The sequence below is a fragment of the Monodelphis domestica genome, chromosome 1 (assembly GCF_027887165.1).
Source record: "Monodelphis domestica isolate mMonDom1 chromosome 1, mMonDom1.pri, whole genome shotgun sequence".
NCBI lineage: Eukaryota > Metazoa > Chordata > Mammalia > Didelphimorphia > Didelphidae > Monodelphis > Monodelphis domestica.
Genome location: NC_077227.1, coordinates 608,180,663 through 608,252,751, shown reverse-complemented (window position 1 = coordinate 608,252,751; position 72,089 = coordinate 608,180,663). Strand labels below are relative to the sequence as shown.

The window sequence follows — 72,089 nt, the reverse complement described above, 5'->3', positions numbered from 1 at the left end:
GCAAGAACACATCCCAAATTACTTAGCATTAACAGCCGAGTGTCTTTGTCTATTGCAAAGTGTTTTGAAATTAGCACCATAAGTAACTAGTTGTAAGTGTCATTCAGTCTCTTTAATGTCTCATTAATTAACCTGTCTTGGCAGCTGGTGTGATGTCCAGAGCTAAGTTACAAGGAAGTTCGGTATCCCTTGCTCCCCGTGTTTCTCCAACCCACTTTTAAATTTGGGTTCATTGTCTTGCAAAGAGTGACCTTTGTCTCCTTCCTAGCCAGAAAATCAGGAACAAGAGTCGCTCTTTCTTACCATTCGCTGGTTGAAGGTTCATAAAAACACAAAATAATTGGCGTGTTTCTCCCCTGCAGATAACTTGGGCTTTAAAAGTGGGAAAAAAAAAGGTTTAATAAAATCGGATTTCCACCTAGTCCTGAGATCCCCTCATTGATTCAAGGTGATTTTTCAGTCTTGAAATGCCAGCACAAAAAATGTCTTCTGTGTAAGGATTTCTATAACCCAGGAGATAGAGTTAAAAAGTAACAAATCCATCCAGGGCCAAGAAAGTCATAAAGACCCAACTATCCAAGTTGATCAAGACTAGGTTTCTTTATTGTGTGGTGGGAAAAGTGATATTAAATAAGGGCCATGATGTATGTGATCTTTAAAAAATGTCATAATATCCTTGAGAGATGTCTATTCTTTAGGAAAGGGTTATCTAATCAGCTAGTCTATTTATAAACCATAGCACACACAATAAGACCAGACAGACCGTCATTGAGAAATCAGGTTTTTTTTTTTCTCCTTCTTTCCAAACACATCATTAACTAGTTGTACACATCTAATAAGGGGTGTGCGGTGAGTAATCCTTTCAAATTAGAATAAAGGAACAATGAAATTATATAGATATCTTAGATGGTGATTGATGGGCGGAAATAAAAAATAAAGAAAAATATTTATTGCTTTGAAAAAAAAAAGGAGTGCATTTTGGGAGAGGGGAAACATTTTTTTTCTGGTTCCAAAAGCCATCTTCTCTATGTAGTGATAGAAGACTGTGGGGCAGTGTCGAGAGCATGTGCATTGGTGTAGACACACGCAGGAGCTCACCAGAGATAAACAGGTGTTTGTCTTCTATAGAGACATGTGAGGTCAGTTCTTAAGGCAGCATAGACACAATAGGAGTCCTTTTGCTTTGGAGCTTTTCCTTCTGACCACCCAGTAGGAAAAACATACTAAAGTTGCTGAGATTTTTGTCAGAGAGCAAAGGAGTGTTTAAACTTTGTATTTACCGCAGGTGTGCTTCCTGTCTGTGAATGTTTAATGTAATCTTAGTAAACCATTAATTTTCTTCTGTGTTAAACTTTCTGCCTTTTCACCTCATAAAACCGTTCAGGCTAAATAAACCTTATTACAATGGAATTAAGCATGGTGTCTTGGCTCCCAAAACCTACATGGGGCATAACAGGCAGTGTCAAAATAGATACTGAACATTCCGATTGTTTAGCGGAGATTCTGACTTTAGGACCAACTTCTTGTTAACAGCTTGACCTCCGGCATTCTTCAAAATTCTGCCATTAGCATATCTCCTTTCTTTTACAGAATTTTACATCCATCGTGCTTGCACCCGATATCTGAAAACACACAACAGGGATGATATGGAAAGGTATATTTCTGGTATGTGTTAGCTTTACAAGTAATCATAAAGATTTTGTTCCAAATCTAAATCTTGCCCTTCATTTTTGATTATTTCTCACGCTACTCTTTTCCGAGTCCCGTGAAGAGAAGGCAGATCTACGAGTGGAGAGATAGAAAAAAAAAGTTTTCAAAAGTGAAAATGTGCATCTAAGCACACATTCAAAGCAAAGCAGTCAGTCTGCTGGGGACTTCCCTACCCCACCCTCTTTCACCAGTTGGTCTGCCTATTCAGATCAAAGTGCACCCCCCAAAACAGGGGGGTAGCATTTTGGCCTCTGGCAACCCATACAAATCCCGTGAACCCCTTCGGGGCAAATGCCCTGCAAGGACTTTATCTGAGCACAGCTTTGGTTTAAGAAAAACCTTGCTTCAAATAAATAAATTGTTTTTTTTTGTTTGTTTTTTGTCAAAAACCCAATACAACTTTTAAAAAACCTTACAGTAAATGTGGCCCGAGATTTAGGGGAATAAGTAGACCTTACTTAGCTGCCCTGCTGCAGCTGTGCTCTTATCTGTCCAGAGGAAGAAGATGAACAACAAAAGGGCCTAAGAAGCCCCAGTTGATGCATGGGAAAGCCATTGGCCGACCATTGTGGCTGCCCTTCTGCTGAGCAAATAGTTCAAACTGTTCATTCCCATCTTCTATTCTCTCCCTGGTACATTGTTTGTGTCCTCGCATTTCATTCTGCAAGGAAGATTGCTCTCTGGGCCTATAAGCAAACAGTCCAGAAAAGAGCCAACTATCCTCTTCTTTTCCCTGGAGAACTAGCATTTTTATTTCAGCCCCAAGCTGTCAAAGAACTGGAGAGTTTATGTCAGTACCCTGAATTAATTGCTTTAAGCCGGAGCAGGCTCGATGTGCCACCAAATGTCCAGAAGATGTTTATTAATAATGTTGCCTCCGGTATTTTGGTTCCAAGCTGTTCTTTACTACCCTCTACTAACAGTGCTTGCTTCTGCTGCTACCCACATGCCCTTGTGCCCTCGCTTTGCTGATTAAGCAACATGCCCTTCTGTGTCACAACAACAAAATGATGGCTGCTTATGGTAAAATAATACCTCCCTATGTAATATGAGAGAGACGTGATCCATTGTGGTATAGAAGAGGCTCCTGGTGGCATACAGCCCATGCGGTGTGCCCCTGAAAGGGGGGTGGGCAGAAAAGGAACATACCAACCAGTTGGAAAATTAATTTCACTGGTACAATTAGCAAATATGCCTCCCCAGGACCCCTTTTGAATTGTTTTCTTCCCCATTCCCCCACCCCCAAGAATATTCAGTTAAGGAACATTGGTTTTGAACACTGTGTATTTGACGGTTTCCCTATTGCCAAAGAGCCTTCTTAATAGAATGAAATAATAAACCAATTTATATACCGCTATAAGGCTAGGATCGTGAGTGCCATTGTGTAAATTTTCCACTTGACTTTTCATTATCTACCTGAACAAAATCAATCTATATGTATGGGATCAACATACAATTCAAGAGATAAAAGCTGAAAATAGATGTGCTTTGCATATCCCCAAGATAAAAGACACTATGCTTCCTTCTCTCCTTTCTTCTCAGGCAGATGCATTTAAAAAATCAATCATTTTGTAAAGGAAAGAGAGGGAGGGAGCCCTGTATCTTAAATGTTTATTCCTTTGCTGGAAATATTGATCCCTCAAGTGAACAGTGGTTAATAAGTAACTGGGAAGAGATATCAGCTCTTTTGCCCTAGTTTTTTATCCTGCAGTCTGGGTCAATGTCTGTCTTTTTCCCCCCTTCTCTTCCTATAGAACTTCCCCTGAAAGGCAAAGCTGTTCAAGTGTCTCCTGAAATGATATTTACAGATACAAAGCAGACTATAAGCATATTATAGCTTATACACCCAAGCAGGAAATTCAAAGTTTATGAATGACACTCACCTCCCTGACCAAGTTAAAAGAAAAATATGATAGATTGGAAGAATTTAGTAGTTCATTTAAAACATAAATAACACTTCATACAAGTTGAATTTATTTCCATAAATTTATTTATATACACATAATTTTATATTGTTTTGTTTATAATTTATATATAGAATTTAAATTTTTAAATATTTATAAATCTTTCCAAAATTGGTGTTCAATTTATTTAAAGATGAGTGCTTTAATCATTTAAGGTGCTCCTCAGCATTGCCCTGCCCCAGTTGGGTATGCTTAGGCTATTTGTTATATGTCTGTCCATAGGCATTTACAGACTAGATCTGGATGAATGGCTCTTTCCAGCAAACTCTGCTTTAGTGTGAATGGTCACATTATCATCTATAATGCTCAGTACACTTCTAATTTGTCATGCCTCATAGGTCTGGGAGGTTAAGTTGATGATTTCTGAATTTTATGAGTGAGAAAAATGAGGCATACAAAATGGTGAAATTCTGATAGAGATACACAGGAAAGGGATTAGAGGACAGGCTTAGGGAAAAAAAATGTACCTTCCTTCTAAATACACACGTTTTGAAACCTTTTCTCACAATTGATGAATCATGTGTGCTTTCTCTGCTGCTCTATTCTGCCTTTCTAGGTCCATTGACTTTTCAGGTAATTTGAAAATTCTATTTGCAAGTTAGTTAGAAAGCTAACTGAGTCTGTTATCTGGAGTTGGTACATCACTGGCTATCACTTGCTCATCAATTTAGTTTTATAGCCTTGTAGGGAGGTTAATTGTTTATCCAAATAATTTGGTAATCAAATTTGGCAGGATAAATTAAATATTATATTCTATTAATGATGGTCCCTAATTGATTTTGAGAGTTCTCTCCCCAATCAGCAGCAACAAATCTAAATTTCTAAATGATAGATTATCAGATAGATCTTTTATCTTATCTTGAATGTCACAACTGCATGAACAATGCCCATTCAAATATATCCCCTATCTGTTATCCCAGCTGGCTTTGTCTCTCACCATCTTGCAGTTATTGTTCAGGTAACATCCCTTCTCATTTCATCATTGAAACTCCCCAGAGCAATCTTGTCCTGTGGAGTTCATTCCTTAAAGAACAACATTTTTGTGATCAAAACTCAGTGTGAGAGGGAACACTTGTTGGAAAGGAAATTTTTAGTCAAATAGAAACTGTATTCATTGGAATTTAAGGTCCATTACAGCTAGAAGTTTCTAGGCAAGCCTCTGTGTTTTCAATAGTTATCTGGCACTCTAGGAGAAACAGTTTTCTTGTCTTTCATAACCTTTATCTTGTTAAAGATATGAATAACCAAATAGGCTAAGCATAATCCTGGTGTATCTCTCAGATATTTCGGTCAAGAGGAAAGATGCTATTATCCTTTTCAATAATGTTTGGTAAGAAATGTACAGATACCTAGTTGTAGATTCTCTACACACAAAGCAAATATACTCCAATGCTTATCCAAAAATTTAAACCAAATATCCTCATGTCATTGCTGGCAATTCCAGTGCCAGGAAAACCAAAATGTTTGGCAGTTTAATCAGAAAGAAGTGAACAAGAGACAGATTAAGCTAGTGCCCATGGGGATGGCTGGGTATCGTCCAGCTACACACCATGATATAAAATAGAGCCTGAAAATTTAAATTTGTATATCAGTTTTAACATGTAAGAAGGGGAATATGGTACAGCTGAATGAAGTTAATAGTTTTGAAAGAGCATCTCTCTCTCTCTCTCTCTCTCTCTCTCTCTCTCTCTCTCTCACACACACACACACACACACACACACACACACACACACACACACACACACACATTCTCCTTTCTTTCCTTAAACCTATATCTCAAAGCCTAAGCCAGGTGATTTGGTCTAAGAATTTTATGCTTTTAGACAAGCATAAAGAAGTGATACAAATCTTGTCAGGACTAGAAACAGAATTATTTTTCCACACTACATTCCCAAAAAAACATTTTTTACATCCAATGTGAAAATCTTTTCTTGCAACTTCCATGGGAGACAATGGAAATTCAGAAAATAAACCCCTAATTGTATAAGGAAACTAATGAAGCAGAAATGTGTTGAGATTTTCATTAGCTCTGGCATCTTAAGTGTAGTCCTTGAGCTCCAACTTTTAAGAGAGGAAAGAAAGGCTTTTTTTAAAGGGGCAGAAAGAAAAGGAGGAAATCACATCCATATCACCACTTCACCGTGGGTGTAAGTAGGTGCAGAGCTGTACCATATTGATGCTTTGGAGAATGCCTTAAGACACACCTGAATCCCAAATGGAAATCTCTCCCCTTCCAGTTACATTTTTACAAGTTATATAGCTCTTTTTAGGGTCCCATTTGATGTAAATTTAAGGGCAGAAAGCAAAGTACACATCATTTTCCCTTCTCTTTGACTCCTAGGTTGTGTCCATGAATAAGAAGTAAAGAACTGATTCATTTACCTAGATAATTTGAGAAGGATAAATATGTGCTTACTTCATTTATCTTGATTTTGTGAGAGGTAATATTTTCTGCTCTGTTTGGCTAAATTATCTTAGTTCTTTTTTATTTGGGGAGGGTAGACACAATAACTGGGTATAATCACAGAGTTTCCTGTGACTTCCAGAGTTATTCTGCTGTCAGAACAAACTAAGAACATAAACCCATTAAAAAGTAACTAAATTTTTACCTGGATCTAAATTGAAAACTACTTCACATCTCTGGAACCAATGCCTCAGAAATTAAGGAAATATTAGTTAACCTAATTAATTAGTTAACCTAAATAACCCTAATCATTGAGGGACAGGAGCTTATAAATTTTTTCTTATATTTTCCCTCAAAATATTTTGCATTTAAATAAACACAGGGAAAATTAAGCTAAAATGATATTTTATTCATGAGAAAATGTGAATATGAAACAAAAATCTATACCAACATTGAGATAACCCTTCTTTCATTATTTCCCCTCATAAACTAAAAGTTGCAACATGAAAATTAATTCAAATTTTCTATTTTATTTAATTATTTAATTAATTTCAAATTTTAGATGTCTGCTACATCTTTGAAAGGAATCCACCATTCTCAGTAAATAATCTTAAAATTTTCCATATGAATTAAAAGAAGCATTTCCCCAAATGGAGAGAGGAGAGAGACAGAGAGATGGAAAGGGAGACAGAGACAGAAAGAGAGAGAGAGAGAGAGAGAGAGAGAGAGAGAGAGAGAGAGAGAGAGAGAGAGAGAGAGAGAGAGAGAGAGAGAGAGAGAGGGTTGGGGGGAGAGACAGAGAGATAGAAGGGGGGGGAGACAGAGAAAGAGTCCTGTCCATGGTAGCAGTTTTAGTTTAATAATTAGACAGCAGTGTTGAAACTATAACTCTTTCCATTCTCCAAAGCATCACTTCCAATTGCCTCATATGTTTATTTTTCAGCCAGAAATTCAAAAATAACCAATATTTTGTAATGAACTCAGTTTCAGTCTTATTTATTGAACGAGACCAATTTAATTTACCAAAATACCAGAGTTAAACAGTGAAAAATATTATATTAATATAGGAAAGACAGTTGCTAAATATCAGAGATACTCACTGGCAGAAGCTGGTACTTTTTTCAATATTTTTTACTTTCCATCAAAACTATTTCACATGTAAATATGAGCAGACAGGGACAAATCAAACTAAAAATGACAATTTATTTATAAGATATTCTTATTAAAACCTGTTATTGAATTGATTTCTCCTTTTCCTCCTTCCTCTCTCTCTCTCTCTCTCTCTCTCTCTCTCTCTCTCACACACACACACACACACACACACAGAGTGATCTTGAGATTTTTTTCCCCTTGATCTAAAAAATTTTGTTCTAACCAGAATATGCCATTTCCATCTTTTATTCTCTTGAACATTTGTGTTAAAAAGAACATTTAAAGGAAGAGGTATGATGTTTCATTATTTTAGTTTTTCTGTCTCTTCACCAGTAAAAATTGGATAGGAAAGAGATTCTTTTTCCAGAAATCTGAGTTGTATAAAGTAATCTATTTCCTTACATATGATGATTAAAAATAATCTCTAACCTATAATGAACTTATATTGAATGGGATCTCCATTTTTCTCTTGCACATTATTCAGTAATAGAGAAATGTTTTTAAAGTATTTTTGTCAAAGTTTTCCATAAAATAAGAAATTCATTTGTAATGATTTTGTTCCAATATACTATATTTTGTTTTCTAGACTTTTCTCAAGACAGGACTGACTGTGGTTTTTCAACCTAATACACAGAGATGTTTAGTGAATTCATTAAGCCTAAGTATGTCTGTTATGGATGTCATTTAAATGAACAAATTCTCTGCTAAGATGAGGCTCCCTGCCATCAGCTATCATTTAGGAGATGCAGAGGCACAGGAAATTGTTGTGTTCCCTAACTTCCTAACTTCATTTGCGCTCTTTAAAGGGTGCAAATTGATTGTGTATTCATTCAGAAAGTTTAGGAAATATGATGAGAACCCTGAGCAACTTGATATTTCTATCATGATGAGTAGTGATTCTTTTTATTTCCCCTTAATTCCCCTATTCTCTTTTTCTTCCTAGAGATTCTGTTGAGCTCTGAGTGATGGAGGGATAGTGTATGTCTTTGCTGCTGATCATTTTTACTTTAAAAAGCACACCTGATAAGCTTCAATTTTCAGCTAATTTGACGAGTGAGAATGCTGGTGGGGAAGAAATGTCAACATCAGCTTCCTGGAAAATCGGACTGATTCAAATAGCAAACATTGAAATGGTGTTTCTCTCCTATGTGATTTCCTGCCCCCCCCACCTCAGAAGAAACTGCTCAATTTCACAAAAGAAGGGGAAAATATAAGCATCATAATTTATTCTGCTTGCAGTGCCACTAATAATTTTTAATTGTAAAAGGAAAAAGGGCATCAGGTGCCATAATTTCATATTATTTTCTTGTTTTCCAAAGTAAACACTATTTTTTAAATGAAGAAATGGCTTTACTGGATTATAGAATGTAGTTTAGGGGGAAGAGAAACCCCAAGAAACCTTTCATAATGTTTGCTCTATTTGAATACCAGATGTATGGTACAATGTTCACAGTGGTATCACCCATTTCCTTCCCACTTGGCTATTTTTACCTACTTTCCCTGAAGCCTTTATTCCTCTGCAGATGGTTACATTCTCATACTGGATTGGAATAAGGTCACAAGCTATGCATCAGTAGCAATTAGTTCCCTTTTTTAAATGGAAAATGTCATTAAGTTCTTGAATTATGCAAGACCAGAGGTCACAATACAGTGTCCCTTTTGGGGGGTCTTTATGGTGCAAATGGCAAAACAAGGAGATCCTATCTGCAGTAGTAGATCTAAGGTTTACAAAGTAGCTCTATTTAGTCTGACAGGAAAATTAAATTAAACCAGGCACTCATTCATTGTCACCCGTTAACAGGCTTGGGAAAATTGTGGGTCCCCAGGGAGCCTGTTCAAGAAATCACAGACAACATGGTAAGTGAAGAAGTATATTTTATATTTCATTTTAATTTGCTGCAGTCTTTCTTTGTATTTAACAGCCAACATTTAAACAACCAAAACAGTAGCAGAAACCTTCATCGTTTCACACACACACACACACACACACACACACACACACACACACACACACACACACACACACAATGCCCCAATCTTTTTTCTCATCATACAAAAACTTCTCCTGAAATAAAAACTTACACCCCATCTTGCCCAAGGTTGAATATGAAAATCACTGGAAACCGTGTATTGCTGACACAATTCTTGGACCTGTGAATAGGTTGCTGCTCTTGACAATTGGGTTCCTGGAAAAGAAAAATGAGAAAGGGGAAGTAAAAAAGCAATTTTCTTTTTATGTATGCTAGAACCCAGCAAGAAGCTAGGCTAGGATGGTTTGAGTTTGCTTCTTTGACAAAAATGACAGGGTGGGAATATGGCTTAATGCTGAGGGAATGTGTCCTCAGCAGACTCTTCTCACTCTCTCCACAGATGGGGGTGGGCTTGGGGTAGGAAACAGAAGAGAAGTTGCAATAGAAATATTGAACAACAAGCCTGCTGAAAGAAAGGGAAAAAAAAAGATATAAAGTCTAGGCAGATCAGACAAACTCTACCAGCTTGGGTCAAGGGTCTGTTTCACAGGAGTTCCTGGGATAAGAATGGTGGCATCCATAATCTGAGAAAGTCTTATAGCCATACCATTTCTGGAATGAGTTTTATTGCCCCCTTAAGGCTACTTCCCATCATTTCAATCGGAATTCATTCAACAGATGTTTATTATTATTAAGTGCCTACTATGTGCAAGGCATTATTAAAGATAATAGAGATGAGAAGAACCCCCCCCCCCCAATAATACAGGCATTTAAGGTGCTTACATTCTACTGGGGACTATACACTGGTCTATCCATGACCAAAATATTTCCTTAAAATGGGAATACAGTTTTTTTTTGTATTGTTTTGTTTTGTCATTCTACTGGCTCCAGACTCTCTCTCCCTGCTCTCCCTTCCCGCTGTCCATTCCACTGGGAAGAATGGCTAAATCTGTTGTCTGAGTTCGAGCAAATGTTAGTAGGGGAAAACAGATTGCCTTGGATTTGGTGGGGAATGGGGTGGCCTGGAGGAAGGTAAGGGAGAGAAGGTGAGAGAAGGAAGTATGGACAAGGTCCTTCAAAATGAAAATTCAAGGCATTCTAACGTCAATAGTGGGAGCTTAGCGGTGAATTTGATATTTTGAGCTCCTTAACCACAAAGTGGAGAGCATACTGCAGCCTGCACCAGTCTCGGACCCCCTCAACTACCACTTTCCGAATTATAGAAATTATGATAACAGGGAGATAGAGAATGTAGGGCTATAGGACCATATTTGGGTCAGTTCTGTGCAGACCTCTGAATCACCTGACATACATCATTCTATCATGAGCACAAATGCACACTGGGAGGTTAGAACCAAAGGACAGAGTTGGAAGGGAAGAAGAGTAGACAGGTTTGAAAAGGCAATAAGCACACTGTGCCCTTCCCCTGCTCCCCCTAAACTAAGGCTCTCAGAGATCTAAAACGCCCGGGAGCTTGTCTGGCAGCCTGAAAGAACAGCTACAGTCTGGGAATGACTTTTTCCTATGTTCTAAGCAGGAACGTCCTTTGCCAAGTCAAGCTCTGGGCTGGGGCTCTGGGAGATTCAGATCCCCAAGCTCCAGCTGACTACGCTGGACTTTGTCGGTGCCTATTCCTAGGGTAAATGGATGAGGATAAGGTCTCCGAGGACTGAGGGGGGGGGGGGGGGGAGGGGTTGGGGGAGGTGTAATGCAACCTAGACTAAGTGGTCCAGAAAAAAAAAGGAAACAAAAAAACTATGACGAAAAGACCTGAGAACTTTTAAAGGGTCTATTGATGTCGACGAATTGAGAAAAGTAAAATAAGTGAAAATAAAAGGTAATGACTGCTCTCCTGCTCCACTTGATCTTAAGAATTGCGGGGAAAGGGTCCCAAAACGTTTTAAACTGGAGTTAAAAAACGAGTTCTATTCCTTGGATCTACACAACACTCCTTTCTCTGACACTTTTTAATTAAAAAAAAAATCCAATTCTGAGCAAACACTTGTGGGCCGAACGCTACTGCAAATCAAAAGACAATTTACCAATTTTAATTTGATTTTTTTTTCAACTTTGGTAACATTCAATTTCATGGCCGAATACACATGTAAATACCGTTAGGTCGTTTTCTCCCTTCACCAGACCTCTCTATCCCTACCCCCCCCCCCTCCCACAGTCGCCTCACCCACCTTCCCTCCACATTACCCTGCCGCCGAATTACCGTGGATCGAGCCTCACTGAGAGTACGAATGTGAACCCGAATCCGAACTAAGAGCCTGAGCACCCGGCATTTGAGATTAAGGAACAACGGGCAAACACGGGTTTCAGAGTCAGCTGAAGACTTGAAAATTTAGCACATCCAAACCGGCCCCAGCTTTTCCCATCCCCTTCGTTACTACCATCAACCCTGCCCGCTACTCAGTATTCGGCTAAGAGATTTCGGTCTCTTAAACAACAACAACAAACTCGGTTAATCTAGATGTGGGCGTGGACGGCAGGAAAAATAAATGCCGACAGCACATAAAAACGATTCAAGTGAAAACCATGTAGAACCGTGAAAGCGGTACCCATGCATATTTTTCGCCTGATACTATTAACTTTAAAATAATCCACATCCCACTGGAGGACGTCACTTTTAGGAGAGAGATTTTCAAAGGCAATTTCTGGGCTGGAAATAAAAATACAACAAAAATTAAGAAATTTCGAGAAGTAATTCCAAGTCGGAGAAACTATTTTAATTGACACTTTCATATCTCTATTCCTCTCCCCCTTCCCTTCTCCTCTCCCCCCCCCCCGGGATTTTTCATAGGATAAGAAGAATTCCAGTATGCAGTTGGTTTAGGCAAAGCAGAACTCTTAATTAACAAAGTAATGACAATAGATTTGTGCATAGGTTTTAGGTTGCTTTATATTCATTTTGGTATTTGAAGCAACAACTGTAATAAAAAAGAATGATGAAAATAATTCCTAGCTAGTTGATATTAACAATTCATATGTGATTAGCAACCAATATGTGATATCTGTGACTTCATTAATTGGATACATTTTCTCAATATTCATCATGTAAAGTGGAATATTTATTTTGTTTTTATGAATGTGGCTCACCAAATCTCTAGATTCGTTCGTGCAGGATAAATATAACATAGATGAGATTTTGTACACCTGCAAACGAGTGTTAGAAAAGGAGGAGAAAATGACAGGTGAGTTTTTATTGGTTTGTTTGGTATCTAGGTATTGGGAGGAGGGAGCATTACATAATAAAACTGAATTTTACGCCTTTCATTTCTGTCCCTGAAGTAATTTCTCTGGAGCTCTAGCCTATAGGGACCCAATTGTTCTCTTTCCTACTTTTCCAAAAGAGAAGATTCTACAACACCATAATGAAGAAAAAGTTTCAACCACTTTGGTCTCTTGGAGGCTAATAAGTACTGCAGAGATTTAACTCATTTGATTTTGAGGCATTTTCTTATTTTCAACTGTGATAGACATCTGACATCAAATTGTAAAGGAAGGTTCCTGGAATTAGCTTGGGGGGATTGAAGGGGAAGAGAGGAAATGACAAAGAATTGATTTGAAAACTGAGGTGGTTTCAAAATGTTTTCTAGCTAATAAAATCCTAGAAGCAAATAATAAAGTAATCTCAGTTGATGTAAGATTTTAAAAGAAAAATATGCTGAAAGTTATTTGTTAAAATAGAAACATTTCCAGTCTGCAAAGTTTATTCTTTACCATTTACAATCAGTTATTCTATATATTAGTTAAGTATCAACTATTAGGGATTTATATATTATTTTTCAATTTAAATAAACAATTATTAGTTGTGAATTTTGACAGAAAGGACAGATAACCCATCGTTTTACATTTCGTTTTATGTAAATATAATATATAATTAATAAACTATACCTGCAAGTCATATATGTGTATATTATGTATTTAGTGAAATGTGGGCCTATATTATATGTTCACCAATATACAATACTCCTTAATGAGATGTGACAAACTTCGTTAAAAGAAGGATGGCACAATAGAGTGTCTCCTCAATATAATAAACCCCACAGTCTAGCTAGAATATTATCATTCTGGTATACCCATTACGATTTGTTAATCAATGAGTTTTTTCCTCCCCCTTAATGGTCAATCATTTTAGATTGAACTGTGGACTAGTATTCTTTTTCCTTCTTTTACCTCTGGCTTAAAAATAAAACTATTTATATTTTTAATTAGGAGAAAATGTAAAAAAAAAATCTAAATAGCCATCATCTCAGTTTTGGAGCCATCACTTTGTAGAGCTAGGAGAGTACTTATGTATGGGGTAAAGAGTGGAAAGACTTAGAGAGGGGGGAAAGAAGAAGGCAAACTAACAAAAAATAGCAGAATGCTCCATGCCCATGATAATTGTATAAAATGTATTAACTCCTCTAGAAAGATGGGTTAAAACTGTAAAAGTCATAAAGAGGAGAAGAAGAGAAGAAAGTCCCAGGAGACCAGGAGAGATCTTTGCAATAATGACTGTTAGGGCAATTTCTTTTAAGAAAAAAAATTAATGGAAATAGAGAAGTAGCATCTTCTGACCACACAGTTAAAGATTGGGGACTTGATAGTAAAGTGTTCATTTCAAATCTCTGCCTCAGATGCTCAAATTTCTTAATTTCAAATGTTGCAATCTAATTCTAGAAAGGCGTCATAGAGAGGTCTCAGTTTCCCCTTAATCTACCAAATTGGGGGTAGAGAGAGGCAAGTAGAGGAGAAAAAGAGGATGGAAGAAAATGGGGGGGAGGGAAAGAGAGAGAGAGAGAGAGAGAGAGAGAGAGAGAGAGAGAGAGAGAGAGAGAGAGAGAGAGAGAGAGAGAGAGAGAGAGAGAGAGAGAATGACTTAATAGAGTATGTGTACAAGGAACCAAGAATAAGGGCAGTTACTTTTAGTTGTTTACCAAGGAAGGGCAGAATCTAAACACCGCTTTAAACAATCAATGAAGGGATCGCCTTGGGTTACAGAGCTGAGCTCCCTAAATTAGTCTGGCATTCTGATAACTGCAGGTTAGGCACCTGAGATAAACGCCTTCAAATGGCTTGATGCCTAGAGAAGATAGGGAAGCGCCTTGTACTAGAGCTGTTGAAGGGAGACTTAATTGCCTTTCTCCTATATATATGTGTAAGGAAATAAAAGAAATAGAGGCAGACTGGGCTGCACTGCAAGAAAGAGTGGAATGTTCTTTAAAGTTGAGGTTGGAAGAAGTTATAAACTAGACAGTACTCACAGAAACGCCTATTTAAAACAAATGCAAAAAGCAATTACAGATGTACTTGATAGCTCTCAACCTTCCCCTCCCCCAAAGAGGATATTTATAGAGGCTCACAAATTATCGATGACTGTGATGCTAAAATTTTTTGGTTTCCAAATTCAAGGTAAAAAAGATACCATGAAAGTTTTGCTACTAAGAACTTAGTACCTGAAGTAGACACCAGTCTTGGGGGTGGGGATAGAGGGTAGTGAGAATGATAGAAATAATAGTGGTAGGAGGCTGGGGATTTTTTTTTCCTTTAAGGACCCTAGGAGGAAAAAAAGAAAATAAATAATAACACTCCTAGAATGACCTGTGCCAAAGGGAATCCAGCTGGGATGGTGTTTGAGTGAAAGCCCTCACCTTGTCTTTGATTCAGCTTTATAGGGTTTAGAATCTTCAAGATGCTACACTGATCAGTTAGTTTAGTAACTGTTATTCTCAGTATCTCTCTACCACTACTGACCACTTTCTTAGTGTAGTTGGTGTGAACCCAGGAGTTAGTGTCTAATACAGTACATATTCCATATATTACACACACACATATATATATACATACAAACAGAAGTATATGTATATAAATGTACAGACAAGAATACATACCTCCTTTGTGAGAAAGGCAGTGTAGACTTGGGGATAAACAAAGAGAGAGGGGCTGTGGTAGGGGTGCTCTGGGTAACCAGAGATCAAATTCCAGCAGCTCCAAACAAGGTATGACTTTGGTTTGTCTATAGCCCTTGCAGGTGCAGGTCAGGGGGAGTTCAGAAGCAAGGTCCTTTCATGTCACTTATTAAAGCAAACTCCACTAGATGTAAGGAACAGAATGACCCAGAACCTCCCTCCTGCCCAAATAATTAAAATAATGTGGTAGATACAAAATTTACCCACATTAAGTTAAACTGTTATTGCTTTTTTCTCTAGAAGGAAAGGTACCCTCTGACCCTTCATCTTTCCCTGTCCAGCAATTTGTAGCAAAAGTCACTGTGAGGCTATTTTATTAGGATTGATTTGTATTTTTTCCTTCTCCCCTCTCAGAATTGTCAAATGTCTCCCTATAAGCAGAGGCAAAACTCTATGAAGGCTAAGAAACTCTTTCTAGGCAACCCTACAAATAAGGCTAAGTTCACAAGAGAATAATGATGAGGTTTGTAATATAGAAACAAGTCAATCATGAGAATAAGCAATGGGCCACCAAAAAAAAATATGAATAGAATTAATCTAGTCTATCTCTTTACCTCAGTCTTCCAAGAAGCCAGGATTCTCATTGTCATATATCCCATAGAATAGGATTCTATTACCTTGTCTCTCTTCAGATCTACAACAATGCTCTCTGACTTTCTCCAGCTAAAGTACAGGGCTTAGATCAGCTTGTCAAATCTACTTCTTTTTGTTGGAAGAAATTAGGGTTTTCTTCTTTGGAATCTGATACTTTTTTCTTTAATAAATCAGTTTTCCAAAGGATTATCGTTTCTGGAAGAGCTTGTAACTTGAATGGAAATAGACCATAAGATATAATGGAAAGGGCACTAGATTTGAAGTCAAGAGAACCTACTTTCAGATTCCATATTTGCTACTTACTGTTGTGTGAGCATGAAGCAAGTCATCCCACCTCCATTTTTATAGTTTCCTTTGTAGGGGAAATAGGGGGAATCAAGAAGTTAGACTAAACTCTTGGGTAAATTCTAACTCCAGGGATAGCTAGGTAGCTCAGTGGATTGAGAGCCTGGCCCAGAGAGAGGAGGTCCTAGGTTCAAATTTGCCCTCAGACACTTCCTAGCTGTGTGACCCTGGGCAAGTCACTTAACCTCCATTGCCTGGCCCTTACCACTCTTCTGCCTTAGAACCAATATACAATATTAACTCCAAGATGGAAGATAAGGGTTTAAAACAGAACAAAAACAATAAATTCTAGCTTCTGGTGCTTTGGTCCTAAAAGTCTAGAAATAAAATGAACAAAATAGTGGAAGAATACATTGAAGAAAAAACAAAAGTGAGGAAAAGAAACTTTACTGGATCTATAGGATACAATAAAACTGCTCCTTCATTTAAAGCCCAATCTGGCCTCAACCTTTCTTTCCAAATTTATCCCATAGTACTACTCCTCATGTACTTTGCATTCTGCCTAACTTTAGATTATATACTGTTTCTTATACGTATTATTCCATCTACTGAGTCTATCTATATCATTGCTGTCCTGCATTCCTGAAATGATCACTATATTCAGCTTCATTTAAATGCAGTTCAGGTGTTTCCTTCTACCAGAGATCTTTCCTGAATTTCCCAGTTATTGCTTATCCCCTCCTCACTTACTTTCTCCTTTTTTGTACATACTTAATCTATATGTAATTATATCTTCTCCCACTAGGATTGAAGCTCTTTGAGGGCAAAAATTCTTCCATTTTGATTTTCTGCTGTGTTCAATCTATGACATATATTGGATACTTATTAAATGCTTCCAGCATTTATTGTTTCTGAACCGGAAGGAAGGAGATGGGATTGCAAGAAATGGGAAGCCCACTACCTCTTGAGTGAAAACCTAATTCACTACTTGGCATAAATTTCTATACCTAAGCATTTGAATGTCTCCCTTTCTAGATATGGAGGTAGAGATAGTAAAAAGTGAGTTATAGGGGAAAGTGTTCTGGATTCATATTATAAGAGCTTGTCCTGACAGTTAATTCTTGTATGACCTTACACAAATCACTTAGAGATAGCGGTTGAGGGGACTTAGAGATGACGTAGTCCAACATTCTTCAGACAATTCCAATGAGTTTGAGGTCTTGTCCAATTCTAAAAGCCCTTTATGCTAGGTGAAGGGAGTATGAATAGCAAATGAATATGAAAGATGGAAATGTATAATAAAAAGACAATTCTCACAAATGTATGATATAACCATTACTAGGGAGGAGCGTAGTTAAATGAACCAAACACAAGATAATATTCTTGGGGTTGCTTTTTTTTCTGTTTCTAAGATGAAGTTTTAAAGTGTGAAATGATCAGGAATAGAATGTTTTTGGTTTAGGGGTAGCATACTACCTCTTATTTCCACCCTTACCATAGCTATTCCATATTGCATCTTCACTTGTGCCCCTTCCCACTGACATTTAATAAAATGTTTCTCAGCAATTCCCTAATTCCCAATAGCCTTCCAATTATTTTGACTCCCCTATCCTTCTATAGACTCACATTCACCTATATTGAAGGTATCAGAACTAAAAAATGAGCTTGCAACTCATGTGCTTTCAGCATAAATACTCCCCACTCTCTTGCCTCCTTCCATTTTTTCCCCTGAAAAGTGAGTCAAATACTCTATCAAATTAAATCTAGGATGGAATGATATACCATTTTGTATTAAGGAAGGACAGAGTAGAAAGGTGTGACCAGTGAAAAGGGGTTGGGGGAATGAACCATTTTAAGGTCTGGCCAAATCTGATCCCAATAATATTCCTACTTAACATGAAAAGGTTTTCATTTTACTTATTATTTTTAGTTATTTCTGCATGAAAGGAAATGGGGAAAGAACAGCCTTTCCGTTCAATTTGTTTTCCTTCTTAAAGGTGATCTGTTCATTAATTATTTTAGTGAGTAGAAATACCAAAGTAGATGAATAAAAGTGTGTTTGTCTATAGGGGAGAGTATAATATAAAAGGACCTATATCTCCCTCAAATAACCAAATAGAATTTTCCTTTTCACATATATTTGCCGGTTATTGTGTGTTCCTGTACTTCAATACTAATGAAGCTCTTATGAAATTAGAATTTCATTCCTAGCATCGGATTCAAGAATTACTTTGAGTAGAAGAGGAGAGAGAATTTGTATATTGACATTTTATGGGAAGGTTTCTTACTTTATTGAAGCCCAAAAAGCAAAAAGAATTAAAATATGGGGGATCCTTAAGTCCAGCTCAACTTCTAGAATGTACCTCTTTTTGTTTTTGTGGTTTTGTTTGTTTATGAATTTTTTCAATGATGGAATTGATCAGATTAATTTCTTCTCTTTCTTTTGTATTAGGTCTTACTATACTTTGAGGTTCATAGAGAATGTATATCCAAGGGAGAAAAGGAGAAAGGAAAAGTGAAGTGGAATAAAACTGATCACCTCCTTTCCAGGAAACATAACAGAAGAGAAGTTATGCCTGAAACTGTCAAATCAATAACAGGGCCACAGACCCATAAATTATTTCAGGGCATTGACAGAATAATTACTTTTCTGAAGGCTAATCACAGTATTCCCAAAAAGAAAAGAAAAAAAGGTGACAAAGTTGGGAATCCATAAAACGTCCTTCTTTTTCCCACCTGTATTTTAGAATTAACTTCTGGTTCCTGGGTAGCAGCTTCTCTCACTGAATGAAATTTAGGATTAGGAATATTAGAAAGAGTGAAAAGGGATGGGGTGGGGGGAGAGGAGGACTAAATCAGGAGAGTGTGAACGGCCTGGATTCTTGCAATAGAGGCTAAGACAGAATTACAGCTTGTAAAATAGGACTCCATCAGTCTCCCTGGAGACAGCTCGGATCTACTTGGGTGTTCCAGGCCTTGTTAGCAGCAGTAATAATTAGTCTCCCCTCCCTCCCCAAGTTGTTGTTGGTTTTGTATGTGGGGGGTGTGTTTGGTGTGCATTTGTGTGCTAGGTCATCAACACATGCATTCTCTCTCTTCATATGATTGTTTTAAGGAAGAAAGGAGGAAAGGATAAAACAGTAGGCAGGAAGATGGTGAAGGGAAAGGGGGAGGCAATTGCTTAATACCAAGTACTAGATAAACAGAGGGTATAATGATGATGCCCATTTTGTTCAGGGCAATAGAGGAAAGGTGAGGTCTACTGAGGACAGGAGATGAGGTGTCACCTTAGAATGATAGGAGCTTTCAGTCACATAAGGATCATTTAGTCACCTGCATCCCCCCATCCCCCCAACTAATCTTTTAGATGAGCAAACCAAGGCCCAGAGAAGCTTGACTTGCCCCTTTCTTCAATGATAGGTAGTGATGGTTAGAACTAGAAAAGGGGCCCCTGACCACTTTTTTTACTCCATTACAGGTCAGAGGGTCACATCCTATTTCTTTGGTGCTGATTTTATTTGGTTGTCTTCCTAAGAGATATCAGTAAGTTATTAATTGAGGTAGCTCAAAAAATGGTCATTTTTATAAAAGATTACTAATGACTGAAGTGCATAGGATTAAAAAGGCTCCTCAGCAAGCCAAGGCCATGGTGCCTACATTCTTAAGGCTTCCACAAAAGTTTAGGTTAGATGTCTACCCTCACAACATTTACCACATCCTCTTTCTTGCTTTCTTCCTTTTTCTCCAATCACTTCTTTTTTTCTCTTATTTCTTTTTGTTTTTCCATCTTCTCCCCACCTCTCCATTAAATATGTATGTTTATATATATATATATATATATATATATATATATATATGTGTGTGTGTGTGTGTGTGTATTTACATCTACATATTCTTTTCATTCTTCTCCCAGAAGAAGATCAGCTTGCCCAAATTCTGAGTGGGTGGCAGGGGAGAGGGCAAACCAAAATCTTGTTTTGAAGTCCTCTATCCCAACCCATGGAGGGAGGTGACTCTAAAGTCAAACAGGGTTAAAACATATCCGGCATTGTTTCACCCACAGGAGGCAGAAAGGATTGGGGAGGTCCAGATTTACCAGATCATGCAAATTTGAGGGGGGATTGGCAAAAATTGTAGTTACTCGAATTACTAAATTTAAAATAAAACAAAACAAAAAGAAAAAGAAAAAACCTGGTTGCTGCTAGTCCAGTGCTGGCCTGGGTTGCCATGGTGCTAGGGACGCGACCGTGGGTGATGTACTCCAACCCACACCAAAGGCATGTGGGGCTCGGAGGTGACATTTGAAACCTTTTTCTTCTGCTGTTTCGGAGGCGGCACTGGCCGCCTGTGAACTCTCTAATTCAGGCGCGGGGTTGGGGTGGGGGAAGGGGGGAGCAAAGGGAGAGGGATGAAGTTGGAAGTAGAGTTGGGGGAGTTGGGTGTGTAGTTGGGAGGGGGGCAACAGAGCTGCGGGCAGTCGCATCTTGGATTTTTTAAAACCAGCATAATCCTTACAGGTTTGCAATCTTGTTTTCTATTCCGGAGGAGACAAGAGGGAAAGCTTGGTGGGGGTGGGGATGTCGGTGTCTGCGACGCTGGGAGAGATCGAGGCTTCCTCCTCATCTTTCCCCTAGCCAAATGAATAATCTAATCGCTGATCCCGCAGACCTTTCAGGCCCTGATCCACATGTTTGAACCCCAGTTTACTGAACCTCCAACGCCCCATACTTAGAAAAAATGCTGCTTTCTTTAGATAATCTAGAAAAGAGACCACGGCTCAAATCCATCCAACACCAATCCCACGGCCAGGTAATCAGGCGAACCCAAAGTCCCTTTGGAGAAGGAGGTCTCCAAAGGAGTCCGTTTCAGCTCCATTCCCACTCCCAGATCCTGTGAAGCTGGGAGCCAGGAAAGGTTGACTTTCTTCACCTACTTTCCCACTCCCACCCCGCCCCCACGTCTCCCATTCTTTTTAAGCTAAAAGAGCACCTAAACGATAAAGATCAGGAGTTTAAATTGGTCATTTGGCAGATTACATCTCTCCAACACGCAGAGCTTTCTTTCAAAAGTCCCACTGAATTAAGCCTCCCCTCCCCCAACAGCCACTCTGAACCTAGATATCAAAAGGCTATCCGAACAGAATTTAGACTTGGAGTGGGCTTACCGGAGGTTATTTCCCCCCACCCCCACTCCAACTCGCATCAAAAGCCTGGAAAGGAAGGACGAGGATAGACACTCATTTAATGACAAGTAATTGACAAATCCAGGCCCCGCATTACTAGGGGAATAGGAAGGTATTAATTATTTAAAAACGATTAGCCTTTTTGTGTGTCCTGCACAGATTCCATCTTGTTCAGGAAATATATATAACCTGTCACCGGAGCAGAGATGGGGATCTGAGTGGCCAGGCAGGCCAGCCACCAGCTACCCGGAAACCTGCCCTCTACCAGCCCAGCTTCTGCAGGGGGCACGTTCATGGCCATTTCTGAGAGCACAGGAAAACAAAAACAAAAACAAAAACAAAAACACAAGATCCCTTGGCCTGGACCCACTAGCTCAGATGACTGCCTGTAGAGGTTCGTGTATACAAGGCTATAACTCTCCCACCACTCTGCCCTTTGATAAGACAAACAGGGAATGGGGGGGACAAGAATATCCCCCTGGAATAGTAAAGAAAGCTCTATTTGGCGTCAGAACTTTTCTAGTCTCTTTCTTGCTCCCTTACCAGCACTGTGATCTTGGACAAGTCATGCAGCCTCTCTGAACCTTAGTTTTATGATCTGTAAAGTGAAGGGAAGTGGACTATATGGTCTCTAACAATCCTTTCCAGCAATAAATTTAAGATCTTAAGATCCTGCTCTCCCAGCTTCTAGTCACTGAGAAATCAGTTCCCGGGACCTCAGTTCCATTCGTCACATAAAGTATCTTGATACTTCGGAGAGGTAAAGGAACAGATTCATGCTCTTTCTAGTTGTTGATACTGTTCCAGTCTCAGGGCCCCACCAGGCCTCCAAATCTCTTTATGGGCTGAGAACTTAGGAGATGGGGTGTGGGGAGTATAGGGGTTAGGAGGGGAAGGGTGAGGGAGCAGCCCATAAGGAGACTGATGAAGGAGAAAAAAAGATAATTCTCTTTACTCAGAGTCAGCCGTCCCAGTAGCTGGCTCTACCTAATACCCTGCCCGGGTTCCCCTTATCACTTGGGAGGTATCCAAGACTTTATGCAAAACTCTCCTGCTATGTGCATTTGTGAGTGTCATTTGTGATCACAAAACCGGCACCTGCCTCCATTCAAATCCAAAATCCTTCAGTATAAACCAAGTAGCTCCTCCTGGGTGTTGCTGGTGGGGGAGGGAAGGGAAAAGGGAGTCATCTTTGATGTCATTCTAGTTGGAAGTAGATGAGGAAAAAGGGGGTATTGGTATGCCCTCAAACCTTCCGGGGACTTTGGAAAACAGCCGAACTTTATTTAAGCCCTAGGGCCTCGCTAACCAGGAAAGGGAGTTTCCACACAGCCTATTTGCGTGGAGAGAAAAATAGGGAAGAATAAGGGAGTGGTGGGAGTGCACGGAGTCCCACAATCTCTTATAAAATCTTGATAACTTGTCTCTGTGAAAAAGAACTCCAGAATGTTAGAGAAGGAAGATCGTCCAGTCTAACCTGTTCATATTACAAATGAGGAAACCGAGGCATAGAATGGTGAAGTAAATTAACCTAGACATAAAGGTCTAGTTATGGCTAGCAACAGACTTAGAACCTGGTTATCCAGATTCCTAATAAAGAGTTCTTTCCATTTTACCACATTTATCCTTGGCCCCAGGATCTCCTCAATTCGGATTTCAGTGTGTTATACGCCCCCCAAATTAGGTACTATCCCCTCCCGCGACGCAGATTAGGATTGACCCAGGGCGCCCCGTACAGAGTCGACAATGTAAATGTGGGTTCGGGAAACAAACATGGTTTGGACAGCACGATGGGACGCCTGTCCTCCCTCAGCTTGTCGCTGAGTTCAAGCAACCATAACCTGCTTAACTCTACGAGGCTTTCCTTTTTCAGAATTCGGAAAGTAAATCAATCTCTTCTCCTTCTGGCCCCTCCCAATCTAGCCACAGTGCCTTTCAAGGGAGTCTTTCTGGGACCTCAGCCTCGGGCCTGCACTACTGGGACTTTTTTCCGCCCTTTTGGAGTCTCCCCAAGCTAGTCAAAAGATTGGTTTGCTTTAACCATGGCTCCTCAGACTACTAATGGTGCTCCCTCCCAGGCCCGGAGTGCATTTAGGTATCTTTTCATCCCGCTTGGACCCAAACAACCGATTTTTTTTTAAATTTAAAGAAAGGACCCCCCCCCCCCTTGTATCTCATGCGCCCTCTCCTCCCCTTTTCTGGATCAAATTTAAGAGGCTTCTCGTTCTTCGAGTTCCCTCCCCTCAAGTCCTAGCTCCTCTTGGTACTCAACTCTCCCTAGAGCCGAGGCCGTCCGTACAGGCGTAAGGGAAGAGGGTGTGGGGCTGAGTGCCGGAATAGGGGTGCATCCCGGCCGAGCTCTCTCCCGGTCCTGCAGGTGGGCGCGATCCCTACCTGGTGTGGGGCCTTCCGCAGCCCACGGCCGGGCGAGGACAGTCTTGCATTGGGAGACGCCCCGACTGCTCCAAGCCGCAGCATCGCCGCATTTATTGGAGCCCGAACTGTGAGACTGTTGACTTTAGCACACAAAGCAAAGATTTCACTGCCCGCTAGTTTAAAAATGAATATTTTACCAAGATATCGATCAGCGTTATAAAATTCAGTTAAGTACAATGGGCTCCGAAAAAAATAAAAAAGGGGGGAGGCAATATAATATCTGTGCAAATTTGCTGACGTGTGACGTGGCTGCAAAGTTTACCCTCCTGGAATTCGGATCTAGATTTTTTTTTTCGTTGTTTACTGACTTTGTTTATTCACAGATCACGGTTGCTTAAACCGGCAGCGGCAGAAAGCATTTGGAGGGGGTAAAAACCCAACCCCAAACAATGCATGGAGTATTTTTTGGGGAGGGGAACTGAGATGATTTTCCAGAAGTCTTTGGATCTGTGAGATTTTTAGATTGAGTATTAGCTAGAAGAGATTGAAGGGAGATGGGTGTGTGGGTGTGTAGGGAGGTGGGGGGGTGTGTGAATTAGGAGACAACAGGGACAGAAAGAGCTCAGCTTCTATGGCAGCCATCCCCAATGACATCCTTTTTATGTATTAGGGTCGAACTATATCTTATCTGCTGGGATCAGTGGAGGGGAGAACACTAAGTAGTTTAAAACGGCCAGCCAACAATGGGCCTGTGATATGGAACATAGCAGGTTAGAGCATCGTATTCAGACCCCATTGTTTCCAAATCAGCCCCATTCCCTGCCTCTCTGCTGCTTCGCCACGGGAGCCTTTTATGTGATAATGAAACACATTTTATGCTTTGGCTCACAACGTGTGTGTCCTTGCCATATAGAGACAGGACAGATTTCTGGCTAGAGCCTCCTTTTTACATTTTTTTTCCTTCCTTGTTCGGTAGGACAATGTAGCATGTTAAGAAGGGATTTAAAGGTGGTTTGGGGGACAGCGGAGCTAGGACTCCCCTTAAACGCGTGGGAACATAAGAAGTTCTTTGGGCGCAGAATCCGAGCTTTCTCTTATTCTGGCTGCAGAGGTAGACACAATTGGGTTTAGGAACTGAGATGCAGACTTTCGGAAACTGACCTAAGGCTTACCTTTGACTAATCTCAAGAAAGTAAAGTTACTAGGTCTTTGACTTCTTTCCAATTAAAAATGGCTCAGAGGATCAAGGACACAGAGTGCTTTATATTATCTCATCTGAGCCTCGCAATTCAGGGAAGTTAGAACTATTCCTATCTCCGTTTTTCAAATGAGAAAAATGAAGCCCAGAAAAGGTTAAGTGACTTGTCTAGGGTCACACAACTAGCAAGTGATCATAATGAATCTCGGTTGGTCTTGTTGACTCCAAGTCCAATACTCCAGTATTCCAAATGTTGCCCCTGTTCCGGTATCATCATTTGATAAATGCATGTGATTATTAACACACAAGGCTTTCTTACCCAGACGGTTTGATAACAGTCCTGTTACAGAGGCCAGCATCTGAGATCTGACACAAAAGACACTAAGCTGTGGTCTCTGCTGGGTTAATACTAGAACCACTGTGAATGATTGTTAGTAGAGTAATACAGAGCCCGATATCTTCATTTCTGTTTTGGAGTTAATAAAAGGAAGGGTTTGGATCTCTGGAGGAGTTCCATTATGTGTCTTAGAACTAGCTCTCCTTTCCCCAGCCCAAAGTTAGTAGAAGTAAACTGGTGGTAGCTAAACAGACTCTGGACATGATTTCCTCTTTGTTTTCTAGGGCTGAGAGTCTAGAGGGAACAGAGCCCATTTTTAAGGATTTGTTCATTGTGATCCATTTGGAACCAGAAATAAGGAATACTACCCTCCAGCACTCTTCCATTCTTGCTAGCCAGTGCTACTCTCTCAGGGAACTATGAAGCCCATTGTGGTTGCTTAATGCAATACAGGGTAGAAGGGAAAAGCTGAACTCTGATCATTGAAATCTGTCAATTCCTGTTACTCTTCTACTCATTACCTGCTCCCCCCATCACCACCAACTGGGGGGGGGGGTACCTGGTGAGCTCAAAGTGAAATCCAGAGACTGTAGGACTGTTTAAACCTTCCACGGTGCTTGTAGGCAAAAACACCTCCTACCTCTCTACCAACTTATTAATAGAAGGTTGATTTTATTCAATAGTACCCACAATTTCTTTAAAACTAAAGTCATCTATTTGTTGGATGCTAATCAAACTGGCCCCAATCAGTGCCGAGGTTTCTCAAGGCTAATTGTCTGAGGGATTGCAAAACAGGATTTGTATCAGTCACCTCTCCCCTCCCAGAGACTAGGCAATCCTTTCCAAGGTTGTGATAGTCGGAAAACTGGGGAGGGGGCATAGGAGGGAGGGGAAAGATGTGTGTGGAGAAATCTCCGAAATTTCCTCCTGGCGCCACCAAGACTGAGAGTCAGGGTTCCACAAAGGTCCTATTTTTTTTTTTAACCTGGGCGGATATTTGGTGGATCAGACTAGCTTCATTCCCAATTTAAAAAAGGCTCTTTTGGATAAAGTGAGGCAAGGAGGGGGAAGAAGGAAGTCCATTTTCCAATCATAACTTCCAAAACCCCATGTTTGCCAAGCCAACAATTTATCAATGTGATAAATGAGCTGGGAAATAAGATAATCTAAAACATTCCGACATTTCTCTTTTCTTTCCAGAAATAAACAAAAAACAAACAAGTCTTCCATCTAAGAATGTATTAAAGGTTCACATAGTTTAGTGCTCAGTTGCATTTGCATGTTTAAAAACCTTAGTCTGGGCAAAAACACCCATAATATGCTAACTTCCTGGCAAATATTCTATAGATGTGATAGTCCTTTCTGTTGTTTCTATTTTGGGCAGCCTTGGTACTGTGTCTACCTGAGCATTGGAAGAGGTATCAGTTATGTGCTGATCTTAAAAAGTGCCCCTCGTCCCTTTCCCAACACTTTAGAATCTTATTTCTGGATGCCATCATTTTCAGTTTTATTTAATGTAGTGAAGAGGGAGAGAGAATAAAATCTGAAGAAAAGTGGGGAAAACTGGCAATAACACTTTAATAGAGATTTATGAAAAATCTGGCTCTTCACCACCAGAATACACATTTATAAGCCATAAATAAAGCATACAGAAACCATAAATTAATCAGAGCCAAGTACTGTATTTCACTCTCCCAGGAACATGAATGAGGGGGTGGGTCAATTACAACAACAGACCCTCACTTTTTCTATTCCTTTTTCCCTCTATTTTTTTTTAATAAAACAACAGGCACAACCTTTTGGTTCTTAGTTAAAACTACAAGTTTTTTACACCAAAATTGGAGGTTTGTATCATCACTCTCTCACAAAGAAAAAAAAATAAGGCTTCCCTGCAACAACAACAACAGCAAAAATTAAAATTCAAACGATGCTGGAGAAGCGGGGTGTCTAAACAGTAGTGGAAAACTGGAGACTTTAAAAAGATTTTTTTTCCCTTCCTACAGAACAATGGGGAGCCAGGGAATCAAAAGCTATGGGACAGAAACTGGTGTCCTCTGCATATATGGATACACAGCTTTGATTCCCCAACTCCTCCCTCCTCTTCTCAAAAATCACCCCGAAAAGTCCATAGCCATCCCTTCTCCTCTTCTTTTCTCACCTCTGTAGGCAGAGGTCCACCTCCCACCCCCCAACCCCCAAGCCCCAGCTCTTAGGATGAGTTCATAATGGGCCGAGAATATACCCCTTGGTAGTAAGTTGTGTCTCCAGTCAGGGGTGAGGATTCTAAGCCCCCTTTGTTCGTAACGGGGCCCATAGCCAGGCTGCCAGGCATGGGGGAGCTGTAGCCAGAGTAGTGCATCACCTGTTCATAGGCCTTAAGGTCCATTTTGTGGTGGTGATGATGGTGGTGATGACTGTGGTGATGCTGTTGCTCAGATGACATGAGATTGTTAATGGAGAAGGGGTGATTAAAGGCGTAGTGGTGTTCCGGCTTCAAGTGTGCCTCAGGGGGCAGGCCTGGGTGGTGTGGTGGACCCAGCAGGTGTGCCTGCTGGACTGGGGATGGGGCAGGCTCCGGAGGACTTAGGGCTGCTGGGGTGCCCTTAAGCTCCCCCAAACCACCTCGCTTGTGCTCTTGGCAGGGGGAGGCACTGGAGTGAGGGGACTCCGTTCCAGCAGAACTGTCAGAGCCGCTAGTGGGGGGCAAACCCCCACTGCCCTCTCCTAGTTGTGCTTGCTGCCCTCCAGCTCCACTTCCTCCACCTGGCTTCTTGCCTCCACCCCCTGGGCCTCCCCCTCCCTCCTTCAGTGCCAACTGCTTCTCGCACTTGAAGCGCTTCTGCCGACGCAGGTAGCAACCATTCTCAAACATGTTACCCGAATCTGGGTGCAAAGTCCAGAAGGAGCCCTTGCCGGGCTTGTCAGGCGATCTTGGCACCTTGAGAAAACAGTCATTGAAGGAAAGAGAATGGCGGATGGAATTCTGCCAGCGCTGCTGGTTCTGTCGGTAGAAGGGGAACAAGTCCATGATCCACTGGTAGATCTCACTAAGTGTCAGCATCTTGTTGGGGCTCTGCTGAATGGCCATGGTGATGAGGGAGATGTAGGAATAGGGAGGCTTGGCATGTGTGTAACTCCGTCGGTAAGTCTTAGGGTCCCTGGATCGGTTGAGGCTGGCTTGCCCATACATGGGACTCATAGAGTTCATGTTGGCATAGGGGGCCAGGCTGTTCATACTCCCAGGGGCCTGTCCCCCCAGTGGACTCATGCTGGGGCTCAAGTGGGGAGCCATGCCCGTAACCCCTGGGGCTGCTGTGCCCCCCATGCCTGCCATGGCCCCAGCCCCTGGGGACATGCCTGCCAGGGACGGACTCATGCCAGTTCCCACGTAAGAAGACATGTTCATGGAGCTGGCACTCATGTTGGCCGAGCTACTGCCCATGGCAGCCGACATACTCATGTAAGTGTTCATGCCGTTCATGCCCAGGCCCGCATTCATATTGCTCACCGAGGAGTAGCCCTGTGGAGACACCAGGGGAAGGCAGAGAGGGAGGGAGATAAAGAGAACAGGGAAGATAGGGATGAAGAAAAAATGAGAGAGAAAAGGGACCGAATATTAACACGGAGATGGAGCACAAAGTCGATGTTCATCCCCAAAGCAGTAGAAGGGCCCTCCTTCCCCCCGCCCTACAATGTCTCTAGGGAAAGTGCCAACCAGGCAGCTGAATTTCCCACGTTTGGTTCCTTCCCTTCCCTTCCCTCTCCTCCTGCCCAGGAAGAATTCTAGGCGACTGTCTAGGGCAGCCACCTCCCGACCGGCTTCAACAACTTCATCCCACAAAGCGTCCCTTGATTGCCTGGAGGTGGTATGTTAAGGGAGGCTTGGGGGCAGTGAACAGTGGCCAGAGGCTTTTTACATTTCGGGTTGATCTGGCTAATCACCTCCAATTTAGCACCTTTTAACCGCCCCCCCCCCCTTTTAAAGCCGCCCCAACTCATAGAAACGCATCTAGAAACTCGGCTCCCAACTGGAGTCCGGGGAGGAGGACAATTACATCTAGCCACCCAGCAACCAAAGCTTGCAAAACGCCACTCGACTGGGACCAGAAGCACTGACTTGGGGTCACCTGGTTTAGAAGGAGTAAGAAGTAGTCCCCCTCCCTTCCCCCTCCCTTCCTAGGGGCTGAAGCTTTATACTTAAAATCTGAAAACAATCAAATTGCACTGAATCCGGGGTATGGTGAATAATGCAATCTCTTCCTCTAGTTGGACATCTTAAACTTTCTTTTCCTTCTTTCTCTATCCCTCTCTCAGTCCGCTTCCCTTCCAACTCCCCACCTTCCCCTCCCCTCCCCTTATTCGCCCTCCCACCCCCTCCCCAACCGATCTCTGCCAAACACAACTTTGTTAGGATAGTGTGGCTCAGCCACGGAAGAGGATTTGGAGGCGCCACAAGTCAATATTTGATCACAAAGTTAATATTATCTCAAGGCTAACACAGTGTCGTATAAAAAAGAGACCCATTTTAGCCTAAGGAGGGAGGAAAGGGAGGCTGTAGCGAGAAGTTGGGGGTGGGGGAGGAGGTGCTAGGGGTGGGGGTAGTGGAGGTGGCGGCACTGCCGCCGAAGTTGGGAGAGAAACTACCGCCGTCACCAGCCACCAGCAACTACCACCACGCCACGGAAACCAAAAAAGAAGGGGGGGAAAAAGAAAGAAAGAAAAGTGTGAGAGAGGAGACAAGTTCTTACCTCCGGTTCTCCATAGTAGCTGCTCCAGTCTGAGTGTTCGTGCCCTTCCATTTTCACAGCTCCCAGCATACTGGAAGCAGAGTGCATGGCAGTTTAAAATTTAACAGCCACAACAAACGACGAGCAATCAACCCCCCCACCCCCACCCCACCCCTAAAAAAAAAAAGGCAAGCCACCCTCCCCTCCCTCTCCCTCACACACACACTCTCTCTGGTTCACTCCCTCTTTCTCCCTCTGCCGGAGGTGGTGGTTTGAAGGGGGTGGGAGGGGTGGGCTGGGAGGGAGGGCGGAGGAGGGAGAGGAGGAAGAGGAGGAGGAGGAGGAAGAAGGGGAGGGGAAAGGCGGGGGGGGGGGGGTGCTGCTGTAGGTATTGAGGCTGCTGCTGTTGCTGCTGTCCTCCGGCTCTGGCTGCTGCTGCTGCTGCCTGGGTGGGTGGCAGTGGCTAGCAGTGAAAAGATGCCCTAAGGCGACGGAGAACCCTCCACACGAAGAGGGGGAGGACGACCAGGAGGAGGAGGAGGACTGGGAGGAGGTGTAGAAAGAGGAGGAGGACGAGTGCTGCAGTGACGTTAGTGCCTGGTGATATAGCACAGCGCGCTGGGGCTGGCCTCCAATCCCCAGGTCCCCGGCAGCCTATTTGAATAATCAGCTCACACCTAGGCGTGAGGCTGAGAGCTTCTGCCCCCCTACCCTACACCTGCCCCTTCGCAAAAGCCGGACCGCCTGAATAGCCACCACTCCATTCCAGCTGCAAGGAGATTATACCAGAGGCAGGAAAGGGGGAAAAAAAGGGGGGGGGGAAGAAAGAGAGAGAGAGACAGAGATTTTGACTGCTCATTTGCTTTCTCCCCTTCCATTTGTAGACCAGCTGTGAATGAGGGGGCATGGTAGCGGGAAAGGAGGGGGGCCAGGGCCCCCGGGAGCTGGTATCTGGCTCTTGGGCAGCAGTCCCACGGTCATGCTTCTCTAGGCTACTTGGCACGGATGGCTTGTGCTTGCTAGCTACAGAGACTGGCTCCTGGGCTTGTCTCAGAAGCTGCTTATAAACCCTGGATTTATTTATTCCGGGTTTCTTTGCTCTGAGCGATCATTCCCTGTCAAAACAACCCGACCAAGGAGTAAATTTGCAAAGCCCTGTCATATTTAGAAAAACTGTTTACACACCTTTAACTCTCCTGCTGCTGCTCCTTGGAGGGACCTCCCTATTACAATTAAGACCCCAAGCAGCCACTTATGGTGCATGGTGGGAACATTTTCTGCCTCGGAACCCGGTCGCTGCGGAAGGCCGGGGTGGGGAAAGTTCTGGAGCTGAGCAAAGAGGCAGGAGTCTTCGGGCTTTAGAATCGTCGGACTGCCTCTGACATTCAAAGAAGTCTATTGCAAGGTTACTACCCAGTCACAACGTAGGTACCCACAGCGTTTCGTAACTAAAACAAACCGGCAGGGGAAGAAATAAATAAATAAGCAAACAAATCTCACGGAAATAGACTGGGGCCATAGGAATGTTCTTTCCTCTGGTGCTCTCTCTTCCCTCCCAACCAGCAGAGATTAAAAAGAGAGAGTGAAAGAAAGAAAAACACCCCCATCACACATGCCTCCTTTGCCCTCTCGGTTCCAATCTGCCCCTGTCACTGACTATTCTCTAGATTTACCAGGTCAGACAGTCAGTCCTGGAGTTGCAAGAACCAGCCCAGTTCAGCCAGTCCACGGAAACTCACTCTTTGGAGCCCAGAACACAGTCCAGCCGAGGTAGTGGGGACGCCTCATAAACCAACGCTTTCACATCCACCCCTCCCAGAGCCCAAGGTCTGAAAATCCGCCTACAGTCGTCGCGGTCAATTTCTGCAGTCCCTGCCAGAATCGAAGACAAATGGAGATCAATAAGTGATAGGTAGTTAAGATATTAGGTGAAGAGATAGGAAGACGCCAGCAGACAGACGAACTGGGAGACATCTCATTGATATAAGTGTACAGCTAGTACGTACAGATATAGACCGTTGTCGGCTAAACAGAGGTAGAGTCAGACAGATGGTGGACAAAAAAAAAAAGGATTGATAGATATAGACCGTGTATATAGATGAACAGAAAACAAGATGGACAACAGGACGACACACGGAGAAAAGCCCTTAAGCCAAATAATCAGCAAAAGCAGAAGGGCAAATACCCGTTAGCCGCTCTCCCGCTTGCAGTGTACAGACCCCAGTCAACTTGGGACCTACACCATTGCGACAGGACGAGTTTGCAGTCGGAAATATTTAAACCGAATGCAGTTTGCCCAATGTATTTGAACATCTGAGTACATTTCTAGCAGAGCCTCTAGGCGAGGGCCAATCCGTTGGCCCCAAAAAAGTCCAAGGTCCCCTCTGAAGCTCTGCAGTTATCCGACTCTCTTTGGAGCCCTACTCTGGGCATTCTTCCCCAAGCCTGAGAGTTGCCAGAGGGGAAGTGGGGCCCTGCAAGTGATTGCTATGGCACTAGGAGACCCTTTAGGGTGCATGGCTGGAGAAGAGAGAAGGAGCAGAGAATAGCACTCCTACTATCCATAATTATTAGAGACTAAAAAGTGAAAGACAGGAGCTCTACTGGAAATAATGCTGGTCTTGGAGTCAGGGCAGAACTGTGTCTAAATCTCATCTCTGACACTTGCTAGTTATGTGACCATGAAGAAATAATTTCTCTGTCTCAATTTTCCGCTCTGTAAAATCGGGACAATAGTACTATCTCACAAAGTTGTGAAGAGCAGATGAAATAATGCATATTTAAAAATGTCCGTACTTTTAAAGGCTTTGAACAAAGTGTACAGACGTCTAAGTGCTGTTACAAAAGCCAATAAAGCTCAAAGCTGAACCAAGACTTTTGGGACACATTATATTCTGAAAGTACAAGGTTTCTCTATAGAATTTTGAAAGGGAGTGGGGCACTACATAAGTTAAGGATTCAGAAAGTTAAGGTCACATTTTACTGATAGACTTCTGATAAGCACAGGTCTCAATAGGCATATAAGATATTTTGCATGTTCATGTATAAGCTCCTAACTGGTGATTTCTTCAGTTGTCCCTAAGAGAACTCCCCAAGTATGCAAATTTCCACCTCCATTGTAATTTAAACTTAGAGAATTGTCTCTTCACTGAGAAATTAATGTAGTTAGGACCAACCAGAAGGAGGACTGAAAATCGAGGCTGACTTCAAAGCAAAGTTTCTTTATACTTTATACTATACTTACATGTTTAGAAACTTGAAAGATTAGTAGATTCACCCTTACTTAAAAAAAATAGAACTGCCAGAAACAGGCCTCTAAACCTTTTCTTACTGATTTCTCCTTAAAAAAAAAAATCACAAATGGTACCCTTCAACATCACTATCGAAATCAATCTTCTTCTTCTTGCCTCCCCCTTCTCCTCTGGCAAAGGAGTTGGAAAAGAGAAAGAGTCGGGAGAGAAGTAGGTAAGAAAACTCAGAAGTGAAGGCATAGACCACCACCAACTCTGTGCTCTAGAGGAATCTTGTTCAATCTCCAGGTCAGATCTCTCAGCAGAACCCTGAGAAAAGGCTTGTCCTCTAAAAATAGTGGTCTAGCGCCCCCTGTCGTCCATTCTCCCTGGACAGAACATTTCATACTCACCACTGACCACCGGCTTGAGGACGGGTTTGGGAAACTAGGTTTGTGCTGGGGGCTCCCGCTCCTCTTACCCAAAATGATCGGATCTCTTGCGTAGCCTCTTAGATAGCCGCTATTTGCTGGCGATTCTTTGTAGCATGTCGGGATTCCATGCAGGCCAGAACCAGAACTTCTCCTGGAGGACGTCCTGTCCTTCTCTCACCGGGGAATTCCAGCCCCCACCCAGCCCCGCCCCCACGCGGTGCAGGAATTGGCAAAGGGGACTAAGAGAGTCCTGAGGGTTACCGCCGGCAAGAAGAGCCGGCGGGGAGGTAATAAAATGTATCCTCTCTTCCTAAAGGAAAACAAGGTTGTTGGTTAATGAATGCTGCTCAGGGAATAAATATCCCGTGTGAATGAAAGGGAGGGGAAAAAATAAAGTTCTGAACCCTGTTTCTTTCCCAAACACACTGTTTTTGGAACCGACATCTCCTTCGGGATAGTCAACTCCCCTTTACGTTGGTTTTGGTTTCGGAAGCTTTATTCAATGTCTGGCTCGAAAGTGTCAGTCTGGAACTCTGGAAATGACTTCTTCCATCGACCTTCTATCCAGGAAAAGTTTCCCTGAAGTTAACAACGAACAGAAAAATTTACTCTTAACCTTATTTACTGACGAATTGACTAGTGCATTAACTCCCCCCCCCCTCCCCTTCCTTCCTTCCTTCCTTCCTTCCTTCCTTCCTTCCTTCCTTCCTTCCTTCCTTCCTTCCTTCCTTCCTTCCTTCCTTCCTTCCTTCCTTCCTTCCTTCCTTCCTTCCTCCCTTCCTTCCTTCCTTTGCTTTCTTTCCTCCCTTTTCATTATTTCTCTCTATTCCCTCCATTTCTCTTTGGTCTCTCTCTTTTCTTTTCTCCCTCCGTCCTTCCCTCCCTTCCTCCCTCCGTCCTTCCCTCCCTTTCTCCCTCCCACGTTCCTTTCCTTCCTCCCTCCCACCTTCCCTTCCTTCCTTCCTTGCGTCCTTGCTTGCTTGCTTGCTTCCTTCTTTCCTTCCTTCCTTCTCTTCCCTATTCTAACTGAATTCCAAGATGCTTTATAAAGCCCAGAATCGTAGAGGAAACTCGGTGCTACTATATTCATGATCTTCTATATTTCGGTTTCCAATTTTAATTTTTGTCATAAGTTCCCAACATTCAACATATACCTCGTTTATGTCTGCACTGGAAATAAAAATTTGTATCCTCAGATTTTTTCTTAGAATTTTTCATCTCTTTCTTCCTGGAATCATTCTCTAGGTTATAATTACTTAAAACTTTGTCCAAATAATTTCAATTGATCAGTGACCAAAACCCCTTAATTCTTTTCCATGTATAAATATTAAGAACACATTTAAATTTCAGAATGATCTTTTTTGAGATAATAGGGTTACTCTCATAGTTAATTCCCTTTTGCAGTTGATGTTAATGCAAAGAAGATAATGATAATCTATTTACTTCTCATAAAAAACTTTCCAATACTCACATAAAACTTTCCAATAAGCATTCAATTTGTCAACAATTGGACACTTACAAAAGTATATAATGTGTTTTTTTTTAGTAGAAAGAAAGCAAGTACTTTTTTGAATACTATTTTTCTGCATATAACACTAGCATATTATTCCTTCTGCCTTCACTATGGTTCATTTGTTTTTTAGCAAATATTTATGGGAAATCCATGAGATACTCCCATCCCTCTATGAAGTCTTGGACACAATTCTGGGACTGAGGCCTGGGAATGTTAGTCAATTCTAGTAAGCAATTACAAAAAGAAGTGGTGAAAATCAGAAAGTGGACAGAGTAGATTGTAAAGCCTTTGAGGGCAGGGATTCTTTTTGCCATTTTTGTATATCTGGAATTTAGCACAATGCTTAGCATATAATATTAGATGCTTAATAAATGGTTGTTGACCGACTCTCAGGGAAGAAATAATAAAATGTTAACTTGTCTGTAAAAAGTTGCCTGATCTCTGTACAAATATAAAAATCTTCTGTTGATTTCACTTGTGGTCCTGAACCATTTTATTTACTTAAGAGTTGGTTCTTGGAAAAATGTAACCAAATTATAGGTGTAGATATTTTCAAGAAGTAATTCTGTTTTTCATGTTTATTAAATCCTTTCATCATAAATTATATATTTATGTGGCACAGAGGGTAGAGTACAGGGCTTGGAATCAGGAAGACAACTTCCTGAGTTCAAATCTGGCCTCAGACACTGGTTAGCTATTTGATCTTGGGCAAATCACTTAACACTGTTTTATCTCAGTTTCCTCCTCTTTCAAATTAGCTGAAGAAGGAAATTGCAAACCATTCCAGTATTTCTGTCAAGAAAACCCCAGATGGGGTCAGGGGAGAGAAGAGAACATTATTGAGACAAATGAACAACAACAACAAAATCTTCCTAATAGACAACTAAAAGCCACTTTCTGGCAAAGAAATAAGTAAAAACATGTACTTATTTAATGTCTGTAAAGAGAACTTTTCTCATTATTGGCCTCTGCATGTCAGTCATAATAATTGCATCAAATTCATTGAGAAAAGTACTGGATTATCTATGTATACCAAGCTTGTCCCTCCCTCTTGTTGAAGACTCCTGAGAAAGGAATTTTTAAATTTTATCTTTGCATGTCCAGTGCCTGGTATAGAGCCTTGGCACATACAAGGTGCTTAATTATTATTTTAGAAATTAAAAAATTTATTAAAGATCATCAGGTTATAAGGGATGGTGATAAGGGATCTAAGGTTATAAGGGATCTAATGTTATAAGGGATGGTGGAAGACATCTAGTCCAATCTCTGAATTTTCATGAGAAAATAGAGATCTCAAATAGTTAAGTGACTTGACCAAGTTACACAGGTTAAAAAGTGGCAGAACTAGTATTTGAAATCAAGATCCTCCAGCTTTTCATTTACTGCACTGTGTTGGAAGTAAGGATTAAGAATCTAAAGTTCTAGATCACCTTAGTGGCTAAACAGAGGCATCTTCACAATTGAATACTGGTCTGATTGAAAAGTAGGAGATCTCTAGCTCAGATAAGATATTCAGATGCTCTAACTGAATATGAAAGGATGTCTTGTCCCATGTCTTTAGATCATTTGGAAGATTTTGTGCCAGCCAAGAGACTCATTCTTTTTCTTTATCTTGGAGAGAGACAGGAACTAGAAGTAAGCTAAAATAGGGTATCTTGCTTGCTCTAATGTTGTATGGTGGGTTATGATTAGAGCAGGTTTTTCTCCTTTTTCTTTTTTTCCTCTTTAGATGCTTCTGTGGGGGAGCCAATGGGAGACTAGATAATGTTAAGCTTCCTTCCAATCCCAAGTAGTTCACATTTATGTAGCACTTTCCAAATAATAAGCCTATGAGATTGGTAGTACAAATTTATCCTTATTTTACAAAGTATACTTTGATCATCACTGAGACTCTGATAGACTTTGGACAGTTGGTCCAGCAGGTCTGGTATAAATTCTCACTCCCCACCACACATTTCAGAATCTTTAGCTTCCTTTAGAAACTTTACCATTCAGTTGCCAACTTCTAAATGAAATCTTTACCACCTCCTCCTCCCAATCACCCCATCCAGTCACTTATTAATGCTGTCTCCCTTTCAAACTTACTTTGTCATACTCCAATGTAATAATAATCATAGCAAAAATAACAGTTAATATTTATAAAGTATTTTAAGGTTTGAAAAGCACTTTACTAATATTGTTATGGGGCAGCTAGATGGCACGATGGACAGAGTGCTAGGGCTGGAGTTAGGAAGACATCTTCCTGTGTATTCCAAATAATGTTTGTCTCAGTTTCCAAATTTGAAAAATGAACTGGAGAAGGAAATGGCAAACCATTAGAGTATTTCTGTCAAGAAAACCCCAAATGGGGTCTTAAAGAGTTAAACACTAATGAAATGACTGAACACCAATAAACACCAATATTATTTCCTTTTATCCTGGGTTTAAAAATGTATATGTGTATGTATCTATATATTAATATATTTATATTATAAGCATGATATCATTTTAGGTAGCTAGGTACTATAATGGATAGGGTATTGTGCCTAGATTCAGGGAAGACTTGAATTCAAATCTGTCCTCAAACACTTAATACCTGTGGAACTGTCTTTGTCTCAGCTTCCTCACCTGTAAAATGGAGAACATAATAGCACATCTTTTGCAGTATTGTTGTAAGGATCAAATGAGTTAATATTTATAAAATTCTTAGCAGAGTGTCTTGCACATAGTAGACATGATGTAAATGTGTAGTCCCTCACCTATCCCTTTCTTTTATCCTAAAAAGAAGTCTCTCACATTTCATTTGTGTCTTTTTCTTAAGGCCAATGTTTATTGGATTAGGTGATTTATGGAATGGTGATCAACTGCAAGTGATGAAATACAGAAAGTAAGGTCTTTGGACTGTGTGCCCAGTACCCTGTCCACTCCCTCAAATATATTCCTTTGTTTCTAGAACTTGCAAAATTCAAAGAGATTTGTAGGGTTTCTGATTTCAAATGCAGGGATTTCTTTTAAACAGAATACCCCAAAGACTGGTTTGATTTGAGTTTCCCTCTAATCTGGGATGTGTATAGGCACATGTGTGTGTCCAGGGGCTAACTGAGATGTTTGGGAATAGGCAAAAGAGTTTTTCCTGCAATATTTGTAGTGAATGAATTTAATTTTCCATTTATTTAGATTAAAACAACAACAGTAGCATCAATAAAAATAGTAACAACCAAAAAGCAAAATACAATAACAAAGAGTCAGAGAAAAGGAACCATGAGATTGGTTTTTGGAAGGGATGCAGGGTAGTATTTTTAGAACTGGGAATTCCACAGCAATGCAGTGGAAGGTCTTAGGACAAAGGGAAGTGATGGCTACATCCACATATTTTAGTGGCTCTAAAGAGACCCAGAATTAGAAAATTGTCTACAATTTTTATATATCATCCTGGCTATTTGGGATTTGAATTAGTGCAGAGGGAATGTAATGGTGGTGGTGGTGGGGTGTGTGTGTATGTGTGTGTACTTTTCCTCTTTTCTATGGGAAAAGGAATGTTTCCATATCTCTTCTCCCCCCTTTAACACTTAACTCATACTCAAAATGAGGCCTCCCTCCTCCTTACAACTACTTGGGAATAAATTGTCCCTGAGGGCAATGCAGGGTTATGCTACCTTGTACAATCTCAGTCATCATTACCTCCGATTCTCAATACCACCATCTCCAGTCTTCAGTCTGACTTTCATGTATGTGAATTAAGGATTCCATTCCATTTCTACAGCTGGGACCAAGGCCTTGTTCCCAGAAATGAGTGGATGCATGGTCTTTCTGAATATGGTATCTCTACAATGTCTAAGACCTTTGCTCATATTATGATAAAATTATGATAAAAACATTATCCATTTGGGGAGCTCTGATCATAAGATTACATAGAAATTTGAAATTGGAATGGATTTTAATGACTATTTTGTCCATTTTACAGATGAAGGAAGTGAGGCTTAGAAAGGTACATATTTGGAGTGGAAGATTCAGCCTCTAATCCTACCTGACATTTACTAGTTGCTTGACCACAGACAAATCACTTTTAGAATCTCAGTTTCTTAATTTATAAAGTGACTTGCACTAACTATCCATTCCATAGTGTTGTGCCAAGGAAAGAGATTTGCCTACCTTAAAACATTATATAAATGTGACTTTTTTTTTAAAAGACATGATCTTCATCACTTTGACACAACTTACTATTGGGGCTAGTAAAAAATGTTTGGTTATGATACCATGGAATAAGAACAGATTGAACAGAGGGACAATCTTCCTTTGGATTCTACCTGTGCAAATATGGTCAAGTATATCATGCACCAAGTCCTCATTTCCCTTAGTAGTAAAATGTGTGAGGAAGTTGGACTACATGCCATCTGATGTTTCTTCTAGCTCTATGATCCCATTGTTTTTAACTACTGTAGTTGGTCAAACATATTTGCATATATTTTGTACATTTTCACTTGTGTACATGCTATATCAGGTAACTAAGTGACAAAGTAGATAGAGTGCTGGGCTTGGAGTCAGGTAAATTCATTGTCCTGAGTTTAAATGTGGTTTCAGTCATTTATTGACTGTATGATCCTGAGCAAGTCACCTAACTCTGCTTGCCTCAGTTTACCTCATCTGTAAAGCAAGCTGGAGAACGAAATGGCAAACCAAGAAAATTCCAAATGGAGTCACAAAGATTCAGCACTATTGAAAACATTGAATAACAACAACAAACATATTACATTCTCTGTAAAATTAAAAGTTTATGAGAACATTGACATTTCATTTGACCATTGACTCCTCAAAGCTAAAATAATGCCTTGAAAATGGCATGAAGTTTCTTGAATTAAGAATGGATGGAATAGAAGTTTTATGGTATAGTGGATAAAGCATTAGACTTGAAATAAGGAAGACCTAGGTTCCAATCTTGCTTTAGGCATTTGCTAGTTGGTGACTCAGGACAAGTCTTTTATCTAGTCTTTACTGAAGTTTACTCCCCTGTAAAATTAGAAGGGTGGACTCAATGACCTTGAAGATTTTGAAAATCCCTTTCAACTCAATTTATTAGTCTATCAATCCTACTAGCAAACACAGAGGTGATTCCTGTTCTCTAGTAGCTTACTTACTCATAAGCAAAAGACAAGGTATCTAAGATAAAATAACAGTCACTATGGAGCAGTAGAATATTAAGATCCTCTTGATTTTATCCAATTTAACAAAGGGAATGAGTATCAGAGGAGGAGACTAAAAAACCCAGATATTCTTAGATTGCTGGGGCTCTTAATTACTTAAAAACCTCATGAAGTTTGAGGATTGAAATACAAGCTGTATGTCGTTTAGTCTAATAAATATTTATTGTTTTAATACAATATTAATAAAGAATACAAATGATATTATTTCAAAAAGAGTGTGGTCTTGGTTAGAAGACTCAAATATTCAGAAACAGGAAGTGAGAGCTCACTGCTGATTTTGCTGTGACTAGAGTTCTTTCCTAGTTTCATTCCTTAAAGTTGGATGAAAACCCCACTCTTGGCATCTTCGAAAGATATTAAGTAACTATTATATTCACACTTAACACTTTTTGTTTGCAAAGTTCTTGTGACTGATGATTAATTCTGAAGGTAGAGACAACATTGTGGAGGATTCCCATGCCAGTGGGCTTTGGGGCTAAAGTTGTTCTGTTTTAGTTATATCTGACTGCTCAGGACTCCATTTGGGGTTTCCTTGGCCAAAAAAACAAAACAACAACAACAAAAAAAACCAAACAACTGCAGGAGTTTGCCATTTCCTTCTCCTTTGATAGATGAACAAACTGAGGCAAACAGGGTTTAGTGACTTGCCTGGGATCATACAACTAGTAAGTGCCTGAGCTTAAACTAATGATGAAGATGAGTCTGCTTGACTCTGGGATCAGTATTCTACCTACTTTTCTACACATCTGCCCCAGGAACTGAGATTACACATGGATTCAGCAGGAACTAGGGGTAAATTTTTATCAAGCAGCTCTTTAAACAAGCTTTATGCACAACAAAATTTTAATTTTATCTACATTATTAATTTTTCCAGCACTTTCTTATGTCTGAAAATCAACAACAAATTTTTAAAAATCAAATTCTGATTTTAAGAAAATTTCATTTTGGAAATTTAATAATTAGCGGCAACTAGGTAGCACATTGGATAGAACACCAGACTTGAAGTTAGGAGGTATTGGGTTCAAATTTGATCTCAGACACTTCCTAGTTATGTGACCCTGGGCAAGTCACTTAGCCTAAATTGCCTAGCCCTTACTGTTCTTCTGCCTTAGATAGTGATTCTGAAGTCAGAAAGTAAGAGTTTAAAAAGAAAAAGAAAAAAAATTAATAATTAGCTCTTGAGAACCATTATGATCTGGCTCCAGCACATCCCTAATAAGAACCCATGGTTTCATTAGAATGGTCAACATCTTACATGTGGGAGCTCCCTGCACCAAAGCAGATCGCAGTAGGAGCACACATTTGCATTTTCAGTTTAAGGTTTTCAAGTCATCTTACATACATTATTACATGTGTTCTACAAAACCACCATATGAGTTGTTATTGTTTTAATTTAATTTTTATCTTTAATTTTTCTTACTATACAAATGAGGGAAAATAGCCATGAGAGAAATTAAGAGCCCTAAGTGTATGTGGCAAGATTTAAACTTTGGTCTTCCTGACTCAAAGCCTAGTATTCTATCCATTGAGTCATATTGCTTTTTCTCAATAACTCATGGCCTTACAGAGTTTTCTGACTCACAGAGAAATTAAATGATCTGCCCCACAGTCAAAAGGGCAGTAAGTGTCAGAAACAAAACTTGCATTTGAGTTTTTTAACTTTGAGGAAAGCTCTTCTTGTTATGCTAACACACATTTTAATATAATTATACATGAAGCTAAAAAATTGATTTCTACTTGCAGTTTTCATTTTGTTACCCGATATAGTAGATTATAATAGATTATAATAGAACTGGGAATTAAAGAAATAAGGTCTTGGTGTTCCTCACAACTTTCTGTGTGCCTTACTCAAATTCTCTTCTCTTCTATTTTCTCTCCAACCATATTTGAATAATATGGTTTTCCATACATCTCTAATAGAGGCTAACTAGTTTACATGATCTCTTTGGGGAAAAGATGATATAAATGGACAAAGAACGTGTGCTTTTATCTCAGGTTCTTTACTAGATACCATAGACATGTATAATTCTAGGCAAAAACTAGACCTGGTCAAACCAAGAGGATCTGCTCAGTTACCATCCTTCTTAGAAAATATTATGACCTCAACATTCTACTTAATCTCTTCCTAACCCTTTGAAGGATAAACATATGATTTCAGCTTTCTTGCTGAAAGTAACCACCAACCTCTTCCAGTTTTCAGATCTTCCTAACTCCTCACCTCCAATAATATGCTAAACTGCTCTCTCTCTCTGTCTCTTTGTCTCTCTCTGTCTCTCTGTCTCTCTGTTTTCAAGTCTTCTTCCTCCTCTGAGCATCTTGACTGACAGTCCCCAAATTCTTTCAGTAACTGAACATTTTTAACTTTCCTTACCAAAAATCCCAATAATTTGCAAAACTACTATAATTTCTCTTCAGTCAGTCAATAAGCATTTATTAGACACCTATTATATGCTAGGCACAATGCTAAGTGCAGGGTATATAAAAAGATTCAGAAAATCTTTACTTTTGAAGAACTCAGCCTAATGGGGGAGACAAAATGCAAATAAGTGTATGAAGGAGATATAAACAAAATAAAATTAAGATAATCAACAAAGAGAAGGCACTAGAATTAAGAGGGACTGAGAATTATTTTCAATGGGAGGTTGGAATTTACCTGGGAATTGAAGGAAACCAGGGAAACCATGAAGCAGAGATGAGGAGGGAACATTCTAAGAATAGGGGACACAACCAATATAAATGCAGACAAGAGATGAAGTGTCCTTTTGAAGCAAGAGGGCAGTGTCACTGGATCATAGTGTGTCTTATTGGTAATATAGGAAAGAGTCAGGTTATGATGGCTTTCAATGCAAAACAGAAGATTTTTCATTGAACCTGTAAGTGACAGAGGACTATTGAAGTTTATTGAGTCAACTATCTAGGTTTCAGTTTCCTCCCTTGTAAAATGAAGAGGTTGGATTAGATTATAGGGTCATGGAACTAGTGCTGGAAGCTACTTAAGAAGTCACTGAATCCAAGTCCATTATTTTAATTTTTAAAATATACTTAGTAACTATCACCATCAAAAAATTAAATAAATGCATTAAAATCATTTGCAAAACCACAAACTCCTTATTGTTTATAAATTAAAAATATGTAAATTATATATGTGGGCTAATATAAATATTCTCTGCTTTTGAGTTCCCCCTGGATTTGTCTTACTTTGATATTTTTTCTCTTTTTTTTCCCTCTGGCTATTTTAAAAATAATCACAGTATATATTATTTTTATTCTCCTTTCTTCTCTTTTTATCTCTTCACATATTTCCCTTATTTTTTTATACACTACTATCATTAAAAAAAGTTCTTTTCAGTTATTCTCCTAACGTGCTAAAAAATTTACCCAATATCCCTGAGCTCACTCACATCTCTCTTTGTACATTTGTCCTCAGGACCTTGAGCTGACTCTACCAATCTTCCTTCTCTCATAAAGCCCCACTTCACTAACTTGAATTCAGTCCAACTTGGTGGACCTGCCCAAGGGTAAGAGTTCTCTTGCCAAGTTTCACTCATTTTGATAAAGACTTCCTCTTAGATCATTTTCAGACAATTCAAAAAGGTTCTTTCTTGATGAAGGATATAACTACCTATTCCTATATGAGTATTGCAATCTCACTCACAATGAGAAAAAAACTCACTTCTATAGCCAGTTTTCTGGCCTTAAGAAAAAAAAAATACAAATCCTCCCTGTAAATTTTACTCATTCCAGACATGAATTTTGGAGAAATCTTTTGTTTCCGTTTGGTGGTGGTGCAGCATCAACTCCTTCTGGATCCACTTTTTTAACCCATCTGTTTGGGTCCTCGAGGGAAAATGACTTCTCCCCTTGAAGAATCCAAAGAAATAAGCCCAAGGAGTTGAGGCTTCTAATACTATTGATCAGATGGCCCCCTTAGACATTCTTCCCAATATCAATCAACCAGCCAACATCAATTAGTTCCTAGAAAAGGATATTCATTATGAAAGTATTGAAAGGCCAGTAGTTCCAATACTATGCCCTCAAACAAGGAGGCACACACTCTTTTCTTGAATTTATAAACTATCTGGGGAGAACATTTTAATTTAAGTATAGAAATAATTAGGCATACAAGTAGCAAACATGGGGTCAAGGGATACCTTGGCCCTGGGAGACATTTTCTCCTTTTCTCAAGTACTCATGATATTCTTCTTAGGTGTATATATCTCTTTATGTGGTAAAGGATATGAGAATCAAGTATCCATGCTACCAGAGAGACCTCAGCTAATTCTTCCCTGTCAAAACTTTGAAGCTGCCACTGTCCTTGGGTTCTTTCCATTTCTGTTGCCAGGAGTTTTCTCTGACATTAAGCTCTGCTACTACTTCTACTTCTGGTAGAATGCTCCCAACTACAATTACTGAGAGAGGGGAGAAGATTTTTGATGATACTTTCCACTTTTCAAAGTTAACAAAGTCAGAACTTCATCAGTTATGATTCCATACATGTGTTCACCTAAGATCAGGAAAAAAAAAAGACACAAAGGAAATAGTTGCCCCATGGGACATTCAGAGACACAGTGAGAGGTAGGACAACTTTGTCTTTCCTCTACTTGGATCTCATAGCAGCTCCAGCTCCACTTGTTGACAGGAAGAAAAAACACAGAAGGGAGTTACTTGAGGGTCAATTACACCAGTTCTTTTTTCAGACTCAATTTTGTCTCGGAACTTCCCGAGTTATTGGTTTCTCCAGGTGGGAAGCCAATCAGAAGATCTCTTGTCAACACACAGCCTCAGCCCCATTCCTGAAGTCATTCATGAAAGGAATTAGGCTCGCCAGATCTCCACATGTGTTTGGATTGGAAGCAGAGTGGGAAATATCTGAATGTGCTGTGTACAACATACCAGTGAAGAGAAATTGGAGCTTGCTCCAGGACTGTTCTTTCTTTTTCAATCACTGCCACAACTAGAAAGGCACGGAAATGAATATTAATCAACTGTTATGGGCTTTCTACAACCCTCCTCCCCCATTTATAGCCATATATCAAGCAGTCAGCATATCCTTTGATTTATCTTCCTAGAGCTACCCCTGCTCCCATTAGTAATAATGGTTGTTGAATTATCATTAATATTAGGATGATTAGTATTAGAAATTTTTCTAGAGCTATTGGTGCCTCTTTTAGCTTCTCTAGCAGGGAGGTAATGAAGACAGATAAGTTCCGCATATGGAGATTCATATTTGCCACATACTGTCCTTAGGGATCTAGGTTAATAGGATTCTAGGATCCTAGATCTAAAGCTGGAAGGGACTTTATAAAGCATCTAGTTCAGTACCAGCATTTTATTTTATTTTATTTATTTATTTATTTTTTTGCAGTTTGTGGTTAATTTATTTTCAAATGTATAAATGCGTGCATTGGAATGGATGTTTAATTGCTAATATCTATTTTTTTATTTTTTAATTTTTATTTGGTCATTTCCAAACACTATTCATTGGAAACAAAGATCATTTTCTTTTCTTCCCTTCCCCCTCCCACCACCTCTCCCATAGCCCACATGTGATTCCATTGGGTATCACATGTGTTCTTGATTCAAACCCATTTCCCTGTTGTTGGTATTTGCATTAGAGTGTTCATTTAGAGTCTCTCCTCAGTCATATCCCCTCCACCCCTGTAGTCAAGCAGTTGCTTTTCTTCGGTGTTTTTACTCCCACAGTTTATCTTCTGCTTGTGGATAGTGTTTTTTAGATCCCTGCAGATTGTTCAGGGACATTGCATTGACACTAATGGAGAAGTCCATCACCTTCAATTGTACCACAATGTATCAGTCTCTGTGTACGATGTTTTCCTGGTTCTGCTCCTTTCACTCTGCATCACTTCCTGGAGGTTGTTCCAGTCTCTATGGAATTCCTCCACTTTATTATTCCTTTGAGCACAATAGTATTCCATCACCAACATATACCACAATTTGTTCAGCCATTCCCCAATTGAAGGGTATCCCCTCATTTTCCAATTTTTGGCCACCACAAAGAGTGCAGCTATGAATATTTTTGTACAAGTCTTTTTCCTTATTATCTCTTTGGGGTACAAGCCCAGCAGTGCTATGGCTGGATCAAAGGGCAGACAGTATTTTATCACCCTTTGCGCATAGTTCCAAATTGCCCTCCAGAATGGTTGGATCAATTCACAACTCCACCAGCAATGAATTAGTGTCCCAACTTTGCCACATCCCCTCCAGCATTCATTACTTTCCATAGCTGTCATGTTAGCCAATCTGCTAGGTGTGAGGTGATACCTCAGAGTTGTTTTGATTTGCATCTCTCTGATTATAAGAGATGTAGAGCTCTTTTCATGTGCTTATTAATAGTTTTGATTTCTTTGGCTGAGAACTGCCTGTTCATGTCCCTTGCCCATTCATCAATTGGAGAATGGCTTGATTTTTTGTACAATTGATTTAGCTCTTTGTAAATTTGAGTAATTAAACCTTTGTCAGAGGTTTTTATGAAGATTGTTTCCCAATTTGTTGCTACCCTTCTGATTTTAGTTACATTGGTTTTGTTTGTACAAAACCTTTTTAATTTGATGTAGTAAAAATTATTTTACATTTTGTGACTCTTTCTAAGTCTTGCTTGGTTTTAAAATCTTTCCCTTCCCAAAGGTCTGACATGTATACTATTCTGTGCTCATCTAATTTACTTATAGTTTCCTTCTTTATGTTCAAGTCATTCACTCATTCTGAATTTATCTTGGTGTAGGGTGTGAGGTGTTGATCCAAACCTAATCTCTCCCACACTGTCTTCCAATTTTCCCAGCAGTTTTTATCAAATAATGGATTTTTGTCCCAAAAGCTGGGGTCTTTGGGTTTGTCATAAACTGTCTTGCTGAGATCATTTACGCCAAGTCTATTCCACTGATCCTCCTTTCTGTCTCTTAGCTAGTACCAAATTGTTTTGATAACCACCGCTTTATAGTATAGTTTGAGATCTGGGACTGCAAGTCCTCCTTCCTTTGCATTTTTTTCCCCCATGATTTCCCTGGATATCCTTGATCTTTTGTTCTTCCAAATGAACTTAGTTACGGGTTTTTCTAATTCAGTAAAGAAGTTTTTTGGTAGTTTAATGGGTATGGCACTAAATAAATAAATTAATTTGGGTAGGATTGTCATTTTTATTATGTTAGCTCATCCTACCCATGAGCAATCAATGTTTTTCCAATTGTTTAAATCTAGTTTTAGCTGTGTGGAAAGTGTTTTGTAGTTGTGTTCATATAGTTCCTGTGTTTGTCTCGGCAGATAAATTCCTAAGTACTTTATATTGTCTTGGGTGATTTAAAATGGAATTTCTCTCTCTATTTCTTGCTGCTGAGATGTGTTGGAAATACATAGAAATGCTGATGACTTAATAAGGGTTTATTTTGTATCCTGCAACTTTGCTAAAGTTGTTGATTATTTCAAGTAACTTTTTGGTTGATTCTCTAGGATTCCTTAAGTAAACCATCATATCGTCTGCAAAGAGTGATAGCTTGGTCGCCTCATTGCCAATTTTAATACCTTCAATTTCTTTTTCTTCTCTAATTGCTACTGCTAATGTTTCTAGTACAATATTAAATAATAGAGGTGATAATGGGCATCCTTGTTTTACTCCTGATCTTATTGGAAAGGCTTCTAGTTTATCCCCATTGCAGATGATGTTTGCTGATGGTTTTAGGTATATAGTGTTTATTATTTTTAGGAAAGGCCCTTCTATTCCTATACTTTCTAGTGTTTTCAATAGAAATGGGTGTTGTATTTTATCAAAGGCTTTTTCTGCATCTATTGGAAAAATCATGTGATTTTTGTCAGTTTGCTTGTTAATATGGCCAATTATGTGGATGGTTTTCCTAATATTGAACCATCCTTGCATTCCTGGTATGAATCCTGCCTGGTCATAGTGGATGACCCTTGTGATGACTTGCTGGAGTCTTTTTGCTAGTATCCTATTTAGGATTTTTGCATCTATATTCATTAGGGAGATTGGTCTATAGTTTTCTTTCTCTGTTTTTGACCTGCCTGGCTTTGGGATCAGTACCATGTTTGTGTCGTAGAATGAATTTGGTAGAACTCCTTCCTGGCCTATTCTGTCAAATAGTTTGTTTAATATTGGGATTAGTTGTTCTTTGAATGTTTGATAGAATTCATTTGTGAATCCATCTGGACCTGGGGATTTTTTCTTAGGGAGTTCTTTGATGGCTTGTTCAATTTCTTTTTCTGAAATGGGATTGTTAAAGTAATTTATTTCTTCCTCTTTTAGTCTAGGCAATTTATATTTTTGTAAGTATTCATCCATATCACCTAGATCGCCATATTTTTTGCCATATAATTGGGCATACTAGTTTTTAATGATTGCTTTAATTTCCTCTTCATTAGAGGTGAGGTCTCCTTTTTCATCTTGGATACTGTCAATTTGGTTTATTTCTTTCCTTTTTTTAATTAGACTGACTAGTACTTTGTCTATTTTATTTGTTTTTTCAAAGTACCAGCTTCTAGTCTTATTTATTAAATCACTAGTTCTTTGACTTTCAATTTTATTAATTTCTCCTTTGAGTTTTAGGATCTCTAATTTAGTCTTCATCTTAGAATTTTTAATTTGTTCACTTTCTAATTTTTTAATTTGCATGCCCAATTCATTGATCTCTGCCCTTCTTAATTTGTTAATATATGAACTCAAGGATATAAATTTCCCCCTGAGTACTGCTTTGGCTGCATCCCATAGGTTTTGAAAGGATGTCTCATCATTGTCATTTTCTTCAATGAAGTTATTAATTGTTTCTATGATTTGTTCTTTAACTAACTGGTTTTGGAGAATCATATTATTTAATTTCCAATTAATTTTCGATTTACCTCTCCATGTTCCCTTACTAATTATTATTTTCATTGCATTGTGATCTGTGAAAGTTGCATTTATTATTTCTGCTCTTTCATACTTGTTTGCAATGTTTTTATGCCCTAATACATGGTCAGTTTTTGTGAATGTACCATGTGCTGCAGAAAAGAAGGTATATTCCTTTTTGTCCCTATTTATTTTTCTCCACATGTCTACTAACTAATTTTTCTAAGATTTCATTCATTTCTCTTACTTCTTTCTTATTTAGTTTTTGGTTTGATTTATCTAGTTCAGATAGAGGAAGGTTCAGATCTCCCATTAGTATAGTTTTTCTATCTATTTTGTCCTTGAGTTCCTCTAGTTTCTCCTTTAGAAATTTGGATGTTATGCCATTTGGTGCATGCATGTTGAGTACAGAGATTTCCTCACTGTCTATATTGCCTTTTATCAGGATATAATTACCTTCCCTATCTCTTTTAACTAGATTTATTTTTACTTTGGCTTTGTCGGATGTCATGATTGCGACTCCTGCCTTCTTTTTGTCAGTTGATGCCCAATAGATTTGGCTCCACCCTCTTGCTTTCACCCTATGTGTGTCTACCTTGCTTATATGTGTTTTTTGTAGACAGCATATGGTAGGGTTTTGGACTCTAATCCTCTCTGCTATTCTCTTGCATTTTATGGGTGAGTTCATTCCATTCACATTCAGAGTTATGATTATTATCTGTGTATTTCCCAGCATTTTGATTTCTGCTCCTTTTCCTGCTTTTTCTTCTTTCACTATTTCCTTCTACACCAATGTTTGCTTTTGAACAGTCCCCCTTGTTCCCACCCTTATTTTACTTTCCTTTCTACCCCCTCCCTATTTATCCCCCCTCCTTATTTTCCCTATAGTCTTTCTAAAATTAACCCCCGCTCCCTCCCTCTCTTGTACTGCTTCCCTCCCCACCAGACTGTTTGTTACTGTTCTACTCCCCTATAGGGTGCAAATCTATTCTCTGCCCCCAATGGATTGGATTGTTTTTCCCTCTTTGAGTCACTTTCAAATCATGTAAAAGTTGAGTATTTCCTGACTCCGACCTCTTTACCCTTCCAGTGTATTGATGTTCTCTCCCCTCCCACCATGAGCTTCTTTATGACATATAAATTTACCCCCATTTGTTTCTTTTCCCATTTCTTTTAATATTAACCTATTTTTAAGCTCTAGTTATATATATATATATATATATATAGGCATACTTATGCGTATATATTTTTGCATGCATATATCTATATGCCTATTTATGTCTTGTCCTTTCATCCTATACAGTTTGTTGCTGTTCCCTCTAAGTATACTTCTTTTTGCTGCCCAGGTAATAACAACAGTTTTTAAGAGTTACCAATGACCTCTTTTCTTATGGGGATACATATCATTTTAACTTATTGAGTCTCTTAAAAAAATTTTTTTTTGTTTTAATTTTTCCCCCTCTTTTTTAATTACCTTTTGATGATTCTCTTGAGTTCTGTGCTTGGACATCAAATTTTCTGTTCAGGTCTGGTCTTTTCTTTACAAATTCTTGGAATTCTTCTATTTTGTTGAATGACCATACTTTCCCCTGTAAGAATATAGTCAGTTTTGCTGGGTAATTGATTCTTGGTTGTAGACCTAGTTCCCTTGCTTTCTGGAATATCGTATTCTATGCCTTTCTTTTTTTCAGTGTGGATGCAGCCAGATCCTGAGTTATCCTCACTGTGGTTCCTTGGTATCTGAATGACTTCTTCTTGGCAGCTTGTAATATCTTTTCTTTGGTCTGATAGTTCTTGAATTTGGCTATAACATTCCTGGGTGTTGTCAGTTGGGGATTAAGTACAGGAGGTGATCTGTGGATTCTATCAACCTCCACTTTTCCCTCTTGTTCAAGGATTTTGGGGCAGTTTTCTTTAATAATTTCCTGTAATATAATGTCCAGGCTTTTTCTTTTGTCATGGTCTTCTGGTAGGCCAATAATTCTTAAATTGTCTCTCCTTGAACGATTTTCTAAATCCTCTGTTTTGTGAATGAGATGCTTCATATTTTCCTCAATTTTTTCATTCTTTTGGTTTTGTTTTATAGAGTCCTGCTGCCTTGTGAGGTCGCTTGATTCTAATTGTTGTATTCTGGTTCTTAAAGAGTGGATTCCATCCTTAGTTTTTTGGTCGTCCTTTTCCTTTTGGTTGGATTTTTTTTGGAGGTCATCTTTCATCTTCTTCACCTCATCTTTCATCTGCTTTGCCTTATTTTTCAGCTGGTTGATTTTGGCTTTCAAGACACTATTTTCTGTTTCTAGATGACTTATCTTAGTTTTTAAGTTCTTTTCCCAATTGTCTTCAGCCTCTCTTAATTGTGTTTTGAATTGCATTTTGAGTTCTTCCAAAGCCTGTATCCAATTCGCTGGGATTTCTGATTTTTCCTTTGCTGATCCCTCCTCCTCTGTTTCATTCGCTCTTTGCTCATTACCTGTGCAGAAGCTGTCTATTGTAATTTCTTTCTTCTTTTTCTGTTGTTTGCTCGAGTTTACCCCTTCTTTGCTCCCCGTATTTGGCTGTGCTCTTGCTCCTCTCATTTTGTTTTGGTTTTGGGGCTGTCAGTCTCCCCTCTTGGAGCTTTGTCAGATCTCTTGGTACAGTCTCTAGGGGAGAAATGTTACCTTCCCTGTCCTCTGGAGGTTTTTGATTGGATTGAGTTCAAGTGGGTTGTGCTGTATGTGGTATGAAGCTCTGAGGCTCTGAAGACTCCTGGAAGGCTGGGCCGCCCAGGCTTTCTCCAGTTCTCTCCAGTTGCTTCTCTGCTATCCACAAGTGCCTTTGCCTGCCTCCCTAAACTCTGAGGAGTTCTGATTGAATTAGGTTCAACTGGATTGATCTGGTTGTGCCCCGAGGCAAAGGTGAGGCTGGAGCCTGATGGAGGGACCCAGCCAAGGGCCTGTCTCTCCCTGGCTTCCTCCCCGCTGTACAAGGGGGATGCTCCAAGCCGGTGCCTCGCTGCTCACAAGGTAGACCCTCCAAACTAGCACCTTTGCCCACTCAGAGGTTCCCGCTGCTGCCGCAGGCTCAGCACTCTGGGTTGTGGGGGAGGGGTCCTGGGACCTACCCTCTGCCTTCCCCTTAACCCTGAGTATTCTCGGATTCTGGCTTTTGGGGGACGTACCTTTTGATTTGAGTCCAGAAGAAGGATTCTCTGCTTCTGTCCTGTTGTTCAGCTTGGATTTCGGTGCCCTTGGAGCATTCAGTCTGTATCGGTAAGGAAGGGTCTTCCACGAGGTCTGAACTTTTGCTGCTTGCTAAGCCACCATCTTGACTCCTGTGCAGTACCAGCATTTTAAAGATAGGAAATTGAGTTTCTCCAAGATGACTTGCCTAAGATCATCTAGGTGACTTTGGTAGAAGGTGATCAAAATGCACTTGAACCCAACTCCTCTGATACCAGAGCAAATGCCCTTTTCATGTACCACACTGAACCTTTTGTTTCCTGGTTTCTCTGATATGTGCCAGTATGACTGCATTCTCCAAAGGGGAAGAGCCCCTTTTCATGAGACAATTAGGTTTATTATCTCTCAGTTGTGTGGCATACAGGGTTACTACCCCCCAAATGCTTTAAAGACTTTTTTTTATAATGAGCTACTCACAGACTCCACATAATTCATTAATGACAGTCCCCTATTTTAGTGATGAGTAGAAAGGTCTATTGAAGTATATGTCATCCAGTAAGTTGCTGGTAAGCAGAGAATAGAAAGAATTTGAAGGTCCACTCCTTTGCCTATTGGATCACAATGATATTCATATTTTTAAGATGGAAGATAAAAACTTTTGGACCCTATGCATTCCAAATACTTAATGAATAAATTCTGAGAGATGAACTTTGTTCCCTATTAAACAAAAGACAAGTTATTTCTGTTCTGTTCTTGGTTACAGGGAGGGTTTTTAGATTCCTGGTGAGGTGACTCACAATGAATGGTGACTGTGGATAAAATCTTAAGTTATGAAACACACACACACACACACACACACACACACACACACACACACACACACAATGGGTTTCAAAGGATCAACATAGCAGAATTTAGAAAGTTGTGCTTTGGAGACAACAGAGACCAAGAAACAGATAAGTGGTGAACTCCCAGGAGAAGCCAGCCTTGGTTAGAGGAATGGAATTTAATAATGTGGCCCACAATATTGTATAAAATGACTTAGTGAAGGTGATGATTCAGATGAAGAGTGAGAAAAGCTCTTCCAAGGAACCTGGTCATCTTAATAATATGCCAATGGAATTTCTTCTAAAAATGCAAGAAATCTCACCCAAGAGTCAAAGAAGCTTGTTTTCAACAGGAATCCTTTGATTAGTTTCCCATGAGGCCAATGGGACTTTAAATCAGTCACAAGAGGCTTCAGAATTCAAATGTAATCCCATCATCCTCACTGTGTATTATCACTACCCCAATGACTTCTCCTATAATTGAGTTTTATGTTCTAGACAATAATAATTTTAATTTCCAATTTCCAGATCTAGATATTATCTGATGGGCAGGACTTTCTCCTTCCCTGAATCCATTGTGACAGTGATGAATATAAGCAGTCAAAACTTCAATTGGCTAAAACATTTGTAGATGTTTCAGACTTTATAATCTGAAAAGGATGAAAAAGATGGTCTAAGCCTTTGATTCATATTCAATTCAACCACAAATACAGCAACCCTGACAGGATTTGCATACTTAAAATAATACTCTCAGGGAACTGACCCAAATAATGCATTCTCCTGGGGCTCTGAAGTGGTGACTTAGAATTCATTTAAATCAGTGTGATCTACCACCATTTCTGTATTCTCCTTCAGTCTTGTGCAAAAGAACCAAATGGAAAGGATGAGAAGGAGCCAGTTGAAAAGTATAAAACTAAAGGTTCCTATTTCATTTTGATATAGGGCTTGCTGAATAAATAATGGTTAAAAAGCTCATGACATTTTAATTTCATGGATAAGAGACTCAAAGGAGACAATGAGATTTTTAAGAAGAAAAACTTTTAAGAAGAAAAACCCCTTATGTTTATTCCTGGCATGCCTCAGAGAGCCTTCTTGGACTTTAGTTTCCTCAGCTTTTAAATGAAAGAATTTGTCTAGATAGCCTCTGAATTCCTTTCTACGTCCAGAATTATGATCCTCTTACCTTCATCTATTTCTAACAAAGTTCTCTTTTCCATAGTTTTGATGGCTTGGGATCACTGGCTTTATACACTCTTTAAGGACAGAATTCTGGGAGGTTCTGTGTAGCCTTTTTGGCATGTGTGACGTGTGTCACAGAGCTAGGGTATGTTCCCTTGGACAACTTGTCAGTATCTGAAATTATTCAGGGCCAAATGCAAAGCATTCTAGCTTCAAATTCAAAGCTTTTTGAATGGTGTGTTGCTGCCATTTATTCAGACCTCTATGTTGGATACTTTGGAGTTCCCTTTGACTCTTTTCTATTTCTGACTATTCATATTTAATCAGTTGTCTAATCCTCTTGGATTTAATTTAGCAATATATCTCACTTTTACTCCTTGAAGTAAATATGGAATCAGATGACTTGGGCTTGAATCCTAGTTCTGTTGCTTAGCATTTGTATGACCTAGAGTCAAATCATTTAATTTGTCTATGCCTTAGTTCCTTCATCTATAAAACCAGGACATTGGCTGTTTCAATTCCTCCTTTTGTTTCCACTGTCACTAACATAGTCCAGGCTCTCATTTCTATTTGCCTGGACTATGGAAAGAGTGTCCTAATTCTCTTTCCTCTCTTTGTTTCAATTAATCCTTTACACCACTATCAAATTGATTTTCTTCATTCATAGATCTGGTTATACCATACCTTTGTTTAAAAATATTCTCTGACTCTTATATCAGATTTCTTTGCTTAGTGTTCAATGGACTTCACAACCTGGCACCAACCAGTTTCACAATCTAATCCCATCTTTCATCTTGCAACATTCTATGTTTTAGCTAAATTAGACTATCTACTCTTCCTTCTTTACCATTTTTACTCTCGTTTTCTTCTTGCCCATCTTTCCTCACACTGTCCTAGAGAGTCCATTTTCCTTATTTTTGCCTAATCAATTCCTATCTTTTGTTTCTTAGCCTTTTTGTGTATCATGGACCCCTTTGGTAGTATAGTTAGAACCTATGGACTCTTCTCAGAATAATGTTTATAAATGCTTAAATAAATATATAAAATTACAAAGGAAATCAATTATGCTGAAATAAAGACATTTTTTCTATCAAAGTTCATGGACCTCCTGAAATTTGCCCACCCCAGATTAAGAACCCCCACTTTAACGTCTAACCCAAATATAATTTCCTCAATGAAATTTTCCCAGATCATCCCAGTGGGCAATGTCCTTCTATCCTAATTAAATAGCCTTCTGATTTGTACCTCTATGTATTTGTTTTATGTTATTTTATATTCTTGCTATTAGGGTATATGTGAGTAATATCTCCTACCAGACCTTAAACTCCACCATGGCTGCAATCCTATCAAATTTTGGATTATCCCTGCCCTCTTACTATGGTAGCACAGTGTTCTCTACAAGATTTTCTAATAGATGTTCAATTATAAATATCTGTGAAAATACATTTTAATGAAGGAATCAATAGGGTTTCTTTCTCTTTCTTTCTTTCTTTCTTTCTTTCTTTCTTTCTTTCTTTCTTTCTTTCTTTCTTTCTTTCTTTCTTTCTTTCTTTCTTTCTTTCTTTCTTTCTTTCTTTCTTTCTTTCTTTCTTTCTTTCTTTCTTTCTTTCTTTCTTTCTTTCTTTCTTTCTTTTATAAATGGGTTTAGTGCTTTTTCTTTTCCTTTTGGTGAATTCCATGAAAATGTGCTGATATAATAAAATAAGCTTGAGATGGCAGTGAGAAAGGGAGATATAATACCCAATTCACAATAGATATTATGCTTGTCATCCAAGGACCAGGCTAACAAAATTTAGAAAGGCCTATCACTAGAAGGCTGGCTTAAGGAAAATAATGTGTGAAGGTTTGGATCAGATGATATTCATAGCAGCACTCTTAATTTTTGCCAAGTACTTCATGTACACTTTTTCCTTCATTTCCCTCAATAATCTTATGAAAGAGATACTAATCATTAGTCAATCAGCAAACATTTATAAGGCATTTACTTTGTGTCAGGCACTGAACTAAGTCCTGGGGATATAAAGACAACCCCCTTTCATCCCCCACCAAAAAAATTCCTTTACCTTAAGCTTACAGTCTAGTTAGGGAAATGTATATACATATACAACATAGATATGAATCAATTTAATTATAAAGGAAGGCACTAGCAGCTGGCAAATTTAGGAGAAAAGGATACTGATCCTTGGAGAGGTTATTTGATTTACTCTCAGCCATACAGCTAGTAGGTATCTGAGATAGGATTTGAATCTAGGATTCTTCTGACTTACTCTGTTTGCCTTTTGCCATTTTGACTATATAACACTCCTCTCCTGAGATGTGATCAATGGAAGGAATGGTGAAATCATGGATCCATGAATATTGATATTAGATATTGAAAAACATTTCTATCTTTAGCCTGTGCCAGCTTTGGGAAATTTATCTTGAGGGTTTATGTTGTCTCAAGAAAGAGAGGTAACAATGGATACCTGAATGGAGGACTGAAAGGGAGGATAGGTCATGAATAAGGTGATAATTGGGGGATGGGGTAGAGCCCATCAGGCAGCAGATGGTGGTAACTAAGGGAGGAGAGCAGTGCTCATAATGTTGACATAGTTTCAGGGAAGAAAAGACTGCTGAATGAGTAATGCCTGACACTAAGCTGAGATCCTGAATTCCTTCCCCCTCCCCACTTTGAGAAAGGGTGGTTTTAGATGAATCAGTAAATGTTATTTTAGGGGATATCTTCACATTTTTAAAGGTATTACATTTTAAAAGCATATTTTAACTATAGAGATTTTTAAACTTCTAGCAGGTCTTCACTGGCTTAGAACAGAACAAACTTCACTCCTGGCATCATTTGTTTCCTCATCTGTAACATGAAAGGCTTGAGATAGATAATCTCTAAATTCTCTTCTAACTAATATTTTAATGCTCTAATAATAGAATGGATCTGAGAGAAAATGGAGAAAAAGAATCTCTATGGCCTGAAGTCACCATTGTTCACTGACAAGAAAATTGTTTCTTGAATCTAAAGAACAGAATTCAAATCCTGGTTTTGATTCTGCCCTTGTGTGACTCAGAGTCCTCTAGGACCTGTATGATCTTGGTAAATCATTTTTCCTTTCTGGATCTTAGTTTCTTTATCTTTCGAATAAGAGAGTTCAAACTGAGTACCTTTAAAATCCTTTGTCATCTCCAATCCTGTGACCTTATTATTAATTGTCCAGTATACCAGTATTTTAAGTTTAGTATCCCAGCATAATTGTTTTAATTCGATGCTTTGAACCCTGCTGATATATTTTGGGTATTGTGCTTGTGTTAACTATAAGTTTTAGGTTAAAGAAAGTAGATGTATATATTTTCTTTTAAGGTAGCTGACATACCCTTTTCAGGTTAAGTGATGATGTCACTTGCATGTAAGGATGTAGGAGTTTGCTCATATTGTTTAGAAAGTTGCCACTGATTAGAAATAAGTGAGTCAGTTTAGGAAGAGAGATTAAATTCAGCAATCACGCACAGAACTACAAGTATGACTCTACTGGAGTAGGTGGTCACACATTATGATTTCAGGTGGTCCATTAGGCAGCCATCCAAAATGTTCTGTTATCTATCTTGATGCCTGAAAATAAAGTGGGAATCATTTGATCATACTTGTTGATGGCCAGGAAAACCTCCTAGTGATTGTTTCTTTCCCTAAACTCAAGTGATATTTTATATCTTTCTCATACTCTTATAGTTTATCCTATAGGTATTACATAATTTTTTATGTTTGAGCATGCATTCTCTTCTTGGATTTTACGTTTCAATAGGGCAGAGACTATGTCTCTTTTTATCTCCTCAGTACCTCAGTACCTCAGTACCATAGAACTTAGAGGCACCATACCCATTTTCCAGATGATGAAACAGATATAAACAATGAAACAGATATAAAATTAAGTAACTGGCATAAAGCTTAGGTAATGACAAAATTTGTATTAATAACCTTGTTTCATGGAAGTTAAATATTAAATAGGGTTAAGGCAAGAGGGTGATTCCATCTGAAAAAGTTAGGGATGCACTTGCCCCCTCCCCCCATAATTTATGAACTTATGAAAGGGGATTTAGAAGTGATTCAACTCCATAATTTTACAAAAGAAGAAACTCATGTCTAGTGAGGTTAAGTGACTTGCCTAATATTATTCAAGTAATAAAAAATAGGGGTAATATTTGAACTTAGATCTTTCAATTGCAGACTGTTCTCCTAAGTTGCTTTGAAAAGGGCCTAGTGATCACTAATTATCAGGTTTGATTGAAATAACTGAATATTTTTATTGTGGAGAAGAGAAGGGGGAGGTGGTACATGAGTTTCATATTTAAATATTTTATGGAATTAGACCTGATCTGTTTTTCTCTAGAGAGATGAACTATGCACAGCAAGTGGAAGTTGCAAAGAAGTAATTTAGACTCCACATAAGGAAGAACTTCTTTATAATTAGGACTATTCAATGGTGATTTTAATATACATATATATATATATATATAATATACCTTTTCAAGCAAAGGCTCTATGATTCCTTTTGCTTTGCAAGTCTTTAGTGGTCTAGATGGCTTCCAATGTTCCTTCCCATTCTAAGATTCTGTGAGATTCTTCCTTTCTTATCTTGGGCTCTTAATGAATGAAGGAATATATGAAAGAAAAGACCATCAATCATCATGTATTAATTGATAGATTATAGAGAGTAGGTTTAAAGAATTTAAAAAAGATGAACAGATTTTGAAGCATGAAGGAACTGACATGTGGATTAGTAAATGGCATAAAACTTAGGTAAAGACAATATTGGTATTTGTAAGTTCTCTAAGGAAATGAAAAACTAAATAGATTTAGAGCAAGAGGAGTATTTTTTCAGGAAAGTTTAGCTAGTTGTAATTCTGGCAAACCTCTGGTTATTTTGCAGATTTCATTGCTATAAAATGAATTTTGTTGTCGTGTGTGTGTGTGTGTGTGTGTGTGTGTGTGTGTGTGTGTGTGTGTGATGTGTGAATTCTATTCTGAGATCAGCAATTGTCCTCCAGAATGTTTAGCTTTCAATTATTTTATTAATTAATTAATTTTATTAATTAAAATGCTATGTGAATTAAAAATATGTTATCTCTGCAACTAGCAGTAAATCTCCACATTTAGTTAAGAAAACTTGAATTTCACTGGTAGTGATTCTAGACTTGAGAAGGGTTCCTCAACTTGAGCTTTGGCTAATGGAAAGTTTTGCCTCTACACTTCTGCCTTTAGTAGGACTCAGTGACTGAGCTGCATTGCCTTAGAAACTTTAAACATCCTTATTCAATACAGTGAAAGCAAATAAAAGCACAAATTTAAATGGGAATTTAAAGGGGAAAAACCACAGGAGGTTGTACAACCTGAAAAGAGCATTAAAAAAGGTAGCAGGGGAGCTTTATTTTGGTTCATATTTTCCCACTAATGAATCTCCGCAATAGTGAACAAGTCAACTTATTTACGCATCTTTGTTTTCATGTTGTCCCCTACATTGGATTGGGAGCTCCTTGAGGTTATGGACTGCTTTTTCATTTTTCTTTATGTCCCTGACAATTAATACAGGGCCTGACCCAAAGGAAGTCATTAAAATGCTGATTGATTGACAAATTCCTCTTCTTTGGGTCTCGTTTTTGACTCCTGTAAAATGAAGGAGTTGGGTTAGGTGATCTCTAAGGTTCTTTACAGCTCTGACATATTGTTTCTCTGAATCTATTGTAGCACCTATAAGTTCTAACAATACAGAGGGTTCTCTGCATTCTTCTACATGCTCCATACTTCTCCAGTACCTTTAGGATAACATGCTTGTTCCTCTGCTTGGTGCTTAAAGCATTTCACAATCTGACTATAGTCACAGTCTGATTGCATATTATTTCTCCTTGTAAACTTTATACCCCAGTAAAATCGGCCACCTTGCTGTTCTCCACATAGAAATTATATTGCCCACCTCTGTTATTGTATAGAATATCACTCATAGCTAGAATTTATTGTTATGTCTAGGAACCTTTACTTTCCTTAATGACTCAACTCAGTTCTCATCTCCATCAAAAGACTTTTTTGGATTCTCTGTAACTATATTAATTTTGCATGCTTTTGCATGCATTTGCTTGTTTTTGTGTAGTCTGTCCACCAGCACCCAGCAGAATATAAGATAATTAAGGGCAGGGATCCTTTTGCTTTTTTTCCTTTCAAATTTGTACCCCAACATCCTTGCACAGTGCCACTCATGTAGTAGGTCCTTAATAAATGCTTATTGATTTATTGTTGAAACTAGGTATCAAATAAGGCTCACCCCTTTATGTGAGACATGTGCTATGGACTCTTGTTGAAGGTGTAATATTTATTGGGAAAGGAAATAGGAAGATTGGAAAACAGGGGGATAAATGGGAGGTTTGTATGGGGTAAGGAGGAGTTAAGGGGAGAGAGGGAATAGTGCTAGGTGAGGCAAGGGAGGGAGATGTCCCCTGATGAGAGGAAACAGCAGGGGTCCAATAAGGACGGTTTGTCTTTGAATGACTGAAACTGAAGTTCAGCTCCCTCTATGACCAGAAAAGATAGTCCACTTGTCTAACTGCGAATTCAAATAACATAAAGTTTAATAACTAGTTGGGATTGGAGTTTTTTTCAGTTTCAGACCTGAGGCCAGGCCCCAGAGGCTGGCAGAGAGTTTGTCCCACTCCCATCTACTCTCGTTGTTCTAATTCAGAATCTTAGCAGTACACAGAAAACAAACAAGAACAATTCTAACCTTTAGAAGCCTGTGTCTTTGGGCTGAACCAAGAAGAGCATGCCACTCCAGACTGGGCTGACCAAGCTCCACTCTCCTCCAACACTAGGACGCAAAACCCACCTGGCAGGAAGGAAGTGTTAGTCACAAGACCCAACTGCCACTCCCAGTTGGGCCCTTCCCCCACAAACTGTTAGTCTTGTTTCCTTTCCACAATCGTCCCCTTTTTTTTTGTTGTGACCTTCCCAAGGTCACATATTTATATTATAGTTACCAATTTACTAAATCTACTCTAAGGATTCTTAGCAGGAAAGTTTGGGTAAGGGTAGTTTTGGGTTTTACAATAAATTCAGTACAAAAAATGTTGAACTAAACTATTATAAGAAATTTGAATCTTAGTGCTAATACTACTTACTCTGCGTTAACTAAAACTAATAGATTATTTACAGAAATTATTTACATATAATACAACAATATACATTGTTCCACATCATAATGTCAGTCAACGAGATATATCTATTGATCTTTCTATTTGCCTAAGACCTTATGGAACTAACTATATACATATTTACATTTTGCATAAATACAATTTCAGACACTTGTTTATATAAACAAGGTCTCTCAGTATGTTAGTGATTTTGTGTTTTGTGTCTAATAGTGTTGTGTTGAATTAATACTCATAGATTTTCTTCAGATTTCCACTTCTCATGTTGACTGATGGATCTCTTCTTTCTTCCATGTTATGTAGTGATGCATGCTATTTCCCCAATATGTGAAATTACTTTTGTTTTATTATTTCAACACACTCAGTCTTACATATAAATCTCATGTTCAATCTGTCCTCTTCTTATATAAACAAATTTACAAAGTTCAAAGTCTTAGCTGTCCATTTCGGCTTTTCTTCTTTGTTTCTTGTCTCTAGCATCTTTTCTTGATATTTTTTTCTCTGGGCTGGTTTAAAATCTTTTCCTCTGGGATGCTTTTCCTCTGGGTTGCTTTTCCTCTGGGCTGCTTTTCCTCTGGGCTGGAAAGTTCTTTCAAACATTATGTGTCACTATTATTTCTTTGTAGTGTGCTTTTATATTAATTAATTTTTGTTTCCATTTCTCAGCCCTATCTATTGTCTAATTATCTTCGATGTCTGTTACAATGGTGTTGAACTTTTTCTGGTTTCACGTGGGAACAGTGAAACCATGAGTCTTTCCCTGCAACTTTTATAGCTGTTGGGGTAGTAAGCAATACTTCATGTGGCCCAGTCCATTTTATGTCTGTAGCCAATTTTCTATTGAAATTTTTTAAGTATACTATGTCTCCTGGTTTGATGTTGTGCAAATTGTAATCCAGGGGTACTGTTTGTTGTATCAAGGCCCATTTCATGCAATTCTGCTATTCTTGTCTGTAAAGCTTGTATATATTTTGTTAATTGACAGTCTAGTTTGTGAGAAGTTCTACATCAGAGAAGGGAAGGTGTGATAGGAGCATTACATTGTTTTCTTCTTCTTCCTTTTGTTTTGGATCAGGTATATGATTTTCTTGTACTGCAAATTTAGTGTCTTTATCCACTTTATCCACTTCCACATACTTTTCACAATGTTCTTTGTAATTCTTGACTCCCAATGCTGCCAGCATTTATTCTATTGTGATTGTGTAGTTTATTTCTTTAACTAACTCTTCTGACTGAATCATTTGTTCTTGATTTGAGTTGTTAATGTAATTATCTGTCTTTCCCTCTTGTAAAGCTTTGTGATCTTGATTGTAAGGTTTGATATATTCATAAAGTTCTTGGTCTTCATTTTCTGAATCAAACATTATTGAATATAGTGATTCTGTGTGATTCGTGTCTTGCATTGACTCTTGCTTGGTGATCTTTATATTCCCCAAGTCTTTTGCAAGCTCTTTAAATTGGACGTAACTTGTGATTTGGCTGTCTTCAGGAGATGTTTTTAAAACATATTTAGTTGCTCCTGTATCAATTAGAGCTGGGTAGATCTCATTACCCACTTTTATCATAACTCTTGGTTCTGTGTTCTCATTTTGTTGGTACACTTGGACCATAGGTGCCTCTATTTCTATTTTGTTCAAATACCAGTTTTGTTCTTCTTCTACAGACTTTTCTTGTTGCTTTGAACATTCATTTTGCAATTCATTATCAGTTTGCAATGGAATTGCATTATCATGGAGACTTAAGGATGTCATAACCATGTTTGTGTTTGTTTTTTCTTGTGCATTTACTATTGGTTGGAATTCTTCTGCATAAGGATTTAAAGTTAGCTTTTCTATTATGTCATGGGTATTTTCTTGTGTAATAGCATTTTGCTTTCAGAGTCATTGTCTCCAGGAGGTCTGCTAATTTAAATGTTCTCTGTTATTGCATTTTCCTCCCCATTGGACCCTTCTATTTTTAGCTCATGTGCTTCAAGAAATTCATTTACAGTTTTTGTATTACAGACTGTTGCCACTTTTGTTCCTTCTTTCTTTGTAGATTGTTCCACTGTTCCAAAAATTTTCTCTTTAATCTCTGTTACATCATTATCTAATTGGATTTCTTCTTCTATCTGTTCTTTAGTTTTATTTTGTGCTTTTGGCACCTCACATTCTATTTGCATGCAGTCTCCTTCCTTTTCATTTTTCCTTTTTCCTTTCCCATTTTTCCCTTTTGATGTTACCCCATGTACCTGGCTTCATAACTGACTTTGTTTGGCAGCATCTGAGACTACTTGCGAATAACGTGGTTTCACTCCTTGTTGGATGTATCTCTCCATGGTTTCTAAATTTGGTGCTTGCAATGATTTCTTGCAATTATAATCACAACATTTTGCATTTGTTTGTGTATTATTGCTGCTATACTTTACTTTGCTTTTCCAAGACCTCGGTTTGTTATTAGCTTGGAATAATTGTGCCTTTAAATAATAGTCTCGAACCATGTGACTCATTTTTCTACAGAGGAAACACCTGGGTAAATTTCTCCTTTGATTGCTTTGAGTGTAATTTCTTGTGGGTTTGTATGATTGGAGAGTGGCTAGATTTTTTATTTCTTCAATTTCTTTATATTTACTTTAGTTATTTGCCTTCTTGAGCTTGGCTTTAAGGTCTTTTATTATTTCATCCTTTTCCTCTAGCATTTCTTTATGACCTGAAAATATGTAAGTTGCAGTTTTTCTTAAATCTTCCAGACTTAGTGTTTCCCAATCTGGGTATTAAAGTTTAAAATATGATCTTATAGGTGTGTTACTGCCTTTCACAAATTGTCTCCTTATGTGTTGGAGATTTTGTTCAGTTAAATTTTCAAATCCAAGCACATCCTCTGCTACTTCAATCACTCTATCGAGGAACTCAGATGGATGTTCTCCACTTTCTTGTCTTAATCTCTCAAATTTTCCCCAAGTATCTGGTCTGTTTGAAAAACTTTTCATTGCCTCTAATAAGTCTTCTCTGGCTTTTCTTAGGTAATGTAGATTTTCATTATTAGATAACTCTAAGTCTGTTCCTTCCTCTGGCCATGATGTTAAATTTAGATTTCTTCTAGTTTCATCAATGAATTGTTGTTTTTCCCTTTTTGAAAATAATTCTGAGAGAAGAATTTCAGTGTCCTGGAAATCTGGATCATAAAGTCTAATTGCTCTTTTAAATTCTTTTAAACATCTCATTGGTTCTGAAAACCAGGAAGGCATCCATCTTTTCAGACTTTCAAGGTCAGCTGTTGTAAAAGTTTATGTGTTTTAATATGAATTATGCCGCTATCTGGTTGTAGGCTTGTCTGATCTCTTAGTGGCAATATTGGTATTCCACCTTCAGCCCCATCTGTATTTTCTTGCTGAACTACATATTGTTATTTTTAGGTATGTCTTGTTGTGTGTTAATACCTTTGCCACATTGTTTCTCTTCAGTTAGTTGCTTAATCATTTCCTTTATTTGCATCATCTCCTCCTTCATAGCTAAAATAGTCACAGCCATTTCATTATGTTTTGTTTTTTTTCCAAAAATTAGATGCACACCTATTTTTAGGGCATAGTATAATTTGGTTACTAAGAATAATGCTCCAGCATATGTGGGAATGAATGAAATCAAGCGATACATACTTATATTCAGCCATTGCAAAGTTTCATAGATGCTAAGCAGAAAATAAATATAATCCAGAATCGTGACAAAAAATAAGTCGTAAAACATATACAAGAAATACACAATCCAAGCTAGATTACCCATGGCAAGTAATAGTTTCTTTGCTGTCTTGTATCTTGAAAAGCCTTTTACAACAGAAAAAAATTTTTAAGTCTGGCCCTTTAAGAGTCCCCTCTTGCCTTCAGGAGGAGTGGTTTCTTTTGGGTGTGGTATCACTAGGCAGATTAGTTGCACTCAGACCTGCTCTCAAAATGGTTACTTTTCACAGTCACACAGGCTTTTGAAATGTATGCAGGCCCAACTTCTCAAATTCTTGACAAAATACGTTGGAAAACCTAGCTGGCTCTGCCAAAAGCTGTAATATTTATTGGGAAAGGAAATAGGAAGATTGGAAAACAGGGGGATAAATGGGAGGTTTGTATGGGGTAAGGAGGAGTTAAGGGGAGAGAGGGAACACTGCTAGGTGAGGCAAGGGAGGGAGATGTCCCCTGATGAGAGGAAACAGCAGGGGTCCAATAAGGACGGTTTGTCTTTGAATGACTGAAACTGAAGTTCAGCTCCCTCTATGACCAGAAAAGATAGTCCACTTGTCTAACTGCGAATTCAAATAACATAAAGTTTAATAACTAGTTGGGATTGGAGTTTTTCTCAGCTTCAGACCTGAGGCCAGGCCCCAGAGGCTGGCGGAGAGTTTGTCCCACTCCCGTCTACTCTCATTGTTCTAATTCAGAATCTTAGCAGTACACAGAAAGCAAACAAGAACAATTCTAACCTTTAGAAGCCTGTGTCTTTGGGCTGAACCAAGAAGAGCATGCCACTCCAGACTGGGCTGACCAAGCTCCACTCTCCTCCAACACCAGGACGCAAGACCCACCTGGCAGGAAGGAAGTGCTAGTCACAAGACCCAACTGCCACTCCCAGTTGGGCCCTTCCCCCACAAACTGTCAGTCTTGTTTCCTTTCCACTTTCATGATTGAGGAACTCTTAAATGGAACTTTTGTCTCCAGTGATGGGGAGGGGAAATGGCTGCATCAGTGGTGCCAAGGGAACATTTCCTCCATAAAAGATTAGAACTTTAGAAAGGATGTACGCTCACTTTTGAGTATGTTGATTCAGGACTCTGATAGCTCTCCTTTGGACTTCCACTGAGAATGGGCAAGAGTTTTTTTTTTTTTATCCCCCCAAAATGACAATGGTGACTACAAAAATATAGTAGAGAAAACATATGCTTGCCCAAGTCCCTGATTTTCTTCTTCTGCCTTTGTCTTTCTTCTTAGAGCATGGTGTGTCACTAGCAACCCTGAGAATATGATATTCTCAGTCTTGGTACCCACCTTGTGCATCTGAGAGTTCCTAGGTTACTTCATTAGTTCCATTTACCTAATGGGAGGTACTTCCTATAGCTATAATGTTTCTCAGAGAAAACAGCCACAGAGAGAGCATTATCCTTAACTTAAAAGAACTCAAGAGCTCTGCTTATCAAGCCAGTAGATATGGACTTCTGAGTGGAATCTCTCAATCAAGCCTTTGCAAAAGTGAAATATCTGTTCAGCAGCCACAGAAAGCATCTTGCCTTTGGGAGAGATTTTAATGATGGTTATGGGTAATATTGTTTTATATTTTAAGTTTTTGTTAGTGTACAGTATGAGTCTTCTCTTTAAAAGCATTTATTTTGTGGCAGAGAAAATAAATAGTGATCCTAAACCCATCTATTGGAGGTTGTTAATAAATTTGGGTAGACCCCCAGCCTGAACCACAACTAAACTTTATTTTAGAGATTTTCTCTGAAATTCTATTCTATTTTGGAGTCATAAAAAATTGAGACAATATGAAAAAAGCCTTGCTCTTCTATTTGAGAATCAGGCTATCGATATGAATCTGGGGTCCAGTGAGAATCTTAAGCAGGAATCCATTTCCTGAGATATATATGGATAAGTAGTTTGATTCTCTAATGATTCTTAGAGTAGCTTTTGGATCCAAGTTCTAGAAGGTGTATAGAGAAGCAATATTTTGCTTCTCAAAATTATTTACATCCGGATTAAAAGAAAAACAAAATCCAATACCTTTGGGAAGTAGATTTGCATTTGCAAATAGATTTGCAAACAGATCTTCCAGGTAACACTTCACTGACCTCAAACAGTAGATTTTGAATAGACAGATCCTCTTCTAACCCCGAATCTAAACTCAAATCAATCATCCAGACATCATGTCCAAATATGACTAAATGTTCTGAATAATAACTGAAAGATCGATCTCAATAATTTAAAATTTTGTAGATGCATTTGGGTTATAGTTATATATTTTACTAACCAGACTTAATTTCCCAAATCAGCTTTAATGAAGAAAAATAAGGCATACTCATTGGTCTCTGACTCCTAATGTGCTCTACCTCTCTCTGCCAAACCTTGTTCCTCCTCCATAAATGAGTCTAAAGGTACAACATGGGAATTTGGTTTGGTTTGGGATGAGAGAGTGTTTTCCCACCCACTTCTTCATTCACGATTTCTTTCCTTTCAAAGGACACTCTGTGTCTTCCAGGTTTCCTTTCCCCTCATATATGAATCTAAAATGAATTTGGACTAAAAGTAATTCAGGTGGTTATATTCCAAACTGTAATTTGGAGTTAGATTATGAATATTCCATGCCAAAAGACCCACTGGGACTTGTAGGAGGTTTTTAAAAAATAAATGGACACACTCATTTATCTTGGCAAAGGTAGGAACTATCACTGTGAGAAAACCAAAATATACTGAACAGACATTTAGTTTTTAGAAAACTGAATCTTGATTTGTATTTTGGGACAACCAGAAGAGAGGGCGTAGGGAAAGGCAGGCACATGGTGTCCTGTGGAGGAAAAAATTCCAGAAAGGAGAGGGTAAAAAAAAAAGCTCCACTCTCATCTTGAAGCAGCCCAATTCCTAAATTACAGTCCCAGAAGGGTCTCTTCATTCCCTAGCCAGAGCTGGGAGGGGAATGGTGAAGGTAGCCTGTAGATGCCTGTGGTTCTATTTCACTGCAAAAATAGTAATAAAAAATTCCCATCATTGGCCAAGTCTCTTCTATGACTTACACAGTTGAGTAGTTAATTCCACTGCTTCCCCTGTGATATTACAGTAGTATCAGTGACTTCTCAGGTATGTGAACAAACAGGTTAAGTGATGAGGAGGCTCCATGTAGTTTAAAAAGAAAGCTATTAAAACCTGGTGATGAACTTTTCTCCCATTAGACGCCCAGTAATATTTGAAGAAGGGTTTCTGTTAAGGCTTTTTCTCCTTTGCTAGACTTTAGCCTCAGAGAGTTCAATGTCATAATACTAGAAAGGACTTTGAGAGGTTAGTCCCTTTTTCCCTTTAACTTTAGGTAAGATCATACTTACAGTAGCCTTAAAGAGTGGTCAGAGAGCCGTTATCAGTCAATAATGCTTGGGTTCAAGTTCTGTCTCTGACACATACTGGTTGTATAACCCTGTGCATGTCACCAGAATCTCAGTGCCCCAGTCATCTCCATCATCCCAAACTAAAGCAGAGCAATTGCTGACTTGAATTGATAGTCTCTTCACTGAAAATTTATTATGTCTCAAATTTAAAAAGGAGCATACTTAAACTATCCTTGAAAGGCACATATGTGTATGTAAATGCAACTCACAAAGAAAGATGCATAGAAATGTCTGGAATCTTCCCCAACTCTCAACAAAGGAGACTTTGATTCCTGTCTGTAGGGGAGAAGGAGATTAAGTCCATATGGCTGGCCTATGCTGCTCTCCTCAGTGAGGATATATTAAATTAGAATTATATCTATATCTTCTTTCTTAAATATTATATCTTAGTTTCTATTTCTTGATGAAAGAGTTCCCCAAACTATAGTCAAAGACTACACTTCCCCACTAAAAGTCAGTTACACAAAGACCGTCATATATAGTGAGAAGCAAATAAATCCATTTTGTCCAAATTGGTAGCAAACAGAAATAAGAGGAGTTCTCCCCCAAGAGGAAATCCCCTTAAATCATTAGAAAGCTAGAAATAGAGACAAGCTTGAGGTTCTGACTTATTTACTTGTTGATATCTTCCTAGAGCCTTTTTTTCCTTTCAGAGGTTATGCATTTTTTCAAATCCTAGTCAAAAGAACTTTTTTTTAAGCTCTTATATACTCTATCCTTCACACAGACATTTAGCTTACAGTAATAATTTTTTCCACCAATGGGAAGAATTTGTGTAAATGTCTAGGCTTGAGCCCTGGATTACATTTGGAAGGAAAAACTCTTCAATAGAAAAGTATCTTATTTTATTTTGACTTACTCATTTCAATATTTAAAGATCCTCAATGGCAGAAGATTTTTCTTTATTAATATTTAAGTTCAGTTCTATGTTCTACAACATCCTATATACTAAAGTCTTCAGCCAATCAAAATATCATAGGAAGGCTCCGGTCAACTTATTTATTTTCAAAGGATGACAGACTCAGAAGGAGGAAATGATTTGCTCAGAGTCTTGTAGGTGGTAAGTGAAAGTGTGAATTTGAATCCAGGTCTTCTCACAAGTTCAATGCTTTTCCAATACTACCATATGTGTATAATGTTTTCCTTTCAAATAGGATCTGGAACATACTGCAATAAAAATAATAATCAATAAGGGCTTGTAGAAAGGGAGATTTAAAATTAATTGGAAACTAAATAATCTAATTCTTCAAAACTGGTGGGTCAAAAAACAAATTAAAGAAACAACTATGGACTTCATTGAAGAGAATAACAATAAGGAAACAAGTAAATAAAAATCTATGAGATGAAGCCAAAGTAGTACTCAGGGAAAAATTTATATCCCTAAGTTCATATATCAACAAACCAGAGACAGAAGAGGTCAATGAATTGGGCATGCAAGTTAAAAAACTAGAAAGAGAACAAATTAAAAAATCCCCAGACTGAGAATTTTTGGAAATAAATTGGAAATCATAAAAATAAAAGGAGAAATTAATAAAATTGAAAAATAATAAAATTGAAAGTAAAAGAACTATTGATATAAATATTGATATAAATTTTTGATTTTGATTTTGATATAAAGACTAGGAGCTGGTACTTTGAAAAAAATTGATTAATCTAATAAAAAAGAAAGAAGAAAATAAAATTATCAGTATCAAAGATGAAAAGGGTGGCCTCAGCTCTAATGAAAAGGAAATTAAGGTAATTATTAAGAACTATTTTGACCAATTATATGGCAATAAATATGACAGTGAAATGGGTGAATAGCTACAAAAATATAAATTGCCTAGATTAATGAAAGTGGAAATAGAATACTTAATCAATACCATCTCAGAAAAAGAAACTGAACAAGCCATTAAGGAATTAGAAGAAATCTCCAGGGTCAGATGGATTCATAAGTGAATTCTATCAAATATTAAAAGAACAACTAATCCAAATATTATACAAACTATTTGAAAAAATAAGCAAAGAGGTTTACCAAATTCTTTTTATGACACAAATATTATACTGATTCCAAAGCCAGGCAGACCAAAATCAGAGAAAGAAAACTACAGACCAATCTCCTTAATGAACATAGATGCAAAAACCTTAACTAGAACACTAGCAAAAGGACTCCAGTAAGTTATCATAAGGATTATCTACTATGATCAAGTGGGATTTATACCAAGAATGCAATGGTTTAATATTAGGAAAACTATCAACATAATTGACCATATCAACAACTAAACCAACAGAAATCACATGATTATCTCAATAGATGCAGAAAAATCCTTTGACAAAATACAACACTCATTCCTATTGAAAACATAAGAAAGTATAGGAATAGATGGGCCCTTCCTAAAAATAATAAGCAGTATATAATTAAAACCATCAGCCAATATCATTTGCAATGGGGATGTTAGAAACTTTTCAGATGAGGTCAGGAGTAAAGCAAGGATGCCCATTATCACTTCTATTATTTAACATTGTACTAGAAATGCTAGCAGTAGCAATTAGGGAAGAAAAAGAAATTGAAGGGATTAAAGTAGGCAATAAGGAATTGCAGATGATATGATGGTCTACTTAAAGAATTCTAAAGAATCAACTAAAAAGCTAGTTGAAATAATTAACAACTTTAGCAAAGTTGCAGGATACAAAAAATCATCAGAATTTCTATGTATTTCCAGCACAACTAAGCAGCAAGAGTTAGAAAGATAAATTTCATTTAAAATCACCTTAGACAATATAAAATATTTAGGAATCTATTTGCCAAGACAAACACAGAAATTATATGAACACAACTACAAAACACTTTCCTCACAATTAAAACAAGATCTAAAGAATTAAAAAAAACATTAATTGCTCATGGGTAAGATGAGCTAATATAAAACAAATTATAATCCTACCCAAATTAATTTACTTATTTAGTGCTATACCTACCAAACTACCAAGAAACATTTTTACTGAATTAGAAAAAATTATAACAAAGTTCATCTGGAAGAACAGAAGATCAAGAATATCAAGGGAAATAATGAAAAAATGTGAAGGATTGGAGCCTAATAGTACCAGATCTTAAACTGTGCTATAAAGCAGTGGTCATCAAATAGGATCTGGAAAAGGTGAGAATTTTACAATCTCTAGGAATCTTGTTGCTGGTTCATAGGATCATAGATCTAGAGCTGGAAGGTATCTCACAAGTAATCTTGTCCAACTCCATTATTGCAGATTTAAAAAACTAAGACAAAGGTGCTTAATAATCTGCCCAAAGTCACAGAGTTAGTCAACAACCAGAGGTAGGATTTTAAACTAGACCTTCCAGTTCCCAAAGCCAGTTTTCTTTCCACTGTACTATATATGCACATACAGTGGATTCCTCTCAAAGTGTCTGGAGGGTCTGAAGAAGGTGAATGTTCTAAAATCCCTGGGAATCTTTTTGCTAATTATAATGAAAATCTCTTAACTTGTGGTAAAGTGATAAGCATGTTGGAACTTAAGAAATGTCCTTTAATACTGATGACAATTTTCTTTTTCTTTTTTTCCCTCTAGA

The 72,089-nt window shown here is 38.7% G+C and overlaps 1 protein-coding gene across 12 annotated transcripts; it reads right to left on the bottom strand.

Moving 5' to 3' along the window:
- Positions 1 to 26,615: 26,615 nt before the first annotated feature.
- FOXA2 (forkhead box A2) lies at positions 26,616 to 50,666 on the bottom strand. 12 transcript variants are annotated; one of them, XM_007476622.3, is made up of 6 exons: positions 50,546 to 50,666; positions 45,111 to 45,171; positions 33,572 to 34,103; positions 31,600 to 31,732; positions 29,882 to 29,951; positions 26,616 to 28,653 (listed from the first exon to the last, which is right to left on the bottom strand). In XM_007476622.3, exons 5-6 carry the CDS (start codon positions 29,948 to 29,950, stop codon positions 27,343 to 27,345), a joined length of 1,380 nt encoding a protein of 459 aa, XP_007476684.1. In that variant the 5' UTR covers position 29,951; positions 31,600 to 31,732; positions 33,572 to 34,103; positions 45,111 to 45,171; positions 50,546 to 50,666; the 3' UTR covers positions 26,616 to 27,342. The 12 variants fall into 12 exon arrangements, with proteins under 12 accessions (XP_007476684.1, XP_056669804.1, XP_056669801.1 ...); XM_056813826.1 differs by lacking the exon at positions 31,600 to 31,732; XM_056813823.1 differs by lacking the exons at positions 33,572 to 34,103; positions 45,111 to 45,171; positions 50,546 to 50,666 and adding exons at positions 31,046 to 31,308; positions 32,046 to 33,047 and having other exon boundaries at positions 31,534 to 31,732.
- Between the last annotated feature and the right edge of the window lie 21,423 nt (positions 50,667 to 72,089).

Coding starts and splice junctions, on each gene's coding strand:
- FOXA2 (XM_001382060.3), bottom strand. CDS start 29,968: ATGCACTCTGCTTCCAGTATGCTGGGAGCTGTGAAAATGGAAGGGCAC. Junction 28,654..29,881: donor GCTACTATGGAGAACCGGAG/GTAAGAACTTGT, acceptor GTGTCTCCACAG/GGCTACTCCTCGGTGAGCAA.